The following is a 72,089-nucleotide window of genomic DNA, read 5'->3' on the forward strand; positions in this document are numbered from 1 at the left end:
TACACAAAAATTAATTCAAGATGGTTTAAAGACTTACATGTCTAAAACCATAAAAACCCTAGAAGAAAACCTAGGCAATACCATTCAGGACATAGGCGTGGGCAAGGACTTCATGTCTAAAATACCAAAGCAATGGCAACAAAAGCCAAAATTGACAAATGGGATCTAATTAAACTAAAGAGCTTCTGCACAGCAAAAGAAACTACCATCAGAGTGAACAGACAACCTACAGAATGGGAGAAAATTTTTGCAACCTACTCATCTGACAAACGGCTAATATCCAGAATCTACAATAAACTCAAACAAATTTACAAGAGAAAAACAAACGACCCCATCAAAAAGTGGGTGAAGGACATGAACAGACACTTCTCAAAAGAAGACATTTATGCAGCCAAAAAACACATGAAAAAATGCTCATCATCACTGGCCATCAGAGAAATGCACATCAAAACCACAATGAGATACCATCTCACACCAGTTAGAATGGCCATCATTAAAAAGTCAGGAAACAACAGGTGCTGGAGAGGATGTGGAGAAATAGGAACACTTTTACACTGTTAGTGGGACTGTAAACTAGTTCAACCATTGTGGAAGTCAGTGTGGCGATTCCTCAGGGATCTAGAACTAGAAATACCATTTGGCCCAGCCATCCCATTACTGGGTATATACCCAAAGGACTATAAATCATGCTGCTATAAAGACACATGCACATGTATGTTTGTTGCGGCACTATTCACAATAACAAAGACGTGGAACCAACCCAAATGTCCAACAATGATAGACTGGATTAAGAAAATGTGGCACATATACACCATGGAATACTATGCAGCCATAAAAAATGATGAGTTCATGTCCTTTGTAGGGACATGGATGAAACTGGAAAACATCATTCTCAGTAAACTATCGCAAGGACAAAAAACCAAACACCACATGTTCTTACTCATAGGTGGGAATTGAACAATGAGAACTCATGGACACAGGAAGGGGAACATCACACTCTGGGGACTGTTGTGGGGTGGGGTGAGGGGGGAGGGACAGCATTAGGAGATATACCTAATGCTAAATGACGAGTTAATGGGTGCAGCAAACCAACATGGCACATGGATACATATGTAACAGACCTGCACATTGTGCACATGTACCCTAAAACCTAAAGTATAATAATAATAAAAAAAGATATGATATGCATTATAACTACACACACACACACATTCTATATATAATCTATATATTATATACATATATATAATCTTATTCTGTTTCCACACAATTAGCATTATACACTGTTCTGTGCTTTGAGCTTTGATTTTTTTTAACTTTTCGAGTTACACTTTTACCAACAATATATAAGCCACAGTGGCCTGTCTTCTCACACCTTATTAAACTTTTGCTAGTCTAATAGATGAAAGATTGAATCCCTAGGTTTGAATTTTTACTTAATTTATTCAAAGTAACACTTTGTATTTTTGGTTAGGTTGAATATCCATTTGTATTTTTTTCTTCTGTGACTTGTCTATTTAAATTACCTCCCATTTTCCTATTATGTTGCTTCTTGATTAAGAGATGCTATTCTTCTCTGAGTTAGGAGATCAAAATGTGTTTCTCTCATTTTTTCACTTGATTGGTAAGTTTATTTACTTTTTTTGGTGATTTTTGTCATGCAGTGATTTACAAAATGTATTTAAATGTATTAGTCTTTTTAGTTTTAATTCCCTAAAAAGGCCTTTGGAACCACAATATTACAACGTATTTCCATGGTTCATCTAATAATTTAGTGTCTTACATTTAAATATTTAATCCAGTTATGTATTTATTTTGGGTATAATTCATGAGGCAATGTTCTAACTTTATTTTTTCTCATATGAATACACAAGTCTTTTTATAGAGATGTATAAAAAAATTTCTCTTCCAGGCCGGGTGCAGTGGCTCACACTTGTAATCTCAGCACTTTGGGAGGCCGAGGCGGGCAGATTACCTGAGGTCAGGAGTTCGAGATCAGCCTGGTCAACATGTTGAAACACCATCTCTACTAAAAATACAAAAATTAGCCAGGCACGGTGGTGGGTGCCTGTAATCCCAGCTACTGGGGAGGCTGAGGCAGGAGAATCACTTGAACCCCGGAATCAGAGGTTGCAGTGAGCCAAGATCACGCCACTGCACTCCAGCCTGGGTGACAGAGCAAGGCTATGTCTAAAGAGAAAAAAAAATCTCTTCCAAATCAAGTTTAATGATACTTGTCTCAATTTTGACAGTCCTGAAAAAAACTGCGCTTTTTAAACCTTTGTTTAGTTTTTAAAATGTACTAGCCTTCATTTTGAACTTTTTCCTGAAACTAATTATTTGAACTTTTTCTTGGACTCCCAATTATGTGTATGTTGAATCTGCTTTCTCTGCTTTCTCGAGATGTCATTTTTTTATCATTCATACTAAGATTATGTTAGTTTCATTTTACTGTATTTACTTCCATCTACCATTCCTGTCTTCTGCCTTATTGGAAGTGACTTTTCTTCCCTGTGTGCTTTGTTTTTTCACACTAATTTCTGTGATGTTTATATTTTTTAAATGTTTGTATTTTTAAAAAATTTTTGATACATTTCACTTCTTTCTAGTGTGTAGTCATCTGACTCTTGTGTCATTACTTTGCATTCTTATTTTAAAGATTCAATTGCTTCATTACAGTATTTGTTTTTTAAAAAAAATTCATGAGAAATGTTTGAAGATGATTTTGATCTATAGCCACATATTTCTGTTGAACATTATAAATTCACCAGTTGCTCCATATTTTCTTTGTTTTATAATGGTATTTTATACATGTTGCACTGGTTCTTCTTAATTACTCATCTCTGAATTAAATAAGTTTTTGCCAAAACAGTTATTTCGGGGAGAGTTTTATGGTAATAAGTCAGGATTACTTACATACCAGGAAGAATTTTTGTCCTGACCATGGCATTGTGAGTGAGTTTTAAACCGTACTTCTCCCCTGCCAGTAAAATGTCCAGGCATAGGGCTGATTACAATGAGAGGCTTCTCATTTACCTGAAGGTAAATGGGGCTACTCATTGTCCTGAAGATGATGCCAACTTCAACATTTTCAAATGAAAAGTCTCCTGGTGGTTTCTTGAGGAACTCATTGGAAATAAATAAAATAAATATAGTTGTAGTATGTCTTGTGTGAGCGTATAAGTCAGACTGTAACTGATTCATAAGGTTTTGAAACAAAAATTTTATACTAAAATTGGCTAAAATATTTGTAACCAGCACAGTCACGTTATCTCTGTAGACTATGAAATACAAATGTTATACTAGAACGTTAAAGTGTTTCTTCTTTCCCTTACAGCATCCTAATTCACATAGCATTCTATCTTACAATAGGAATAGTCAAGTCTCAATTATCTAAGATACTCTCTAAAAAAAAGTGTGCTATTTTCCTCTTGGGATATATTCTTCCATTAACAGTCAATAAAACCATAGATTAATGGAGAGACAAGAGAAATGCTGACAAAAATAATGAAAGGTAGGCCCTTTAAATTTTTAATTCACAACCAAATATTTTCCAAATAGCCAAAATCCGTATCAAATAACTTTGATATCTAGGATTATTTTGTTTCTGGATGATACTAAAGTAGACTTTGATCTGTATCATCCTTAATCACTACCATCACTGTATCTGTCATCACTTTCTCTCCCATATTTAATCACTTAATCACTCTATTTCCGCTAGTTTTTAATAGATGATAACCTCTAAACTCATGATGATTGTATCTCAAATACACTACATATTGTATAAATATATACGGTATTAGTCTGTTCTCACACTGTTATAAAGAAATACCTGAGACTGGGTAATTTATATGGAAAAGAGGTTTAATTGGCTCACACTTCTTCAGGCTGTACAGGAAGCATAGCAGCTTATGCTTCTAGGGAGTCCTTAAGAAACTTAAGAAACTTACAATCATGGTGGAAAGCAAAGCTGGAGCAGGTGACTTACATGGCTGGAGGATGAGCAAGAGAGAGAGGAGGGAGGTGCTACACACTTTCAAACAGTCAGATCTCGTGAGCACTCACTATGATGAAAGGAGAACCAAGAGGATGGTGCTAACCCATACATGAGAAACCACCCCCATGACCCAATCACCTCCCACCAGGCCCCACCTCCAACATTGGGTATTACAATTCAACGTGAGATTTGGGCGGGTACACAGATCCAAACCATATCGTATGTATGTATTTAACTGGGCTTTCAGAAGAGAGTGGTGACACCTAAAGTAATGACCTCTGCAAAGAAAGAGTAAATTTGGAGATTGATCTTTTTGGTGGACTAAGAGAGAAGGAAGGGCAGAAAAGGTCATAGGGTAGTTCTCATTAAGCAACAGAATAACATTCAAGCAAAACAAATCTTTACACTTAGAACAAATTTAAATTATCCAATTCTTCACTCACACACATTAAGCTAGCTGATCTCAGGATTGAAAATAAAACAAAACTTTGTGTAACTCATAATATTGTGTCTGGATTGGTGGGTTCTTGGTCTCACTGACTTCAAAAATGAAGCCGTGGACCCTCATGGTGAGTGTTACAGTTCTTAAAGGCGGCATGTCTGGAGTTTGTTCCTACTGATGTTCGGATGTGTTCAGAGTTTCTTCCTTCTGGTGGGTTGGTGGTCTCTCTGGCTCAGGAGTGAAACTGCAGACCTTCACGGTGAGTGTTACAGCTCATAAAGGCAGCGTGGACCCAAAGAGTGAGCGGTAGCAAGATTTATTGCAAACAGCGAAAGAACAAAGCTTCCACGGTGTGGAAGGGGACCCGAGTGGGTTGCCACTGCTGGCTCGGGCAGCCTGCTTTTATTCTCTTATCTGGCCCCACCCACATCCTGCTGATTGGTAGACCCAGTGGTCTGTTTTGACACAGCACTGATTGGTGCGTTTACAATCCCTGAGCTAGACACAAAGGTTCTCCACGTCCCCACCAGATTAGCTAGATACAGAGTGTCGATTGGTATATTTACAATCCCTGAGCTAGACCTAAAGGTTCTCCAAGGCCCCACCAGAGTAGCTAGATACAGAGTGTCGATTGGTGCATTCACAAACCCTAAGCTAGACACAGGGTGCTGATTGGTGTAATTACAAACCTTGAGCTAGATACACAGTGCCGATTGGTGTATTTACAATCCCTGAGCTAGACATGAACGTTCTCCACGTCCCCACCAGACTCAGGAGCCCAGCTGGCTTCACCCAGTGGATCCCGCAATGGGGCTGCAGGTGGAGCTTTCTGCCAGTCCCAGGCTGTGCACCCGCACTCCTCAGCCCTTGGGTGGTCGATGGGACTGGGCACCTTGGAGCAGGGGGCGGCACTCATCCGGGAGGCTCGGGCCACACAGGAGCCCATGGAGGGGGTGGGAGGCTCAGCCATAGTGGGCTGCAGGTCCCGAGCCCTGCCCCGCAGGAAGGCAGCTAAAGCCGGGCAAGAAATTGAGTGCAGCGCCTGTGCACTGGCACTGCTGCAGGACTCAGTACAGCCTCCACAGCCACTGGCCCAGGTGCTAAGACCCTCATTGCCTGGGGCTGGCAGGGCCGGCCGGCTGCTCCAAGTGCAGGGCCTGCCAAGCCCATGCCCACCCGGAACTCCAGCTGGCTCACAAGCACCACGCGCAGCCCCAGTTCCTGCTGGCACCTCCTCTCTCTCCACACCTCGCTGCAAACTGAGGGAGCCAGCTCTGGCCTTGGCCAACCCAGAAAGGGGCTCCCACAGTGCAGCGGTGGGCTGAAGTGCTCCTCAAGTGCCGCCAAAGTGGAAGCCCAGGCAGAGGAGGCATCAAGAGTGAGCAAGGGCTGTGAGGACTGCCAGCACGCTGTCACCTCTCAATATTTAATCCATAAAGCTCCCAGAAAACAGATTCTAGTGTCTTAAGGCATACTTCTCCAATACAATCATTCCGACACCATCACATTTATGAAATCAAACTCCAAGGAATGGGGGTGCTAGGGTTTAGATATGATTTGTTTGGCCCCACTAGGTCTCATGTTGAAATCTGATCCCTAGTGTTGGAGGTAGGGCCTAATTGGAGGTGTTTGTTCTTGGGGATGAATCAGTCAAGAATGGATTGATGCTATCCTTGCAGTAATGAGTGAGTTCTCACTCTTATTTCCTGAAAGAGTTTGCTCAAGAGCTGGTTGTTAAGAAGAGCTGGGCACACTCTCCCTCTCTTTTGATTTTTCTCTTGCCATATAATCTGCACATGCCAGTTCCCCTTGCCCTTCTGCCGTGAGTGGAAGCAGCCTGAGTCCCTCACACGAAGCAGATGCTGGCACCATGCTTCTCGTGCAACCTGCAAAATTATGAGCTAAATAAACCTCTTTTCTTTTTGAATTAACAAACCTGAGACATTCCTTTATAGAAACACAAACAAATACAGGAGGTACAAACATAAAGGGGCAGCATGAAGGAGTTATTCTGTGGTGATAGAAGAATTCTGTATTTTGATTGTGATAATGATTATATGAATCTGTATATGGGACAAAATTGCATAGAACTACATACATACACACATGCATGAATACATGTAAAAGTATTGAAAACTAAATAAGATCTATAGTCCAGTTAACAGCAATGTACCAATGTCAATTTCGTTGTTTGATGTTGTACTACCATTATAATAAGATGCCATGCTTGGGAGAAGCTGGGTGAATGGTGCAGGCGTTCCTAGGTACTCTTTTGCACAACACTCTGAGCCTATAATTACTTTGAAAGGTTTTTTTTAAGCTAAGGAAAAGTTTCTCTTATTCAATAATCAACATCAACGTTAACTTTCAACAGTTGACCTACATTACCATAGGGGTGAGCAGCTTGGGAGAAGAGGGCTCCTCAGTCTTGGTGTCAACATGTTGTTTCTTGGCACCCCCACTGTTAATCCTGAGCAGACCTCCAGACCTACTCCAAATAAGCACACCAGTTGTGTAAAACCAAGTATCCTGTTCAAGATCTTTTCCTAGTCGTCATCCTTCCCTAGTTAGACTGTCACTTGAAACACATTGGAAACCATCATTAGATTGAGGGCTACTACTGGTAGTTCAGGGACCCAGACTGAACAAGACACAGAAGTCAGCTGGAGGATATTAAGGTCTTCTTAATCTTATCCAATGTTTTTCAAGGATGGCAAATCAAATTCTGGCACTAACTTGGTTTTATTTATGTGACAAATATTTAGTCAGTGACTTCCCTGAAAGTCCTGAAACTTGTGAAAATGATTCCTGGTTGCCCAGTGCCTACAGGATAAATTCCAAATCACTGAGTCATTCACATAAAGTCTTTCACAATATTTGCCCAATCTGCCTCTCTAGACCCATTTTTTTTTCTTACTCCTTTTACCATCATTCTTCTTCAGGTTACCCTTACCCCAGAGGATATGATGCATTCTATATTCATCCATGTACATTTACTTGCAGTTTCACAAATATTGCACCACCCATTGTTCCTGCTAATCACTAAGTTTGGAATGTTTCCTCTGCCATTCCTGGAATATCCCTTGTCCCAGCACACACACACACAACACACACACACACACACACATACACACTTAAGCATTGAAAACACATACAAATCTTTTAGGGCCCAGTTCAAAAGTGCTTGCTTTGACATATTCCCTAACTAACCCCTGTGATTTAGAATGGCCACTTCTTTGCAGCTCCTGGCATTAGGAGGTGGAGACAGTTTTCCCCATTCTTGATTCTGGAATGACCCAGTTAATTGCTCTCACCAGTTGAATGTGCAGCAGAGGTGGCACTGTGTGACTGTCCAGTCTCACTCAAGAGGCCTTGCAGTTTTTGTTCTCACTCTCTTGGAAAGCTGCTGCCCCCATATTAAAAACCTGGGTCAATATGCTGGAAAAGCCACATGGAGGAGAGCCAAGACACTCAGCTGCAAATTCCATGTTACTGCCAAGTATGTGAAGGAAACTTTCTTGGATCCTCTGGCTGCAGCCAAAACACCATGAGTAATCCCAAGAGATGCCAACAGAAGAGCTGTGTGGCTGAGCCCAGATCCCAGAGCAAAATCATGAACAATACCTTTTGCTTGAAGGTTCTTTTTTGGAATGATTTGTTACACAGTACTAGACAATTGATACAGCCTCGCCCCAACTCCAACCTCAAGTAACTGGTCATTCTGAATTCTGAAAGACCACAGCACTCTATGTCTACTTCTATTATAGATTCGTATTTGACCATAATTATTTATTTCAACATTTCTCTGCACTACCAGACTTTGAGTTCCCTGGAACTAAAACTATTGCTTGGACCTCACACTGTACCTGAATACCTAGTAGGCACTAAAGTAATAATTGGTAAAGCAATGAAAAGCTAAAGGACTGGCCTTACTCAGGTTGATCCTGTCTGAGTGTGTTCGTCAAACCACAGGCAGAAGGAACTTTCACTTCGTACGCTGGAAAGAATAGTGAACCTCATGCCTCAGTGGTGTGGCTCACCTGAGGTTAAGTTTAGCAGCAGTAGTAGACTGGAACTTTTTAGAATGCTAAGATTCAACAGCCTCAGATGAACAGTATTTTACTAGCTCTGCCAATCTAAAAGCCTAGGGAACTCTTTGCTTGCAAATAACAGAATATAATTCCAAGCAAAATCCTGTAAGACTTGGCTTTGAGTCAAAATTATAAAAATAAAAACATTTGTTTTTTACAATTCCTCTCTAGAGTTTTGTTCAGCATTATCCAGATGAAGTTGAATTATTCACTATAACCTATAGTTATTTGCATATAACTGGGACATGGCTGAAAAAAGGAGGATCTTATTATCTTCAGATAATAATTTCTCCAGTTTAGAACCATATTTTGCATATATTTTAGCTGGACGAGTCCAACTATTGAATCATTAAGTAATCCATTTCTAAGCACGGATATTAAGTGACTTTTTTACATTTAGTTAAGGTTGCATTACTGCATTTAGTACTATTTTCATCTTATGTTTTACTGTTAATATTATGTTATCTTTAATCACTAGATGAAGTTGGAAGGCAAAAACAGATTGAGTAAGGGGCTTGGAAGAAGAAATTTTCAATTCTTGTTTTGCTTTGTCAGTGAATTGCTCTCTGTCCCTTTTCATCTTAAATATTTGTCCCTAGTTTCTTTACTGGCAATGCCTTTTAATGAAAAAAGAAATGTTTTAATTTACCACAATAGTATTTGTTTATGTTAACTTAAAAATTACAGCATTTGCAAATTTTTAACTATAACCAAAATCAACAGCTAGCCTAATTTTAAAAAAGTCTTTAGAATTCCTTGATATCTATTGGAACATTACATATTTGTGATCCATTTTACTTTCTGCTGTTGAACAGCAGATCCTTCTGGTTCAAGAAAGGCTACAAATCCTTATTAAGTTGCTGTAGTATTGGCAAAATACAAACCAAACTCTATATTAGTGAGCCTGTATTTATTTGTAAGAAAATTTAATCCATATGATTTTGAGTCATTGTCACTTACAGGAATACAAGCAAATCATGTTGCGTAAGTGCTACTTGATTTCCAAGATGCCTTTTGAACCAACTTTTGAGGTGGTCTTTTTTATTTAGGACAAGAAGGTTTATTTTTACTGGTTGAAAAAAGGCTCAAGTTTGAGTAAAAATATGGGCATTCATCACAACAGAGGATGAAAAACAGACTTCTTCAGACGAGTAACAGCATAATGTTGAGGAGTGTTCTAGACAGATAGACTGATTCAGCTGTGAGGTGTACACTTTCTGGGCAAAGATTAACCCTCCTGCAAGCATAAGCCAACAGGAATAAGCAAGTCAACTTTTCTTTCCCGCATTGTCCAATGTAGATAACTGGTGACTGCATTAAAAATGCAAATCAAATTATTGTAAAGTAAATGTTTGTTGATTTTGTAACATTTATGTAAGTGGGAGAGCCAGGGTTTGAATCAGTCTTGTGTTGTCTGTTGAACTGGGTGCTGAATGGAATCCACCTAAACTGGCTGTTCCTCAAACTTCATACCAGAGCAATGAATCACCTTCAAAGCTAACTCAGGGAGCATATTGGCTCCAAAGACCATTAACCCTGGGAACTCCCCAACTGAAAGGTGGGACTGGAGAGATTTAGAACTGCTGGCTTGGAATTGTGAGTCATGGTTGAATGCCAACAACCTGGCATAAATCACAGAAGCACTTGAATTTCACATTCATTACTTACAACAGTGTGGAAATTGCTCAACATTTATGGCAGACATGCATTCCACAGATATAAAAATAAAACTTTATTAGAGATCTTGATATTAAATTTAGACACTGAGAATTAAATTCCAGGAGAGCCAATCTTTCTCAAACCATAAATAAGAAATAGAGTGATTCCACTGTTTAACTTTTCTTTTTCGTAATCTATATGGCCAAAAATCTTAATCAAAAGACATGACATTTAGAGACAAGAAACATAGATTTAAGATCCTACGCTGCTGATCACTAGTTAATTGATGTTGGGAAATCACAAAACTCTCTACTGTAGCTTTAGTTTTAAGCCTAATGTGCATCATAGGGTTAACATCAAGATCCAATGACGTACTATGTTTACAAATCTTTTAGAGTCATTAATTTAGAGTCATTAATTTATTCTTTAGATTATATGTGCAAAATTGAGAAAAAGGCATAAGCACAAAATTTCATGTGAGTAAAACTCAGGAATCTCTGAATATTTTTAACCTCTGTAGGAAAATGTTGTAAGATCTATAACAGTGTATTTCAATCTGTTTCTAGGCATTAAGAACAACTATTTTATTTGCCTCATAACCCAAATTCATGCTCCCCCCAAAAAAATGAGTATTTAACATCAGGGTATAAAATGCCAGCTGGAAGAGTATTCACAATCATATACAATGAAGAGTCGCAATTCCAAGAAGAAAGCCGATGTCCCACTTCAGCATCAAATCTAAGACGCTGCATTTCACTTTCTCTGTACAAATATCATAATCTGTTTGTTAATCTCTTGGTTTTATTTCAAAAATGAAACTATATTTAGAGAGGAAACAAATTCTACCAGTTGCTGTTGGGAGCCAAAGATCTTTTTCTTTCTTGGATGCTTTATATTTGGACAGAGAAAGGTACATATTTTAACCGTATGTGAATTCAAGTGTAATGTATTAGCTTTGATTGTGCCAGAGTTCCTAGAGGGCTCCAGAAACCAAAGGATGTGGCTAGCCACCCTAATTTTGGAGACTTGAATGCCTTTGTTCATAGTAGGAATCCAGAATAGAACGTAGCAACTTCTGTTCCTCATGATTTTGTATACTCCATCCGTAATCATCTGTCCTCATTCTAGACGCTAGTTTGGTTTACCCTATGGTAGCAAAATCAGTTTTCATTTTCTTAGGGAGAGAGGAGACTACTGGCAGGAGGAAGAGGAAGGCAGAGTAGAATGATAAAATTGTGTGTGTGAAACATGGCTTCTTAGCCCAGTACTAGCAACAGCCATCATTTTGCTATCTTTCTTCCGTGTCTATTAAGTGAGAGTTTGGCCTGGTTGATTTCTAAGATCTTTTCTACGTTTGACAGTGAGTAATCTTATCAAATTCTTGAATTAGGCCACCACAAATGACTACAATCATTTGGCTCATATAAGGATGAATTAATGCAAAAAATGCTTGCATAAATGAAGGTATGGCACAAAAGAAATATAAATGGAGGTAAAGAGAGCTATACCATTTTAATGCAATCATGATTTTGACTTCAGTACACTCTGGAATATACCAATCAAATTACAACATCTTCTCCCTAAGGCAGGCATTTCAGTAGTGGACATAAGAGAACTAGTGTATCAGTCAGGATCCTCCATAGAAAAAGAACCAAGAGAATATGTAAATCCACCTTTGCTTGATTGATTGATTGTTTGAGTAGTTGCCTCATCCCACAGTTGTGAGGACTGTCAGGTCTGAAACCCATATGTCAGGCTCACAGTGTGGAAACTCAGGTAGGATTTGATGCTACAGATTTGATGCTAGGGCCTTGAGACAGAATTCCTCCTCCAGGATAGCCCTTAGGCTGTCCTTCAACAGACGAATGGTTCAACTTACTGTGCAGTTCAGCTTTCAGTTGATTGGATGACATTCATCCACATTATCATGGGTAATACCTTTTACTTAAAGACAACTGCATCAGCAAAATACTTCACAGTAACACCCAGACTAGCGTTTGATTAAATAACCTGCTTTTTAGCTGAGTTAACTCAGAAGACTAACCATAACAACTAGTATAGTGTTGAGTCAAAGAATATTCCCTTTTCAGTAAAACATTAGGGATTCTGCAAAATAGAGTTAATGCTCTGAAATTTGTCAGAGTTTGTAATAGATTTTACATTTCTGCCAGTCCATGTCAATCTTTTCTTCATGCATCGTTTTCAGTTTATTTAGTTAAAGATGCCCAAACCACTTGGTGATTGAGCGGATGACTTTGTTTCCAATGGCATTGTGTATAGGAATGTTTTAATAGGAACTTGTTCACAAGTCTACATTTATGCACATTTTTGAATGTTAAAAAATTTACAGAATCTTTTAAATCAATGAGCATAAACATGTAGAATCTTAGAACTGCATGGGCCTTCAAGATTATGTCGCTCTACTTTTCACTCAATGCCACAATATCTTCTCCCTTAATGTTGAAATTTTTAGTAGAATATTCCTTATGATGGGTAGATTACTACTTCAAAAATCAGTGGATTCTCAGTTCTAAATAGCCCATTATTGGAAAGATCTTTCACAAGATGGCCTGTGTCTATCAACCTGATAGTTCCATCCATTGACCGTCTCTCTGCTCTGTAAAGACATGTATGATAATCTGTCATTTCTATAAATCCAATCCTAGTTTCACATATGATCTCTAAAATATCTGTGAACAGCTCCCTGCTTTCTTCACCATACCTCAGGTGGCACTATAAATTGCTTTCACTGTCTCCCTAATCCCCACTATGCTCTAAAAATAAAAACAATGGAGTATTAATGTCAGATGTTTATTGAGTTGAATCTATATGTAAGATGCCAGATGAAGTTTTGGCATTGTGCCATTTATCTAAAAAACTCAGATAAAGGCATTTTTAGTCAATGTAGTAAAGCCTTAAAATGAATTTAAGGCCGAGACATAGGTATCTACACTTTTAGAATAACTAAATCTTGGTTATTCCTTCACAATAAAAAAGGCAAAAGCCATGTTAATAAATGGATAATACGTTTTTATGCAAACTAGATACACATCATTGGAAGGAAATTAATAGCAATGTTGGTGAACTATGTTTGAGTTTAGGAATTTAGTAGGAAATCAGATAACTTCTGAAGATAACCATTTTCTTTTCCTTTTCTTCTTCATCAATCCAAACAGAATCAGAATCCATCCTTCTTTTTCATAACTGGAATTTGAGAGACATGAGAAGGGAACTAAACACACAGACTTCAGTATCTGGTGGAAAAAGATAAGGTGTCTCAAGGAACGTTGGGTAAGGATAGGTATGATGTTAGATAAAGAGTTTTTGTAGATGCTCATTAGTAAGTTGAAGAAGTTCCCTTCTATTCCTATTTTTCTGAGTTATTTTTTTCAATCATGAATGGATGTTGAATTTTGTCAAATGCTTTGCGCTATATTGATGTATACGATCATGTGATTTTTCTTCTTTAACACGTTGATATGGCGGATTATACTGATGGATTTTGAATGTTAGATTGGCCCCACATAGTTGGAATAAATCCTGCTTAGTCATGGTGTATAATTCATTTTATACATTGCTGTAGTTGATTTGCTAATATTTTGTGGAGGATTTTTGTTATAAGGAATAATTGTCTATAGTTTTCTTTATTTTTTTAAATTGTATTTTCTTTTCAGTTTTTGGTATCAGAGTAATTCTAGTCTCAAAAAATGAGATGAAAAATATTATCTAAAATTGGTGTCAATCCTTCTTAAAAGTTTGGTAGCACTCTCCTGTGAAACCACCCGGACCTGGACATTTCTTCTTCAGGACATCTTAATTACAAATTGAATTTCCTTAATGGTTATAGAAATATTCAGATTGGCAAACTCATCTTGAGTGAGTTTGGGTGGCTGGTGGTTTTCAGGGAATTGGTCTGTTTTTTCTGTGTTGTTGAATTTATGAGCATTCAAAGGGTTAAGACATATGAATAGTCTGCTGTGGTATAGTCAGCCTCCAAGATGAGCCTCAGTGATTCTTGCCTCTTGCTATTCACACTCTTGTGTAGTCACCTTGCACATTATACTGGAGTTGGCCTGTGTGAAATATAGACTATGTCAGAAATGGCAATTATGTCTCTTCCAACACTAGGTTATAAAAGACATTGCAGCTTCTGGTATAGTCTCTGTCTCTCTCTGACTATGGCTCTGAGGAAAGCCAGCTGCCACATTGTGTGTAGCTCTATGGAGAAGCCATGTGGTGGAGACATCAGCTCTGTGAGTGCACCATCTTTGATATGGATTCTCCAGTCCGGTCAAGGTTTCAGACACCTGCAGCTCTGGCCGACATCTTGCCCACAGTTTCATGAGAGAACATGATCCAAACAATTCAGCTAAGCTCCTCCTAAATTCCTGTCTCTCACAAATTCTAAGATAATAAATGTTACCTTAAATTGCTCAGTTTTGGAGAAATTTATTAGGCAACAATAGATAACTAATAAGATTGCCATTAATATAATTTTAGGACCATTGAACCAGAATGATTTTCCTTTTTCTTCCGTTTTAACTATTTGATCTTTCTTTTATTCATTCATTTATCCATTCCTTCATTAAATAAATATTGAATAGACCTCTACTATATGCCATACATTATATTGGGTCTGAGAATACAAGAATGTTAAACAGAATATTAAATAGAATTTTCCTTTTCTCTCAGCCCCAAATTAAGGGGCAATAGATAATTGCCCCTTTCTCCTAAAGATAGTATCTTGGAATTACAACAAATACCTTCTAGGGCTTAATAAAAAATAGTAGGATTAGTCCTGTGCCCCTCAAGCCAGGTAACTTCTGGAGAAGCAACCAGCTTCTACAAAGCAAAGGCCAGAAATCTAAAAGGAATTCATAAATGAGAGTTGTTAGAGTAGGAAGAGCATGAGAGAAATGCTCTGGCCTTTTTCCTCTCCTTCCCATTGGGGGGATTTTTCAAGAGGGTCTCCACAGAGATGGAGTTGAAGTGCCTCAAGAAGATTGGCAACTTATTCACCAGCCTAATGAAGCGGAGCTGCAGAATCACTTACGCTTAAATCAGCACTTCTGCTGAGCTGAGAAATTTCACCCAGGTATGACAAGCATGCACTGGGGTTTAAAGGTTATAGGCTGGAATGGAAACCAATAACTGCTTCTTTTATGGTGCATTCCTAAGGCAGGAGACTGTCTGGAGTAGCTGCCATTGTAAAGGAGAGAGTGCAGCAGTAGCCAGCACAGCTTCTATGCACCTGTCTCCAAACCTTCATCCCTTTCCCTTCCTTCTCTCTGGGAAGTCGGAAGTAGCAGAGAGAGGAAGTAAAGGAATCATGGAAAATTAAACACTCCCTCCCTACACACACACACACACACACACACACACACACGATCCCTGAACAATGAGTTAAATCTGAATTTGGATAGAGCAGATAAATAGTATTGCATATGAGATTTGAGGTTTCAATGGATTTAGCAATCCCAGAATGTGACCACAAATCTATGACATATGCTTGAGCTGTGATGAGAAGTAGGAAAGGAAGATACAAAAGAACATGTCTGAAAATAGTTATTAGAGAAGAATAATTTTTTTTCCTGTCAGAATTCAGGTCTTCAATGAACAAGTTAATCAACAATGAATTAAAAGTAGGGACACTGTCTTCCTGGTGTCTGGAATCTTTCCATGTTGATCTTTCAGTCCCTGGAATTCACAATAAGGAGAAAATGACTTACAAGACATTTTCTTAGCTGACGACTTGATCTAGGAATATACCAGAATACAGAGAGGGAACAATATCCAAAATGGTGTGAAAAGAAAATAATTTTGGTGAGGCGGGAAAGGGGCCAAGAAAAAAACAAGAAGGAAAGGGAAATTGAAAACCAGAAAACAAGCCTTTGCTGAGTGTCATAGGAACTGACTGCCTCTGTGTCTTCCTTAATCCACTTCTGCCAAATGAATAGAATTCTCTCCGTCTCAGCAGCTTCATGTGCACCTTGAGTTTATATCCGTATATCTGTAATGGTGGGCACAGTGTAGGGTGAGAAGAGGAAGAGTAGAAGAGATTATTTAAAAAGAAAGTTTTACAACCAGGAAGTATTAGAAGAGGCAAATCATGGCAACTCTGGATGTTTCTCCTAAAACCCCAGAGAGAACTGACTCTAAATAAGCTAAATTTTTCTCTAGATAAAAAGTCTTTTTCCTCCTGGAGTCCCAACGGTCCCTTGCATCATAAATGAAGCCAGAAAAAAAAAAGTTATGTTGAATAGAACTTGGTAAACTTATCAGTTGCCAAGTTACAATGATGTGACATCCCACCTCTAGCAATAAGAAAAGCTGTAGCCTTGGACCTATGAACACAGAAGTGTTATAATAATTGTTCAATCACACCCTATTGGCCTAAGAAAAAATAACTTGCCTTTATAAATTACTCACTAGCAGGAAGTATCTCAGCACTGAATGAATTTCGCTATATTTTCACTAGCCTTCAAATAAAATCTCTTCATCACAAGACACTGAAATGGACAGGACTGTTCAAGAAGTGGAATTTAGGCTGGGAACAGTGGCTCACACCTGTAATCCCAGCACTTTGGGAGGCCAAGGCAGGAGGATCATTTGAGTCCAGGAATAAGAGAGCAGCCCAGGTAAGGCCTCATCTCTACAAAAAATGCAAACGTTAGCCAGCATGGTGGCACAAGCCTATAGTCCCAGCAACTTGGGAGGCTGAGGTGGGAGGATAACTTCAGCCGAGGAGGTTAAGGCTACAGAGAGCTATATAATTGCACTCCAGCCTCGGTGACAGAATTAGACCTTGCCTAAAAAATAAAAAGGTGGAATTTAGAAAGTCAGCCTATATTTCCTCTGCTTTCAAAAAGCCTCTGCAAAGATATCTTGCATAATTATGCCCACCTCCCACCTCTGTGGATCAAGAGCCACCTTATGTTTGCAAAAACTTAAATTTTATAGAACATTTTAGAAGAGGTCTGATTAGTTGTTTCTGGAACAAGATGGACTTGGTATACCAGAGACACACAGAGAGTAAAGAAGCTTGGGTCTAAGTGAAGGCTGGTCCTTTTATCTTATGTGTAATTTTTTTTTTTTTCTTTTTAGACAGAGTCTCACTCTGTAGGCCAGGCTGGAGTGCAGTGGCATGAACTCAGCTCACTGCAACCTCCGCCTCCTGGGCTCAAGCAATTCTCCTGCCTCAGCCTCCTGAGTAGCTGGGATTACAGGCATGTGCCACCACACCAGGCTAATTTTTTTTTTTTTTTTGTATTTTTAGTAGAGATGGGGTTTCACCATGTTGGCCAGGCTGGCCTCGAACTTCTGACCTCAGGCAATCCGCCCGCCTCAGCCTCCCAAAGTGCTGGGATTACAGGTGTGAGCCACCACACCTGGCCCTTATGCATAACTTTTAACAAGTCATTTAACCCCTCTGACCTTCAATGTATTCATCTGTAAAATACAGACAATAAAGTCTTCCCTATGTAATATAAATGACTTAGGAAGATTAACCATTTAATATGTGTATTAAAATTATCATCACCGACCATGCTGTGTTGGTTTCCTATTTCTGATTTCCTACTAACTGCACCAGATTAATAATAAAATTCCACTTTCTTCATGCAATCAAAGAATGCTGACTTTGGGCAGGACGGTATTATTCTGTATCAAAACATGCCACAGCATAGCCTCAGTCTACCATTTCCACCTTCAATCTCATTTTCCAGCACTCCACAACATGTGTGCTGTGGACTCAGGCTGAACTATCCTACAAAATATCTTTGCCTCCATGTCTTTGTTTGCCCCAGAGATAAATAAAGTATCCATTCTGCCCTCGCATGTTTGGGTTTTCTCCACACCCTTGAATGTCTCCCTTGGAATTCACAAGGTAGTGTCCAGGCTTTTGGCTTGAGATGTGACATTATTCATCTTTTTCTTCTCTCCTGTATTGTCTCCTTGAGGAAACAGATAATGTATTCTGATTGGTTGTTTTCTGTTTTGGGTTTTTATTGTTTGTATTTTTCACAACATAAAGAACAATATTTTGCACATAGCAGATGCTCAGTAAATGCCTTTTAAACAATGAATGATTTCAATTTCATATAAATGTAAGACTTGTTCTCTGGACTCCACCTTTCAGAAGAGTGGGTAGAGACAGAGGTCACCTCTTCTTATCTGCCTCGGAAGCTTATTGAAAAAAGAACTGTGTGGCCCAGAAGAAACAAGGATGCTGAGAGGCTCTAGGGACAGCCACCTTGGTCCAAAATGAAGAATGCAGAGGTTTATCCTTCAGCCTTGAGTAATAAATCCCTCAAACCTTGAATTATTTTTCACTATAAACAAGAAGGCATTCTCTGAGTATTTAAAAATTCTTTAGATAGCAGCAGGTCATGGGAAGCCACGCAAAGTCTGCTCAGTGCAGGAATCTGATTCTGGGTGTCCCCCTGGGAAACCAATCTCCTGAGCTCAAGGAGATCCTCATCTCTGAATTTTTTCAAATAGCCACAAAGGAGACCTAAGTCGAAGACTTAACCTCTTCTATGCTCAAGTAAGCCCTTAGCTGCAACTGGAATTCAGAGTATTTCCACTTCAGAATATAACACACATTTCGGAGGAAATGGGGGATTGACTTAGCTTGGAAAGATAAGGCATCAAGGGGATCTCAAAGGAGAAAGGAGTTTTTAGCCTCTCCACACAGTGCATTACTAGGGAAATCACCAAACATCTAACACCTGCACAGTGGCTTCAGCAGGGAGCCCTGGCTTCTGCTTGGTTACCCTTGCTGAATTCCCCTCAGCACAAATGAGAACTGGCTGTGATTTCTTTCTCTTTTTTTGATTTTAAGTTATGGGGTGCATGTGCAGGATGTGCAGGTTTGTTACATAGGTAAATGCGTGCCATGGTGATTTGCCGCACCTGTCACCCCATCACCTAGATATTAAGCCCAGCATGAATAAGCTGTATTTCCTGATGCTTTCCCCCCTCCCTCTGACAGACCCCAGTGTGTGTTGTTCCCTTCCTGTGTCTATGTGTTCACATTGTTCAGCTCCCACTTATAAGTGAGAACAAGTGATGTTTGGTTTTCTGCTCCTGTGTTAGTTTGCTGAGGATAATGGCTTCCAGCTCCAACCATGTCCTGCAAAGGACATGATCTCATTCCTTTTTATGACTACATAGTATTCCATGGTGCATATGTACCATGTACCACATTTTCTTTTTCTTTTCTTTTCTTCTTATTATATTTTTTTAGAGATGGAGTCTCACTCTATTACCAGGCTGGAGTGCAGTGGCACAATCTTTTTTTTTTTTTTTTTGAGACAGAGTCTTGCTCTGTCACCCAGGCTCGAGTGCAGTGGCGCGATCTCGGCTCACTGCAAGCTCCGCCTCCCGGATTCACGCCATTCTCCTGCCTCAGCCTCTCTGAGTAGCTGGGACTACAGGCACCCACCACCACGCCCAGCTAATTTTTTGTATTTTTAGTAGAGACGGGGTTTCACTGTGTTAGCCAGGATGGTCTCGATCTCCTGACCTCGTGATCCGCCCGCCTAGGCCTCCCAAAGTGCTGGGATTACAAGCGTGAGCCACCGCGCCTGGCCAGTGGCACAATCTTGGCTCATTGCAACCTCTGTCTCCCAGGTTCAAGTGATTCTCCTGCCTCAGCCTCCACAATAGCTGGAATTACAGGTGCGCACCACCACACCCAGCTAATTTTTCGTATTTTTAGTTGAGACTGGGTTTCACCATGTTGGCCTGGATCTCCTGACCTCGTGATCCACCCACCTTGGCCTCCCAAAGTGCTGGGATTACAGGCGTGAGCCACTGGCCCTGGCCACCACATTTTCTTTATCCAGTCTATCATTGATGGGCATTTGGGTTGATTCCATAGTTTTGCTGTTGTGAACAATGTTGCAATATAACATACATGTGCATGTATCTTTATAATAGAATGATTTATATTTTGGGGGGTTATATACCCAGTAATGGAGTTGCAGGGTCAAATGGTATTTCTGGCTCAAGGTCTTTCAGGAATCACCACACTGTCTTCCACAATGGTTAAACTAATTTACACTGCCACAGATAGACTTAAGATTACACTACAAGGCTACAGTGACCAAAACAGCATGGTACTGATAGAAAAACAGACACATAGACCAATGGAACAGAGTAGAGAACTCAGAAGTAAGACCGCACATCTACAACCATCTAATCTTTGACAAACCTGACAAAAACAAGCAATGGGGAAATAATTCCTTATTTAATAAATGGTGCTGGGAGAACTGGCTAGCCATGTGCAGAAAATTGGAACTGGACCCCTTCTTTATACCATATAAAAAAATTAAATTAAAATGGATTAAAGTCTTAAATTTACAACCCAAAACTATAAAAGTCTTAGAACAAAACATAGTAACTATTCAGGAAATAGGCACAGGAAAGGATTTCATGGCAAATACATCAAAAGCAATTGCAACAAAAGCAAAAATTAACAAATGGGATCTAATTAAAGAGTTTCTGCACAGCAGAAGAAACTACCATCAGAGCAGACAGACAACCTACAGAATGGGAGAAAACTTTTGCAGTCTATCCATCTGACAAAGGTCTAATATCCAGAATCTATAAGGAAATTAAACATGTTTATGAGAAAAAAAAACCATTAAAAAGTGGGCAAAGGATGTGAACAGACACTTCTCAATAGAAGACATTTATGCAGTCAACAAACTTATGCAAAAAAGCTCAGCATCACTGATGATTAGAGAAATGCAAATCAAAACCAAAGTAAGATGCCATCTCATGCCAGTCAGAATGGCAATTATTAAAATGTCAGGACTTTTTTTTACAAGCCAAGACATCACTTGTCATTGGTTATAGGTCTCTCACAGCCGCCACTAGACATGGCTGTTCTCAGAGCCAGTCCTCACTTCAGATTTCGTATCATTCCTGCCTGTATTCTACCTTGGCTCCGTGTGTAAGGGATTGCTTACCACGGGAACATATATTTTCCCCCTCCTCTGTATCTGTGTAGCGAAATATGGAACATGTATTTCTAAAGAAGAAAAAAAGATTTTTTTCAAGTACAAGGCCATTTTAATGCAGATTTTAAAAAGTAAAAGTGAAACTTACTCATGTGAACATTTTGAACCTGCCATTACAGATAAAAAATTAAGTCAAGAATCATAACTAGCTGGTAAACATTTACACAATTGACACATTATAAAAAAATCAAGCAGCAGCTAGGTGCAGTGGCTCACACCTGTGATCCCAGCATTTTGGGTGGCCAAGGCAGGTGGATCAACTGAGGTCAGGAGTTCTAGACCAGCCTGGCCAACATGGTGAAACCCCATCTCTACTAAAAATACAGAATTAGTCGAGTGTAGTGGCACATGCCTGTAATCTCAGCTACTTGGGAGGCTGAGGCAGGAGAATCACTTGAACCTGGGAGGCAGAGGTTACAGTGAGCCAAGATCGTGCCACTGCACTCCAGCCTGGGTGACAGAGCAAGATTCCATCTCAAAAAAAAAAAAAAAAAAAAAAAAAAAAATCAAGCATAGTAGAAGCAATCAACACACAAATAAATTAACAATAGCTAAAACTCCACACAGTAAAATTGTTGAAAGTGAAACACTGAGCAAAGCATCGCCTTATGATTAAACAGACAAAAAATAAACTTGATAGAAATCATTTTACATAGACTGAAAATAAATAAAATTATACACTATAAATATTGATAACAATAATATTTGTTAAAATATCAAAATATTCTCACAAATTTAGATCTAACATTTTTAGACATGAAATTTGGACTTTGTAGAAGTTATGGCCACAAAAGATAGTTTACAATTGCATATGGGTAAAAATTGATTTAAATTCAAATGAGACATTTTTTATAAAATTTACACTAAAAAAAGGATTTGTCCAGATGAAAACAAGTTTAGTCAAATAATTTTTTTAAAAAAATTGAGGTGATTTAACTCTGGATACCAAATTGATGAAGGAATTAAATAACTTTAACGTCATTTTCTCCAGAAATTTTTTTTCAGTTAAAAAATTATCAGCACTAGTATATGTAAATATAGTGTTAAAATGTACTCAGTCTAAGAACAGGCAGATGTTAATAACTGAGGTGCAAAAAGGGCCAGAATCACTTCCCATGTGGAGTGAGCAAAGAGCCAACTTCTTATATAAAACCGGGAGTCGAAACATCCTTCATACACTCTATACTACCTCCCCTGATGCTTCTTCTATGTCCCCCCTCAATGTTTGTCACCTCAGCCTCTGCTGGGGTGATTCCACTATCATGGATCCTCTCTCCAGAGAATATCCTTAAATGCCAAGCTTGCATTCTGGTAGATTGGTCTTAAATTCTGACACACACACTCTCGCATTCAGCCTCACACATAAAGCGGTGGAGGTTGAAGTGGGTAACAAAGTAGTCTTCTGAGATGCAGTGAAGATAATTTATTTCTGGTTATGGAGTCTCATTTGAGTCTTACAACCCTACAACTGCAGTAGGCTCCAGCACAGAGAGTGATGAGACAGCCATCCACCCATCTCCCTCTATGAAGAGGAGAAACTGAGAATGGGGAAAGCCGGATGACTCGTGGTGACTAGCATGACAAGTTGAGGGGGCGAGGGTAATGGAAACATTCATTGTCCTTTGCTAGTACTTCTATGGAAAAACAAATTATCACAGTTAGTTACTCTTAGTCAGCTCTGCACGCAATTTAAAGGCAAGAAATATTTTTCTTTCCTGCCTTACCATCCCACTTCTCAGAGCTCGCTGACACTTCTGGCCTTAAGTTAGCACATTGCCCTGACTTCAGCATCCCGCCCAGGCCAGCCCTTTCCAGGCAGGCACCACATGCTGGCTAAGCCTCACCACCATCCTGTTTCTCAGAACTATTTCTCACCTAATTCCCACAGGGCTGCTAAAAGCGCCTGACTTTCTGATTGATAAATCACTAATAGGTGTATATGTGTTACAAAATTTCAGTGTGCTACCTCTCCAAATGTATTTGCATTTCAACAGAAGACTCCTAAGAATACTTGTCTACTTCAATTTTAAATTAATTTTAATTAGTTAATAAAAAATTATTGTGCTGGTATTAATGGCATGCTAATTATATTTGTAGGAGACATGAGGCAGGGGGTAACTGCTAAATTTGGATGCTAGACTGTAAGAAAATAATTCTGGCAAAAGAAAAATATGTGTGTACATGTGTATGTATGTACATACACCTATGTGTATGTGTGTACATATGTGTATGGGTGTGTACATATATATGCATATATGTGTGTGTATGTATATAGATAGATACATGTGTATGTATATAGATATATATATACACATATGTATGTATACAGAGAGAGAGAGACAGTCACGCCTCATATCATACCAACTAGGCAACCAACAAAAAACATTCAATTTCAGATGGATTACAGATTACAGATTTAAATGTTAAAAGTAAAACAACAAACATTCTAGAAGAGCACGTTTGTAACTTCAGAATAGCCATTTTTAAACAGGACACAAAGGCATCAAACATAAAGGTAAAAATCATAAATTAAACTATAGAAAAATTAAGAAATTCTGTTTCTCAAAAGACACAGCTGAGTGAAAATATAATCCACAGAGCAGGAGAACGTATTTACAATACATATATTTTAAAAGGATTTATACCTAGAATAGATGAAGTACTAAAACAAATTGCTAAGACAAAGGCAAAAATACCCAAATGAAAAAATGCACAAGAGACTTGAATAGATACTTCACAAAAGATAACATCAAGATTGCCAATAATCATGTGAAAAAATCATTCAATTGGATTAATCATTGGTAATTACTAATTAAAACCACAATGTGATACCACAACACACAAGCTACAACAACTACAATGAAAAATTCTAAATGTGGCAAAGAGGTGGAGCGACTGGAAGACTGATACACTGTGCGTGGGAGGTTTAATTGAGTCAACCACGTTGGAAAACAGTGTAGCAGTATCTACTGAAACTAAATATGTAAGTGAACTATTGCTTAGTAATATCACTTTTAGTTATATACCCAAGAGAAGTGCAAACGTATGTTCACCAAAATACATTTACTAGAACTTTCATAGTAGCATTATTCATAGTAGCCAAAGTTGGAAATTACCAAAATGCTCACCATTAGTAGAATGGATAAGCATGGTGTATTTTACACCATGAAATACCACACAACAATGAGAATTAATGAGCTATAAATCTATGTACCAAGATGCATAACTGTCAAAAACATAGTATTAAACAAAAGAAGCCAGCATATATTTGTGATTCTCTATACATCCCAAGAGAGCAAAACAAATGTTTTAGAAGTCACAGTAGAGGTTTCTCATAGGCAGATGGGTAATGTCTGGAAAGGAATACAAAGAAGGGCTCTGGGGTGGTGCAAATAGTCTGTTCTTTTAGCTGGGTGCTGGATGCACAGGTGTAGCTGGTAAAAAAATTAGCAGATATGTTCCTGGAATGTGCTCATTTATCTTTATGCATATTATAGTGCCTTAAAAATGTTTACAAATATTAAAGTAAATTTAGGGAGAAAAATATACTAAGTCCTTACCTACATGCAAAAACGAATTGCAGACTGGAGAGATGTTGGCTTGAGAGCAACACATGGAAAAAGGCCTGAGGTTTTAATTAACTACAATCTCAATCGAAGTCAAGAGTAGAGTGTGGATGCCAAAATTACTAAAAAAAAAAAAAAAAAAAAAAAAAAAAAAAAGGTTCACTAGTATAAGAATTAAGTGTATTCAGAATGTAAAACGTCCTCAGGGACTGTACAGTACAGCCCTTTTGTTTTACTTGTGAGAGAATCAGAGCCCACAGAAGACTTGGCTCCATAAAATTTAGATTTTAAGAAAAAGAGTTAGAACTGAACATCACGCTTTCTGACTTCCTCACCCAGAACACATTCCTTTAGATCTGTGCTTCCCAAGCCTTCCTGAGCAGAAGAATCAACTTTGGAACCCTTAAAAAAAACCTGAATCGGCTGGGCACAGTGGCTCACGCCTGTAATCCCAGCACTTTGGGAGGCTGAGGTGGGCGGATCACCTGAGGTCAGGAGTTCGAAATCAGCCTGGCCAATATGGCAAAACCCCCATCTCTACTAAAAATACAAAAATTAGCTGGGCATGGTGGTGCACACCTGTAATCCCAGCTACTCAGGAGGATGAGACAAGAGAATCGCTTGAGCCCAGGAGGCAGAGGTTACAGTGAGTCGAGATCACGCCACAGCAGTCCAGCCTGGGCAACAGAGTGAGACTCTGTCTCAAAAAAAAAAAAATAAAAAAATTAAAAAAACCTGAATCTCTAGATCATTCTGTACAACAAACTGAGGACACACTGCTCTGGTCTGTTCCAGACCACTGTACCAGAATTGGAAATGTGATGCTTTTGCTCTACTCATCCCTTCATTCACTGTGATTGATTAATTAGAGTAGTTTCTACTTCTTGAAAGACAGTTTTTTTGGCAGTGGTCAAAAAAGGGAAAAACACACTGAACCCAATTTCTGGTCAGTGCATATCCTCTGAATATGTAATGTTGCAAAATCATATTTCAAGTGAAAACAAAAACCACACTAGTTTTACAAAATGAAAGAAACCTCATCATTGGCCAGAAAATAACTAAAATACATAAGCAATAAATTTGACTCTTAGGGACTATGGTCCTCAAAACAACCCACACACTGTATAGGACAAAAACAAAGTTCATTGGCACAGGGCCCAGTGGTAAAGAGAGGAGGCTGAGCCCACAGTTTACACAAAGCTGTGTCCATCAAGTGCTGGTCTGCTGGCCCATGGCCTGGCTCCTGCCATCCCAGTCACAGGGCAGAATGGGCAATGATGGAAAGAATGGTTCTGCCCTGCTGAGGATGGGAAAGAGGCCCCAGGGGAAAGCAGGGAAGTGAAAGTACAGAGAGGCAGAGGAAATCATCTCCTTACACAAGAAGAGCTTGCAAATGGAAATTACAAAGTACATGAAGAAAAAGACTCAGAAGAGATTGCCTACAAAATAAAACATTTCAGACAAAAATTCACCCGACAGTATTGAAAATATTGACATTAAAATCTTCAAGATCCTTAAAAACTGGAGGTGAAAATTCATAAAATAAACATGGTGTTATGGAACAACAGATGTAGATACTGAACACAGGTGGATGATAAAACCAACCAATTCCAAATCATAAAGTGAAAAATACAGTCATTAAAATAAAAACTTGATAGAGGGAAAAAAGTCTAAATTGGACATGGGTGAAGATATAATTAGCAAAGTAAAAGAATGAAGTATTTAGTAAGTGGCACTGGGAGAGCTGTCTATCCATATACATAATATGTATTTTGCATATATTATATGTAATATATAGTATGCATAAATGATTTTTATTTCATATTATTAATAAAATAAAATATAAATGTTTAAAAAACTTTAAATCTATTAGGAGAAAATATAGGTGCACATACTTAAGATTTCAGAGTAGGGAAAGATTTATTAAAGCAGACACAAAAAGAGAAAATCATAAAGAAAAACTCTGATAAACCCGACCAATTTAGACTTAAAATTTATGCATAAATAATGGTATAGAAAACAAAATTAAAGGCCACTGAAAGGAAATATGTTCAGCACATATAAGTCTACACCCAGAATATGAAAATAAATATATTCAATACAAAAATATCAAAGAATGTAATAGAAAAATGGGCGAGGTATTTTCATGTGTCATTCATGGAAAATGACAAACTGAAATAGAAAACTGCATTTGTTAAATCCAAGTGAAAACACGCTCACCTATAAAAATGATCAGGAACATTTTTAAAAAGTAAGACACACTTTAAAATCCACCTGACAGGCAAAAATATCAATGTTTAGCCAAGAATGAGAGCAAATCGGAACTCATTTAATACTGATGAGAGTATGCTAATAGAACCATCACAAAGAGCAGTGGCATCATCCCAAAACGTTTATACTCTGTAACCCAGCCATCCAAGGCAAGAATGCTTCCCTGTGTGTGTGTGTTTGGCCTAGAGAAAATCTATGAACTCTTACAGAGTAAAGATAACTATATACAAGGATGTCCCATACAACAGTGTTGTATCAAAAAGGGGAAATAATGCAAACGTCAAGTGGTAGTGAATAAAGATACATAGTAGGATACATGGATAAATTGTGATATGTTCATATAATAAAATATACTGCAGTTAAGAAGAATAACCTACATATGTATTGTCATGAATCTGCTTTGAAAATATAATATTGAATGAAAAAGCCAGTTAGAAAACTTTACATGTACTGTATTTAATTTAAATAATGCAAATGAATGATATAGCTTTCCAAATATGTATAAACTATATATATTTTTATATATGTGCATACGTTATAGTTAAAGAGTACATATACAGAACTGGATGCACATCAAATACTTCTTAATCTCTAGCTCTGGAAGGGAAGGGAATGCAAATTAGGAAGGACATCGCAGGGGTCTCAGTTTTACCTAATACATTCTTTGCCTTCAAAAAAGTGTAAAGAAAACTGGAAAAATATTAACAGTTGTTCCATTTTGGTAATGGATAAGTGAGTATTTATTAACTTTTTTTTCTTTTATTAAGGGAAAATACCTAAATTCAGGAGCTTAGTGACAGCTACAGGGTTTCCAAACCTAGAGAATTTAAAAAGGATCTTAAAGAAATAGCATATAGATGGGTGTGGTGGCTCATGCTTGTAATCCCAGCCATTTGGGAGGCCAAGGCAGCTGGATCACCTGAGGTCAGGAGTTCAAGACCAGCCTCGCCAACATGGTGAAACCCCGTCTCTACTAAAAATACAAAAATTAGCTGGGTGTGGTGGCAGGCGCCTGTAATCCCAGCTGCTTGGGAGGCCAAACCCAGGAGGCAGAGGTTGCAGTGACCTGAGATCGTGCCACTGCACTCCAGGCCTGGGTGACAAAAGCGAGCATCTGTCTCAAAAAACAACAACAACAAACAACAAGAAGTAGCATATTTATAAGCAGAACAGCTACCATGGTAAGGGCACCCAAGCACATCATATTTGGAAGAAATGAGAGAACAAGGAGAAGGAAGAAAGGAGACCATCAACACAAATTCTCTCAGATACTAGAACAGCTGTCACTGACTTGCATTCTTTTGCTCCAAGGTCTCTAATGAAAATCCATAGATGGATGTTAGAAGATTAGCCTCAAATTGAGAAAGAATTCTATAGCAATTACAATTTTGAAAAATTACTTGGCAATCTCAGGAGAAAGTAAGATGCTATCACTGAAGTTAGTCAAATCTAGTGTGAATATAACCTGGTATGAATACAGCTTTTGGAGTTGAGTAATGCTTGCCATAGTTTGAGGTTTGGCTATGGGGAGAATGGCAAGCATGATAAACACTGTTCACTCCAATAACAAGGCATTTTGCAGAGCATTTCAAAAACTCCCTTACTTAATTCTTAAAATCACACTAGAGGTTGGTAGTACTTCATTATTCTTTTTACAAATGAAGGTGAATATCACATGCGTGGTAGAGATTTGAATTCAGATTGTTCTGACTCTAAGGCCTGAACACGTCATTAAGTTCCTTACGACCACTAGAATGTCAAGATTTATGAAATCAAAGAACTAGATTTCTAGTTATGAAATTTAAGGTTCACTGAGGTTAGATGTCTTGAAGATGTTTTGGCCAATTCAGAGTCCCTGAAGGCAAACCACTTAAAAGTAAACTTCAAAGGGTACTCTTTGGTCTGGTAAAGTCTAGTTTTAATGCTATGAATGTTACTGACTCTACAATGTAATATGAAGGTGCAAAATAAATAAATAAATAAGTAAAACCTGACACAACGATAGAGGGATTTGTACAAAAGAAGAAATAAGTACAAAGCTCAGTTCTTGAGGCATTTGGTGTCTGTGGGTGTGGGTGTTTCACCATTCAATGATCCCATGACCCTACACAGTCCACATTTTCAATGTACCTCTTAATCTACTCCTGTCATATGCTCAATCCTTATCACTTGAAAAATCTGTGAAATATTCTATATTCTCATAGCCTCAACAAAACCCTTCCCACACAGCTAACTGCCTGGCACTCATTTTATCTATATCTGAATAAGAGAGAGGTAGATGAGTCAAATATTCCAGAATTGTCACCTATAGTGTGAAAGAATGGAGGTGTTTGCAATACCGAGTTTCGTTTACTCCCCCAGGCGGGGGACCCTCTGGGGATGACGTGGAATTTGTCCACTTAGTCTCAGTGTCTGTGTTGGTTAAGAAGGGCACTTCCCCAAGAATACTGTGTGCAGGTAGAGGAAACAAATTACAAGAAAATTAAGCCCAGACCAAAAAGTACCTGTCATTGAACCCTTGTGGCTATGCAGATTCCTCAAAGAGAACCTGAAGGACTCAGTGAGTTCTGGTTCAGAATTTGGGGTCAAGGGTCAGACCCACAACTAAATGTGTTTTGTGCAGCAAGAGATAAAATGGTGGGAAGGGGTGATGTGTGTGCCGCCGTGTGTCAACCACATCCAGTGAAAAGCTCATCACTAGTGTTCTGGGACAGCCTGAAGGAAGACAGCCTGAAGGAGCAAACACAACCGCTGCAGCTCTGCAGGCAAGAAGCTCCCTTAGCACTGCTTCTCTTGCCTTCCTTCCTTTTATCTCTCTCACCTCCACCGTGATTAGGATGCCGAGCATGTCAGAGGTCATTCAAATGACTTTGCTAATGAAGACTTAATTTCCCCCAAATATGTGCATGGAAATATAATCAGGGTAGGTATTGGAACCCAAAGTTTTGGTCTCCAAAGAGTACATCTCCAGACAGCCACTGAAAGAAGCCAGTTGGTCAGAGCCCAGAGAGGTAGCTGTGCAGAATGTTCAGGGCACTCCGGACCTTTGGGCTTCTCTGTCCGGGACAACTCTGCTGCCCTCATGGTCGAAATGGTTCTTCAGCAGGGATTTCTACTAAGCCCAGAGAGCAACCAGAGCTGAGTACTGAGGAGATTTTATGCATGTGAGCAAGAGCAACTGAGAGAGAAAAGCGTTCTTGGCAGGATCTTAAATTTCTGATTCTGGAAAAGGATTCTACTCAAATTTCTCAAAATTACAGAATTGTAAGTACAAAGTCCAGGCTGGGCATGGTGGCTTATGCCTGTAATCCCAGCACTTTGGGAAGCTGAGGCGTGTGGATCACCTAAGGTCAGGAGTTCGAGACCAGCCTGGCCAACAAGCTGAAACCCCGTCTCTACTAAAAATACAACAATGACCCAGGCATGGTGGCACGCACCTATAATCCCACCTACTTGGGAGGCTGAGGCGGGAAAATTGCTTGAACCCAGGAGGTGGAGGTTGCAGTGAGCTGAGCTCGCACCACTGCACTCCAGCCTGGGTGACAGAGTAAGGCTCTGTCTCAAAAAATAAAAAAATAAAGTAAAATAAAAGTACAAAGCCCTATGTCATTACTCCTTCCAGAGAAAACTTCCTTGTGCAAAAAAAAAAAAAAAAAAAAAAAAGTACAAAGTCCCATGTAATTTTTTGTTACAACCCATCTATGAATTGAGGGCCCTGGTAAGCTCCATCTGAAATCGGCATCATGATATTTGCATACATAAGGAGAGTTCTGAGACCGGGTGCATACTTGTGGTTAAAGTCCCATTAGAATAGCTCCTGTATAGAATACATTGTACACACAGGCTGTAAACTCAGACAGTGATGGGAGAATATCAAGGCTAGGAGCAACATGCGAAGACACTTGCAGGCAGGCGTCTGGAGCAAGTAAACCTCTGAGCTTCAATTTTCTCGTCTGTAACAATGAAAGAGTCGTACTTACTCTAACCATCTTAGAAAGGTGATTAATTGTGGAATCAAATACGGTAATTGCATTGTTATCCCCAGACTGCTACAACTAAATACCATAGACTCAGTGGCTTAAACAAAGACATTTACCCATTTTTTCACAGTTCTGGAGGCTGAAAGTCCAAATCAAGGTGCCAGCGACATGGTTTCTGGTGAGGGCTGTCTTCCTAGATTGCAGACGACCATTGTCTTGCTACAGCCTCACATGGCAGAGAGATAGAGCTCCTTCTAGTCTCTTCCTGTTCTTATAAGGGTGCTAATCCCATCATGGGACTCTTCTCTTGGGACCTAACCTAACCTGAATTCATGTCTGAAGGGCCTAACCCCCCAATACCATCATGATGGAAATTAGGGCTTTGACATACGAATTTGAGGGGTTCACATTCAGTTCATATCAGTAATAAAATGAAAGTTTTATAAATTATTTAGAACTCTGTAAATCCACTTGGCGTCATTACCACCATTACTAATGTAAGCTTCATATAATATGTTAGAGCCTGATACAATATCCTGTCATTTTTTTTTCCTTAAGGATGATGGCATTTTAAGGAAACTTACAAACATGCTCTAATCCCTGTCTGCATCCCTACTTTCCACATGAGGAAACAGATAAAGCTGGGTATAAATTCTACCTTCATATTTTAATAAGTATTGCCCTAGAACAAGTTATTTCACCTCTCTAAGGTTTCGTTTCTTCATTTGTAAAAAAGAGACAATGCTGATAACACCTACATTGTCAGAGCTGTGATGAAGTTTAAATCGGACAATGTATTTTACATGCATACACTAGTCTATATTAACACAGAATAATAGCCTGATATTGTTAGTGTTAAATGTCACTGAATGTTAAATGCTTCTGTTATGTTTTGTTATTATTAATGTTATTGTTAATCACAGAGTTGGACTACATACCAAGTCTCCTGACATCTGGTGTTCTTCAGAAAAAGAAGGCGTTCTAATCTAGCAAAGCCAATTAAGGCTAAGAACAATTTTTTTCTTAATGACAAATCTTACTAGGTCTTTTCCAGCTGTGTTTTTTCCATCTAAATAGTAAAGATGAGTGCAGGGGAAAGCCAGTTTCTGGAAGTACCCACTAGAAGGGCAGTAAGTAGAATGGGACTCAGGTTACAAAGCTCAGTAGGTTTTAGCTGGGCCTTGTTGCTAAGATAACTGTATTTTCCCGAAAACCAAAGGCAATATAAAGTCTGGTTTGAAGCCATAGAGAAAGCTTCCCTGTGCAAAAAATATCACTGGATCCTCTCTTCTGCAGATAGCTCACTGTCGAGGGGGGTATTTTCTCACATGGTATTTACTTTCTGTCTGTACTAAGTCTATTTGTTAGTATTTAGAATTGCTACTTTACTTTTCTAAAACGAGAACAACAACAACCAAAACATCAAAATATGAGTGCCCAGTCAGAACTGGTAGGGTTACTACTGAGTGTTCAATGACCAAGTTCTCTGCCAGAGGGAGACTGAATGTTTGCCTCATTCCCAGGCTTCCTCGGCCTAAGTAGAAAAAGTTAATGGATTAGCCCTGATGAATGACTGAGGTTCTCAGCAGGCATGGGCTCCAAGCCAGAAATCAGCCCGATGTACAGACAGCAGCCATGTCTGGGGTTGCTGGACGTGGCTGATAACAGGACCGGAAACCCATCAGAGACAGCCACCCCCTTACCTCTGGGCCTCATCAAAATTACCTGCCAAAGAGACTCTGCTCCAGACCAGCACCTTGTCAGCCTGTTTTGTAATAGAAAACAGCTGTCCCTGTTGTGAGGCAGAGGTGAAAAGAGTGAAAAGAATGGAGAAAATGCACCATTCATAACTTTTCTGGTTGTGCAGAACTGAAAGTTGCAATCACAGGGTATGCAAAAATGGGAAATTCTGGGGACCCTGTGGGAATGATGGTATCCTCCTCTGAAGGGGCTGATAGGAAATCACAGCTACTGAATTTAAACCAAGATGACTGTTGATCCTTAATAATGGATTTTGAGTAGAAGCTGAACACTGCTTAGCAACATCCCAGGGATAGCAGAGGCAAAGTGGTAGAGAGTTTTGATCAGGCAATTCAGGTAGGGAGTAGAATCCTCATTGCTGCTTCTTCCTATTTGTTGCTGTAATTTAGTGCCTAGAACAATGGCTATTGCGTGGTATTGTGCTCCACAAATACTTGTTGAATGAATGATTAATAAAATTTATGACCTACATTTTCTAAGGCTGAGCAGAATGAATTTTTTGGTTCATGTGGTCACAATTTGACTCAATGTTCTGTCACTTACTAGCTCTGCTGTCTTAGGTAAGTTCCTCAATATATCCAAATCTTAGTTCATTTTTCTGTAAAATTGGGCTTGAACAGTTACCTTATATGACTTTAAAGATCACCAAATTAAATAGAATGTGTTCTCAAATATCTTTCATGAAATGTAAGCTCAGTAAATGATAAAAGTGATCATGAACTGTGTGGTCATTCGATCCCACAGTAACTATTCATGTATATAAATGATGCCCAGATTTAACAGAACAAGATAAAAGTAATACCACAAATACTAAGAAATGTTAATATCAGACTGTTAACCTTGTTAATAGTGGGGAAGTGTCACATGTTTCAGAGACATCCTAGTTATTTACATCCAGAAGAGGTTTCCCCAGGCAGAAGAGCTCACCAAGAAACAGTGGGCTGAAGAGACCTTGCATAGCCAGTTAACACCAGAGACAAAGATCATGTGAAAAACTAGAAGCCAGTTGTGAAAGGGGCACCATCAGCATCACTGGTCCTTACATTTATAAAGAGGCAATTTAGTTTTTAAATTAGATCAGGTTCCCTGACTAATGAAATAATATCTCCGTACAAACATATAGATACACACATGCAGGTACCCAATACACACAGAAAAAAAGAGTTAACTCAAGAATAGGAAAGGAATTTAAGATCATTCAAATCGAGATCTTCAAAATTCGAGTATACATATTTCACTCATAACAGAAACAGGAAGCTGTGAATAAGGAACAGTCATAAAACAAGGAAGATGTCTTTGAAATCAAGATTATAATTGCCATCTACATACAGTTGCTTGCTCTATGTCTCTTTCTCTTTCTCTTTCTCTCTCTCACACACACACACTCTCTCTCTCACTCTGAAACTTCCAAATGTCTTCTATTAACAGGACACTTAATTCCAGGTGATGTATGTATCGAATTAGAATTCTAGCCCTTCTATGTAGTCTCAGGTTGTCTGTCATCTCTCCCTGAATGTTTCTGAGTCCCCCACCTGCAGTTCCCTGTGGCTTTTTCAGTGAGGATATGCCACTTAGCTTTTCTAATGGGGTCTTCTGGTGGCCCTGAGTGATGAGATCACTAAGGAAATACTTTAGTGCTGAGAGACTCATCCTGAGCCCAAACAAAGCCCACCTTCTGATGCCAGAAGGGGCACTTAGAAGTGAATCAGCACTCTGTCCTATCAGGCTTTCTATTTATGAAGAACAAGAGGTGAACAGCACTGTCCTTGCTGTGCACACTCGCATGCCTCCGAAGTCCCTTTGATACAATAACTCAGCTGGTTCTGTCTTCCTCTCAGAGCATGGAATCTGTCCTACCAATGGGAGGACTGTGTGGTTTGAGAAAGCTTCTGTAGGTGGTTCTGATTCAGAACACCCCACCCATCCAGCGCTGGATTGAGAACTAGGGGTCAAAAGGCACATTGAACAGTAGACGTGAGGCTTCCTACGTCTCTTATTTCACAGACCTTATGGAAAAGCAGGTTTGGAAATGAATGAGCCCGGGATGAAAATTTAAGTCTCTATAAAATATTTTTCATCTACAAAGAAACAACTTTTTCCTCTACCAGTTATTTCAGATACATGTGTCTTCATTATGGTCATCCGGGTATTTATAAGGAATACTACATCCCTTGCATTTCAGGTGTGTTGTGAATTAAAGATTACATTATTTTTCTTTTATCCTTATCATCTCCAAACCTCCTATACAACAATTGCAAAGGAAGTAATATGGCAAACTCTCAAGTCTGTTGTGAGAATCAATTTACTTAGATTACATAAGATATCTAAAACAGTAAAACGTGCTTAATGTATAAAAGTTATTATCGTAGTTAACTTTTCTTTTAGTCTTATGACTACATTGTTTAGTAAATATTGTATAATCTGCATTGCATAGTCATACAAAAATGTCATCTTCACAATACATTTCTAATAACCTGGAAAGCATTCTGTCATTTTCTTAATATTGGCGTGATTCTTGGGTTTGGTTAAAAGGGATTAGAAGAGATTCATTCTCCCCGTTTCTAATAAAAATACAAAAAATTAGCCCGGCCTGGTGACGGGCGCCTGTAGTCCCAGCTACTCAAGGCTGAGGCAGGAGAATGGCGTGAACCCTGGAGGCGGAGCTTGCAGTGAGCTGAGAGGGCGCCACTGCACTCCAGCCTGGGCGACAGAGCGAGACTGGGTCTCAAAAAAAAAAAAAAAAAAAAAAAAAAGAAGAGATTCATTCTGTGTTTGGTCTCTTTTCTCCCCTGTTTGAATTTCCCTGTAGTGAATCTGATTGCTAGGAAACAGTCCGTTGTGAAATATGTCTCAATGTTACATTTATTTGCAATATATTCAGCTTTACTCCAAGCTCTGGCATCGTTCTCTCTAATGAGATCAATGTATTGCCGAACTGAGTCACTGGTTCCTTCCCTTCTTCCAAAGAAAACAACGGCAATTCCAAGGAATTCTTTTCTTTGTTAGTTTTTAGCCTCCTATTTCATTTCTATTATAAATAGCATCAATTATCTGATGTGTAGCTGACAGAGAAGTTTGCCTCCCATGAATCATTTAATTCAGCTGATTCGGCAAAATATTTGACCATGAATGTGCATGCGTGTGTGTGTGCACAGACTCCAGTGCCTGAGTTTTCATATAAACTAGATAAAGGCCATTTGTCTCCAGATTAATGATAAACAAGATTAAGAACAGTTTCTAAGTTTTGTTTCATTTGGGCCTTCTTGAGCTGCATTTAGCAGATACTAAGTTATAATGACCTTTGGAAAGTTCACAAGTTTCCAGGGGTCCAGGATAGTAATTAGCTCTTAATTGTAAAAACAAGTGCTGCTGAAGAACATAAGGTCATAGGAAAATCAGGAATCAGGACTTTGTACAGAAAAATAAAGTGAATAAAATAATGTTTATTCATTTATGAATCACTCGTTCATGATTTTCTTTTTTTAATATCATCAAAAGAAATAAAATGCCTTATGTTTAAATTTTCACTATGCTTATATTTCAGCCTCATCAAGGGATACTAGTCCTGATCTTTTCATTTTACTTTCCTCGGGTCTGCCTAAACTCAGTGTCTCTCCTAGAAAACCAGCCAACTCATGAAAAACTGTTTGAAAGAAAATGTTCTCAACACAAAGAAATAATAAAGGTTTGAGATGATAAATATGCTAATTACCCTGATCTGATCACTATACATGATATGTACGAAAACATCACTATGTACCTTGTAAAGTTATGTCAATTAAAAAAGGGGAAAATGTGTTGTGCTTAATTATAATAAGAAAATTTAAACAGATTGATGAGAATTCAAACGTTTTCACTGATGTGAATATTAGTTAACAGGAAAAAAGAACTCAAAAACTGTTCCATACTTTTTTTTTACCCCAAAGAGTTAATCCATGCTGTTATAGACACTACCCTGTGAGACACACAAATGCTTTTCCAACTCACTGATTTCAAATCAAAGGGCAAAATATACATTAGTAATGATGATATGCAAAACTCTCCTCAATGTGAACATCAGTATTTACGTTTTAATGTCTGTTACAAAGATCCCTGGCCGGGCGCCGTGGCTCACGCCTGTAATCCCAGCACTTTGGGAGGCCGAGGCTGGCGGATCACAAGGGCAGGAGATCGAGACCATCCTGGCTAACACGGTGAAACCCCGTCTCTACTAAAAAAAAAAAAAATATATATATATATATATACACAAAAAATTAGCTGGGCGTGGTGGCGGGCGCCTGTTGTCCCAGCTACGCAGGAGGCTGAGGCAGGAGAATGGCATGAACCAGGGGGGCGGAGCTTGCAGTGAGCCGAGATCGCGCCACTGCACTCCAGCCTGGGCGACAGAGCGAGACACGGTCTCAAAAAAAAAAAAAAAAAAATCCCTAAGCAGAGATTTCGGATGCTTTATATTCATGAATCAAGCTTTAATTCAGGAGTTCAAGATACCACAAACTGGCCGAGTGTTGTGGCTCATGCCTGTAATCCCAGCACTTTGGAAGGCTAACGCAGGTGGATCACTTGAGCCCTGGAGTTAGCCTGGGCAACATGGGGAAACCCCCCGCCCCGTCTCTACAAAAACTACAAAAATTAGCCAGGCGTATTGGCATACTCCTGTAGTCCCACCTACTCAGGAGGCTGGGAGGATGGCTTGAGTCCAGAAGGTGGAGGTTATAGCAAGCCGTGAACATGCCACTGCACTCCAGCACGTGCAACAGAGCGAGACCCTCTCCTCTTCCCCTCTCACACACACACACACACACACACAAAAACACAGAACTACATTACTGCATATTTGTTTGTGTACAATTTACTTGTAATGTAACAACTTCTAGTTTCCCCATAAACTGAAACCCTACACTCAAAAAATAAATCCAGTAATTCACAATTATGTGTTTTGGCTGGCCAAGCATGTTTATCATTTTAAAATAAAATACAATGTTGCAAAAACAGTTGTAGTATCTTGGCAATTGTGTTTCAATACTGTAAAGTATGGGTATCAGAAGAGATTGGGCAGATTTCAGCACATTAAGTTACATTTTATTATAGTTCATTTAAGAAAAAATTAACTGAAAATGCCATTTTTCTTGTTATCAGCATGGAAAGGCCTCAGTATAATAAGTACCATGAATTCATTTATTGAGCATTTACCATGTGCCAGTCAATTGACACTGTTGTCACATAGTCTTTTAACATGCCTATGGTGCAGATTATTTTTATTTACATTTATAGATGAAAGTGAGTTTTGGAGAGGTAAGGTAACTGTACTCAAGTTAAAAAAGAAGAAAAAACGTAGTAAGTATAGTAAGTAGAGGTGCTGAGAATTAAACCGAGCTGCACATGACTCCTTAGACTATGATAACCTCTCTGCTATTGTCAATTGCACAAGCTGGCTAAAAATAAACAAAGGGGGCAAAACTAAAACAAAGAGATCTCATGCACACAAGATGTGCACATAGACTCCTATACTTAAGGAATCATCATACACTAAAAGGCCATATATTTCCAGGTATTTTTCCTGAAGAGTTGATGGAAATGTATCCTTTGAAGGGTATAATGTGCCACCAATCTTTACCATTCTCCTCCCTCCCACTGCTCTAGTGTCTTGTGTTTTGAGGTGAGTATCCTGAACCAGATCTCTGAGTAGCTGAGTCTGTAGGTAAAACACACATTCATGTCATGGACCCTAAGGAGGCTGTGTGCCAATATATCCATTCTTTTACATGCTAGATCAAAGGCTGTAAACATCATTCCTGAAGACGAATGTGATCATCTTAGCAATGCTGACGTGTACCAATGTGGATGAAGATCAAATTTGCTTAGGGTTGTCTTTCTTTAGCTATTTCTCTTTTAAAATCTATGCTTGGAGTTTTAAAAGAGTTCAAAGCAAAAGTTAAACAATGTTATACCAGCTCTCATCCAAGATAAGACCAGTAGCATCACCAACACAATCGAAATGGTCCTAAGCAATGTTCCATTTGAGAATTCTTTTACCACAAACTTTTAACACTCACGTACTTCAGAGGAAAACATTTTGTTTATGCTTATTTCAGCAAACGTGACTGAGTAAAACTGATGGACTCCTTAAGTTGTTTCACTAGGTTTGATTTTAAATCAAGATGCTATAAATTAAGAAGCCTTTTAAAAATTCAACTTTCTAAATACGTCAAATTTTACTGGGTAGGTTAAAAATCAAAGGAAATGTTCTAAATAATATTTCAACTTGCGAGAGATGTTCAACTAAAAACCTGATGGAAAGTAGCCAAGCATGGACAGATTTACAGCAGAGGGGAGATGAGGCAGGGCTTGTCAGGACTAAATGAGCTATGAAAATCATTCAAATGTGGGTTCCAATAATGGCTGCACAATTGCCTTCTATAAGACCTCTGCTCATCATTGACTCAACACATGGACACAGGAAGGGGAACATCACACTCCGAGGACTGTTGTGGGGTCGGGGGAGTGGGGAGGGATAGCGTTAGGAGATATATCTAACGCTAAATGATGAGTTAATGGGTGCAGCACACCAACATGGCACATGTATACACATTTAACAAACCTGCACATTGTGCACATGTACCCTAAAAGTATAATAATAATAAAATAAAATTAAAAACTGTATAGAAGATTAAATTGAGATAAGATGTGTAAAATGCCTGGCACATCGATCACATGGATGTATAAATTAAATGTACTACTATGACCAACTAGAGTTCTAGACCAATAGAAAGTGTGATACTAAAACATACAAATTGGAGGGTAGCACATAAGAGTTCAGCTGCTGCTTTCGACAGTTTTTAGCATGCTGCTCAGGACTCATCACACATAAAAACCAACAATTCCAACTGGGAGAAAATTGACCCCACTCTCACCCCTCCAACAGAAGGATGATGGTTGTACTCTGGAAGGTGTCTGGTCACAGACGGAGAAATTTCTCTCAAAGTCTAGCTCATTTTTATCACATTGGATCCTAGAATGGAAATGGATATTCTTGTGGATAAGAACATTGATGCTAGGTCTGCACTGCCAAAATTCAAATCATGGCTCCCTTCCTCAGATCCAGCTATGTAATTTATAGGGCCCAATTCCAAATGAAAATGCAGGGTCTCTTGTCCAAAAATCAGGGGTAAAGTGTCATTATGAGAAAAAATTAAAATTGTAAATTATTAGCACAAATGTTACCATTCATCTTTACATTGTGCATACCAGTTTAAATGCAAATCTAAGACCATTTAACTTGTGTGCAGAATTACTTAAATTACACAATTTGTCTTCCACAATTCAGATATTCATATGTGTTTTGTTTCTTTCCAGAACAGTGGAAACTGCACTTAACTAACTCAACTGTACTTCTTGATATGTGCACATTCTACAAACACTGTCTTTGGCTTACTGATAAGTAAGGAAGGACGAAAAGAAAAAGGAATTATGGCTCGCCCCATCTTTCCCTTTCCTTCTATGTCATCATTACAAGCATAAGTAGTTGGCTAATACAGGGAAGTAACATGAGTAAGCAGGGATGTGATAAAGTGCCTGGGCATTCATGTCTCTTAGAGACATGCCACTGCCTTCTTTCTATGTCCAGTGCAAGTTCTGGTTTGAATAGAAAGTGCAGCCTCTTGGGGCTGCAGTGCCCATGCTTAGTCATAGATACGACCTGCTTCCTTTGTACTTGCTTTGAGTCTCTCTGCACTCTCATGCATTGGGGATCCACTGGAGTTCTGTGTTCAAGGAACATCTTCAACACTACGTGTGGATGGAGCAATAAAAAACAGCAGACATCCACATTGCCCCTACTTCCTCTGCTCACACGCACATTCTTGTCACATTGAGCTTCAATTATAAAACACAGATTCAAAGATAAAACTATTATGACTTCCAGGACAGTAACAGCGGAGCATTAGACCAAACATGCAACCCTTCTGAGAATGGGGCCCTGTGTGATTGGACAGGCTAAACACCCATGAAGTCAGCCCTATGCTTACTAATTGTGGGAGGTCAGGTATGCTTCTGAACCTCTCTGTATCTCAGCTTCTTCTTCTGTAAATTAGGAAAATGATCTTACCTATCGTATCTCATAAATTTGTTGTGAAAACAAGTTTACTAATGTGTAAAGTGCTTGAAATAGTGCCTGGCATATAGCACAATATAATTAATAGCTATTATTCTTATTGTATGATCATCACCATAAAGAATTTTTTTTAGTGTGGTAGGATCTTAAACTATGTCCTTAAAATGGTATTCAAGAATAATCCTTGAATTTTATATATCTATACCATCCTTGTCCTCAAATTATCACAAGGTTTAAAAATTATGTTATAGTACAGTTTCTCTACGTTAGCATGATTTACATTTCTGGCCAGATAATTAGTTCATTGTTGTGGGGTGTTATCTTGTAGATTATAAAATATTTGGCAGCAAGCCTGACCTATATCCATGAAAAGATAGTAGTACTCTCTCCCCAGTTACGACAACCAAAAATGTCTTTGGACATTGCCAAACTCCGGGGGGCAAAATCCTCCTCTGCAATCCCACTCTCCCATTGAGAACCACTGCTTTGTCATTACATAGTATCCATCTGTCCAAGAACATTTAAGCTGTCTTGCCAAACAAGTACATCAAGGGCCAAATACCACCACCACCCGCAAGCAGCACTCTCAAACTCTAACATAGCAGAACCCCAAAATGACATTCTCCTTAGGTTTGCCACAGTCCTATAGCAATCTGCCTTTTCTTCTCACTTACTGAGCAGGGAGGTTCAAGCTGTTTAAAAAAAAAAAAAGTGGAAAGGTTCACTCAAGTCTGGGAACTGTCAAATCTCTGATAAGCTGGTCCAAAGAGACAGAAGTGAATTAGCTCTTGCTCCCAGGATGGGAAGCCCTAGGAGGTATTATTGTCTAGACGATGCTCCAGCCCCGCTCCCTCCTCCCCCGCTGCCGAGGACCTTGGCATGCCTCGGCTCAGACAGAGCCCTTATGGAAAGTAACATGAGGATTGTGCTGACTCCAGTGAGTTTGATTTATCAGGACTACTGGCATTTGCAAAAGCAAGTGGTGTGTTTGGATGAGATGTTTCCCAGGCAAAACGAAGAAAAAAATCTGGCCGGATTCTCACTGCTCTTGGAACTTCTGAATGTCATTGATGCTTCTCAGCAGAGCAAAAACAACAGGCATTTTATCTGCAGGAGACTGTGGATGTCCCAGGCATATGTGGCCCCCAATGCGCATCACCTCCTCAAGCACTTTTGAGTCCTTACACCAAGAATGTTAACAAGCCCACACTCTACACTGCTAGACTCTGCTTGTTCTGTAGCCTTCCTCACCACACTCTCCTCCTCAGGCCTCCTTCCATTTCCCCTCCCCCAACTCCAGGTCCATTCCCATCTGTTTTCTGTTAAGAGTTCATTTTCAGAGTGCAGGCTGGTGGAATTTGGAGTTCAGACCCCCTCGAGTGATGAGAGTCCTGGGGCTGCTGAAGGTCCCTTCACGCAGTCCCTGCCACCTCCCCCTCCTTTCCCTCCCTATGCCCCATTTGCCCTTGTGCAATAACACGCTGGAGCCCACATCTGTTTTCAATTCCATGTTCATTTGAACTGTTCTGGGAAAATGGAGGCTCTCACTAAAGGCTAGGGTCTTAAAGCAACAGCATGAATGCAAACAACTTCATTGGACCAACAAAGAAATACATATATACATATACATATATATATATATATATGTGTGTGTGTGTATATATATATATATATATATGTGTATATATATCCTTCCATATGCAAGCTGGAGCTAATTCATGGATGATCTGTCTACACTGGTTCCTGGATGAGGCAATATATAATTACGGACTCTTAATTCCTTAATTCTTTGGTCCGATGGTCATCTCTTGCCCAATTTCCAATGTGGGAATGTTGCCTGAATTCCATCCACAATCTGAATTAACAGAGTAGATGTTCTCAGACTCCTGTCTTTGGCTTCAGCTTATTGTCTGATCACAACAGTAGATTTTTTTGTTTCCTATTGGAAAAATAATGTAGGGGATTTTGTTTTCATTATTTATCTCTGTCTATTATCAAAATAAAAGATGAATAACAGTGGGTGTCTTTTAGCAGAGAAGACTACTGGTATGCTCAGCCTTCAAGCGGAGCACACAGATGATCTACAGAGATGTGATGGTACATCCTCAGCCAAATATCCTTCTTCTTCTTGAGAGAAGTCTATTTGACCATAACGAGGAAGCCATTACCTGTATCTCACAGGTCACTGCTAAGTTGTGGGAAGAATTAATTTAAAAAGCTTCAGAGTCCAGAAGATCCTGGAAAAACAAGCTGTGTCGTCATAAAAAAAAGCCCTAGTGATAGGAAGTTACCATAATAAAAAGAATTTGTTCTTTCAGGAACTGGGGAACCAAAGGTTGTTTATTTGTCATAATGAGAATATAATGCTTTTATTTCATCCCTTCTCCAAAAACAGCCTGAATGTTGTATGCTCCTGAATCCTTTGATGAACACCCAAGTCCCAGGTACAAGGAGAAGAGAATTATTCACTCAAGAAGTATTCATGTTAATATTCATATATTCCATATCAATAATGCAACATTTATTATGTACCTTATATGTAATATGTAATATCCCACCCTGACAAAGATTTGTGGAATAATTATACATTCATATGTCTTACAGGTTTTATATATATATATATATATATATATGTATATACACACATATATATACACACATTCAACAAATATTGAGACAGTATATAATAACCCTAATGTATAATAAACCACAAATGGTATGTAGATATTATATGAGTAATGTAAATATATACAAACATGTTGAAATGATGCATATAAAATGTAAAATTATATTCTAGAATGTATAGAATAATCAATATATAATAGATTCATATATACTACTGACATTCATTCAACAGCCATTTAAGGCACTGTAGCTTGGTAGTTTAGAATTTGGGCTCTGGCACCTGGTTTTTCAAGTTCAAATCTTGTTCAAATCCACTTAATCATTGTGTGACCTTGGCAAGTTACTTCACCTAGCTGGGTAGTGATTTCCTCATGTGTGAAATAGATATAATGATATTAGCTACGCAAAAGGGGTCGTAAGAGATTTTAATAAGTTAATCCCCAAAAAATTCTTTAGAAAACCCTAGCATATGGTTAGAGTTTGATCAACATTAACAGTTATGTGCTCCATCTGGGCAATGCTAGAGTTATGGTCTAGTGAGGGAGACAAGCACTAAAATGGGGTGGAGAAGGTGAAATAAGTGGTAAAGCAGTAGGTGCCACTCATGGAGGAAGGAGATGAGGAGCTTTCTTTTCATCCCCAGACTCTTTTACAAGAGAGTTCAAGAAAGGATTCCTATTTACTGAGAAGTAGAGTTACCACTGAGTTGACATCAAGAACTAACATTATTATCAACTTTCTCTATTTTTTATTTGGTTTTACATCAATCTGAGGATGTAATTGGCTTGCTTCTCACCCAGTAGGTTTTGAGAGAAGAGGGATTGGGGTATTTAAAGTATCACCCAATAGATTCACTACTTTCACAACAAACCCTACATGTAAAGCTGCTACAAAAAGCATTTTATGTAGTGTTGACTCTAAAGGTTTTAACCTAATTTTAGGTTGGCATTAAATTTGAAGACTAAATATTTTATTAAGGAGACTCTCCACAACCTTAATTCTGCCTTTGGTTGGAACTTGGGCCTGGATTCAAGAAAGCCTCTTTCTCTCAAATAAAAAGCTCATAGGTCAGGTTTCTATAAATAAATGTCACTTTATTTTCATTCACTCAGTTTCCCAACTAACTCAGATATAATTTCTGATATAATTTCACCTATTGATCATCTCAATCCCCTTCTTAGACCCTTCTCACTTTAACCTACAAATGTTCCAGAAGGTAAAGGGTACAAAGGTGTACAGATGAAAAAATATTTTTTTCAGTCCCAGGGCCTGTTTTAGCTTCTGGCATCTTATTCCAGAACTCATATTTACCCAAGACTTAATAAAATAAATCTAGTTCTTCACCATAAAGTCTATAGAACTTTGAAACTCCATATACTTTAAAAGAATCTCTTAATAAAGGACAAAGTGTCCTTGAAGAAATAGTAGTTGCTTAATGAGTCCTTCAAAGGAAAAAACTTCCATATAATCATTTTTTTAATTAAGAAGAAACAAAGTTAAAAAAAAAAACCCTCCCAGATAATGAAAGGAAAAAATACTGGGAAACAAGACCATATTAAATGTGCCCAATGAGGCAGGCTCATAGGGGGAAAAGTAATGTGCTCAGACCTACAGCTATTGATCATGGTAAGTTTGAAGAAAATGAGATCAGACAGGGTTAAAAGATTGTTGACTCAAAGAGCAAAGCAGCAATATGACAAGTGTGTTTTGGAAAAGAGACCTGAGTTCAAACCTCAGATCTATCTTTTACTATGTGACCTCGAGTCATTTGCCTAATAAAATGAACTTTATCTTCCCTGTTTGTTCCATGCCACCTGTTTGGCTCCTTGCAATGATTGGCAACTCTAACACTGCTTCATTAGGTCCCACCTCAGTGCCCTCCATGGACAACCAAACATGCTCAAATACCCCAGGATGGAAAACCTCAGTCAGCTGGAGAGGTAGGAGAGCTTTACAGAGATGGAAATTTAAGATGATAAAACACTTCACCAGTGGGTGGCAAATATATAGATACCCTATTTCCCAAAATAGCTCTGGGCCTGGGAGTGCTGGGGTAAGCAGGCTACCATCCCACTTCCATAGCTGATAGCAGAGAAATGCCTGCTGGGGACAGAAAAGCTAGAGAAATGTGTTTATCTTCCAAGCAATACTTATAAAATAATTGGTGAGGGGGGTCTTCTAGGGTTACGTTGAATGTATAAACTGTTTATTTTTGCAGCACTGATTGGGAGTGCATGGAGAAGGGCTAATGCACTTGGGTTCAATGTTTACTCCTTCTAAGGGGCTGTACCCAGGGTTCATGAATGTGCAGTCATCCTCTTTCTAAAATAGATATTATTCCCCAGTTTTTCTCCAGTGATACCAAGCCATAACATCTCACTCCATTTCCCCTCTTTTTAACCCAGTGGGTACAACTGGAAACCAGCAGCCCGTGCCCCCCAAAAATTTAGGGGAATACTCACATGTGGCTATCCTAAAAGACTTTCTTGTACTCATTCCCACTAATTGGAGGAGGGAGTGACTGTTTTCAATCAACTCTGTGTTAACTTGAACTTGTCTCTGCATCAAAACATAATGGGGAGGATATTTTTTCTCAAAAGATTTATCGTAACTGATTAATCATCATGACCATAAAAATCTGTTCATTTTTCTGAGGCATAGAAATTATGTGAAATCTGTCCAATAATGTTAATAAGAGTAACACTGAACGAATGTTGATTAGGCACCAGGCATCCTTCTGAGTACTTTGTAGAGATTAATTTATAAATTATCACAACAGTTATTCTATGTGATTTAATATTATTATCTCTATTTACAGAGAAGGTAACAGAAGTACAGAGAGTTTAACTATCTTGTGCAAGACACTTAAGAAATGAAAAGAGTAAACTATGAAGCTGCAATTTGGAATGCAGGCAAATCAGGTCAGGGCCTGCTATTTAAATCCTGCTGTAGAGGACTGCATTTTTACATTGACCATCGAAACGTGTTAGAGGAGCATCTAGAAACACTAGAAATCCTGCAAACCCACGAGGTCTAGTTCTCAGCCCTACAAGGAAGGCCCCTCTCCAGGTTTTTCCTCCCTTGGGTATTGATATGGTTTTGCTGTGTCCCCACCCAAATCTCATCTTGAATTGTAGCTCCCATAATTCCCACTTGTGGGAGGTACCTGGTGGGAATTAACTGAATCACGGGGGCAGGTCTTTACCATGCTGTTCTCATGATAGTGAATAAGTTTCACAAGATCCGATGGTTTTTTTAAAGAGGAGTTTCCCCACACAATCTCTCTTCTCTTGTCTGCTGCCATGTGTGATGTGCCTTTCACCTTCTGCCATGATTGTGAGGCCTCCCCAGCCACTTGGAGCTGTGAGTCCATTAAATTTCTTTCTTTTGTAAATTGCCCAGTCTTGCGTATGTCTTTATCAGCAATGTGAAAATGAACTAATACAGGTACACTGTCTCAGCCCTACAGGCAGTAGCTTCTCCCTGGAGCTACTATCTCTGTGGTCTTTAGCCTCTCTTTACCCCGTACTAGTCAATCCCTTGTCACTCCAGTCTCCTATGTTAATCCCCTATTTGTATATATTAAACAGTCCCTGTTCAAATCCCTCATGCTTCCTGCCTCCCCAGAGGACTGGCCCTGAAACTCGCTCAGTGACTCCTGTCCTACTCTTCCCTTTGCATCTGCTTCAGCTGCACTTGACTATTCGCTGTTCCTCTGGTCTTCCATCCGTGCTCCCATCTCAGAGCTTTAGTACTTGCTCTTCCCTGGAAAGACTACACACACACACACACACACACACACACACACACACACACCTCTTAGATTTGATAAATGAATGTATTGAATTCACAGGATACAAAACTGAAAAAAATTAGTAGCGATTCTGTACATCAAAAATGATGAAGCTGAGAAGCAAATCAAGAAGGCAATATCATTTACAATGGCTACAAAACAAAACAAAATAAAGTAAAATACCTGGGAATATAATTAAGGAAGTGAAAGACCTTTATAAGCAAAACTACAAAAGTGATGAAAGAAATTGTACATGGCACAAAAAATAGAAAGCATTCCATGTTCATAAATTATTCAAATGACCAGACTGCTCAAAGCAATCTATAGATTCAATGCAATCCTTCAAAATACCAATGTTATTTTTTTACAGAATTAGAAAAAACAATCCTGAAATTCATATGAAACCAAAAAAGAGCCTAAATATCCAATGAAATCCTAAACAAAAGAACAAAACTGAAAGTATTACATTACCTGACTTCAAATTATAATACAGGGCTATGTATGGTACTGGTGTAAAACTGGACACATAAATCAATGAAACCAAACAGAAATTAAGCCATATCTCTACAGCCAACTGATCTTTGACAAAGTTGACAAGAACATGCAGTGAGGAGAGGATACCCTTCTCAATAAATAATTCTGGGAGAATTGGAAAACTGGATATCCATATACAGAAGAATGAAACTGGACCCCTATCTCTCATTATATACAATAATCAACTCAAGATGGATAAAAGACTTAAAAGTAAGACCTGAAACTACAATAATACTAAAAGAAAACCTAGAAAAAAATCTTCTAGACATTGATGTAGGCCAGTGTGTACAATCTTTTGGCTTTCCTGGGTCACACTGGGAGAAGAAGAATTGTCTTGGGCCACATATAAAATGTAATAACACTAACAATAGCTGATGAGCTCGTAAAGTCACTAATAAATAAAAATGTTTTAAGAAAGTTTAAGAATTTGTGTTGGGTCACATTCAAAGCCGACCTGGGCTGCATGTGGCTCATGGGCTGCAGGTTGAACAAGCTTGGTCTAGGCAAAGAATTAATGACTAGGACTTCAAACACAGAAGCAACAGAAACAAAAATAAACAAATAGGACTTAATTAACTAAGAAGCTTCTGCATAGCAAAAGTAATAATTAACAAGGTGAATAGGCAACCTACACAACAAAATAAAATATTTGTAAACTGTGCATCTGACCGGGGACTAATATCCAGAATTTATAAGGAACTCAAACAACTCAAAAACAAACAAACAAAAACCAGAAACAATTTTATTAAAAAATGGGCAAAGGACATGAATAGACATTTTTAAAAAGAAGACATACAGATGTCCAACAGACATATGAAAAATGTTCAACATTGCTAATCATCAGCAAAATGTAAATCAAAACCACAATGAGATATCATCCTAACTCAGAATGATTATTATTAAAGAGACAAAAAATAACAGACATTGGCAAAGATGCAGAGAAAAGGGAGCATGTATATACTTTGGTGGATATGTAAATTATTTCAACCTCTATGGAAGACACTATGGAAATTTCTCAAACAACTAAAAATAGGACTACCCTTCAATCCAGCAATCCCACTACTGGGTATCTACTCAAAGGAAAAGGATTATTTATATCAAAAAGATACCACCACTAGCATGTTTCTTACCACACCATTCCCAATAGCCAAGATATGGAATCAACCTAAGTGTCCATCCATGGATAATTGGGTAAAGAAAATGTGGTACATATACACAATGGACTACTATTTAGCCATAAAAAAGAATGAAACTATGTATTTTGTGGCAATATGGATGGAACAAGAGGCCATTATCTTAAGTAAAACAACTAGAAACAGACAAATACTGCATGTTTTCATTTATAAGTGGGAGCCAACTAATGTGTACACATGGACAGAATGTGGAATAATAGATAACGGATGCTAGGAAAGTTGGAGGGGGTTGGAGGAGGATGGATGACAAGAAATTAATTAATGGGTACAATGTACATTAGTTGGGTGATAGATACATTAAAAGTTCTGAATTCATCACTTTGCAATAAACCTATGGAACAAAATTACATTTGTACCCCTTAAATTTATAAAAATAAAAAATACAATACCAAAAATTCTAAAAAATTATGAGGTGGTTTGAACTAAGTAATGAAAATAACATAAGAACATCAAGATGAATCAATAGAAAGTATCCAATCTGAAGAACCCAGAGAAAAAGAATAGCGGGAGAAGTATTGGAGACCTGTGGGACAATATTAAATGTTTTAAAATATGATTATTTGAAATCTCAGACAATGAGGATACAGAATGGCAAAAAAATTTTTTCGAAGAATTAACAACTGAAGTTTACAAATTTAAGCAATTCAGCAATTTAAAGAATCATGAAATTCAGCCACCCAAAGAGGCTAAACATGAAGATGATCATACCTCAACGTATCACACAAAATTTGCTACAAACCAATATTTTGAAAGCAGTCAGAGAAATACAACACATTGCATACAGAGAGAAAATGATGATTCAAATAACTATTAACTTCTCATTAGAAACAAGGAAGGTAAGAAGACAGTGAAAAAAATTATATTGGTAATCGACAGATTAAATTAACCAAACAATTGATAAAATTTAAGAAAACTATGCAACAAAATATGTTTAACCTTAAGCTTAGATTTTTTTCAGATCATAAGACAATAAAGCTACCAAATCCAATAAAGGTAGACAACTGTATTCTCACCTTCACTCTTTGTATTTGGGTTATTTTAAAACATTTTAAAGTAATTCATGGGTCAATATAGAAATCATATGAGAATTGATAACATGTTCCACAATGAATTGTAATAAAAGCAGTGCTAAAGTTCTTAAAATGAAACATATAGTCTTAAGTGTCTATTTTAGGAAGTAAAAAGTATTTCTTAAAATTTTACTTCTACAATTTAGAAAATCTGAGTAATTCCAAGAAAAATAGAAAGAAAATAATAAACATGAAAGATTAATGAAACATTAAACAAAACAAACCATCAAAAGCAACAGAAAAGATTAGTAGGAAAATGAAATACATAAAATGTTGACAGGTTGGTCAATGCAAAATGGAACTTTCAAGTAATTAATCTAAGAGTAAAAATTTGAGGTAATTCAGATCAAACTGTTCACAAGTATCTCAAGTCTCAGGATGATCTAGAAAAAAACTAAAGACCCACCAAAACACACTTAGACCTGATGAACAAACTCATTACAGTTATAGGATACAAAATCAACATACAAAAATCAGTAGCATTTCCGTTATACCAATAATGAACTATCAGAGAAAGAAACCAGGAATGCAGTGCCATTTACAGTCGCTGCCAAAAAACAACAAACAAACATTGTAATAAATTTAACCAAAGAGGTGAAATATCTCTGCAAGGAAAACTACAAAATACTAATTTAAAAAAATTGATAGGACACACACAAATGGAAAGACATTCCATGCTTATGGATCAGAAGAATTAATATTGTTAAAATAACCAAACTAACCAAAGCAATCTATGGATTTAATGTAATCCCTATCAAAATACCAATGTCATTTCTCATGAACCAGAAAAAAATCCTAAAATTTGCATCAAACCAAAAAAGATTTTCAATGCCCAAAGCAATCCTAAGCAAAAATAACAAAACTAGAGATATCACACTACCTGACTTCAAAATTTATCACAAAACTGTAGTAACTTTGCATAGTTTGTATCAACATGATACTGATACAAAAACAGACACATAGACCAATGGAACACAATAGAGAACCCATAAATAAATCCACATATTTGCTTACAGCCAACTAATTTTTGACAAACTCACCAAGAACATACATTGGGGAAAACACCGTCTTCAGTAAATGGTGCCAGGAAAATTGGATATTCATCTGCAGAAGAATGAAACTGGACTGCTATCTCTCACCATATATAATTGACTCAAAGTGGATTAAAGATAAATGTAAGATGCGAAATTATAAAACTAGAAGAAAACATAGAGCAAACACTTCAGGACATTTATCTAAGCAAATATTTTGTGGCTAAGACCTCAAAAGCATAGGCAACAAAAAAAAATGACAGATGAGACTATTTTGAACTAAGAAGCTTCTGCACAGCAAGGAAAATAATCAGCAAGTGAACAGACAATGTATTGAGTAGGAGAAAATATTTGCAAATTATTCATCTGACAAGGGACTAAAATAAGTCAACAGTAATAAACAAATAAAATAAATAATCCCATTAAAAAGTGGGCAAAGGTCCTGAATAGACATTTTCCAAAAGAAGACATACAAATGGCCAACAGGTATATGAAAAAAAATGCTCGACATCACTAATAGTCAGGGAAATGCAAATAAAACCACAAGGAGATATCATCCTACCTCAGTTAGAATGGCTATTAAAAAGACTGAAAAACAACAGATGCTGGTGAGGATTCAGGGAAAAGCAAACAACAAATATGTACAAATATTATGTATCAATTAAAAAATACACTGAATGAGATTAACACAGATTAAATATCAAGTAAACCTGAAGACATTATAAATATCCACGTGATTCACATAAAAGAAAAAATAATCATTTCAAAGATGGAAAAAGCATCCGTGAGCTCTGAAACAGTTTCAAGTAAGCTAACACACATATCTTAAATTCCTGAAAAAGAAAGGTAGTGACAGAAAAAAATATTTTAAAAATAATAGTGATAACATTTCAAATTTTGAGGAAAACTACAAATCCACAAATCTAAGAAGCATAATCAATCTCAAGCACAAAGATTATTTAGAAAACTACATCAAGACTTATAATCCAATTGATCGATACTAGTGATAAAGGGAAATCTTAAAAGGAGCCTGAAGAAAAAGGAACATTACATAAAACATAAGGTTGACAGCAGATTTATTGTCTGAAACAATGCAAGCACGGAGACAATATAGCAACATCCTTTAAGTAGTGAAATAAAACACTCTAAACCTAGAATGTTGTGTCTAGAAAATATCTTTAAAAATGATACAATGTATTATAACATTGTAATGTATCATTACAAGTTAAAATAATGCATCACAAAAAGACCTAAATTACAAGAAATGTTACAAAAAGTCCTTAAGGCAGATGAAAAATGATAGCATATGGATATATGGATAAACCAAAGCAATAAAATACTATTTAATCCTAATTACATAGGTAAATATATTCAATTTTTTATTACTTAAAGATTTTTAAAAGATAATTGGTTGTTTAAACAGACAAATAAAAATATAACATAAAGTCTATAATGCACGTATAATTGAAATGCAAACTATGATAGAAAATAGATTAATGGTTCTCTGGGGCCTAGGTTAGGGTAGAGATTTGAGAAGCCAGAAAGATAAATTACAAAGGGACGAGGGCCAATTTGGGGAGATTACAGATGCTTTCACTATCTTAATCATGGTCATGGCCTCACAAGTATACACATATATCAAAACTTTTCCAATTTTACATTAAAATAAAAGTCTGCAAGCAAAGTCACTGTGTTAAGGTTTTATAGCAAGTTCAATTTAACTATCCAGTAATAAATAGTCTCTATTTTATAAATTGTATCAGGAAATAGAAAAGGAGGGAACTATCCCCAAATCATTTAACAAGGATAATATTACCTTGAAACCAAACTAGAATAGGTAGCATGAGAAAGGAATAAGTTTATATTAGGTTTGGGGCAGATTTGGTACTTGGCTGGGAGTCCTCTGCTGAGAGAGGAGGACTACAAGGGCATTCAACAGCACCTCCTATGCAGTCAGATTCACAAGGGCCCTTGAAATCCACTGCTGGCTCCAGGGCAGGGACAGACCTCAGCACCCCCAACCTACATATGCCCCAGCTGTTCCACTCTTGAAGTTTACCAAGCAAGCAACTGTTTAGAGACAATTTAATTGTAACGAGCCCTCATAGCTAAGTGGTCTTTTATTAGCCCAAATGGAATCCCATGCGTCAGGAGGGGTCACCTTCTCCCAATTCCCCTCCAGTCTTTCCCCATTAAAGTGAAATATGGCTTTAATATAGTACACCTGGGGGAAGTGCTCTCTAGCCGGCAGCCATGGATGCCCACCCTCCCCTATTTAAAGGTTGCCTGTTATTTCCTTATTCCTCTGGGCTGGGTTTGGCAGCTTTTTGAATGATCCGATTAGTTTTAAAGTCAATAGAAACATAGCGTACGAATAGCAAAATCACTGGCACTTAAGCGCTTTGGAGCTGACTTCAGTCACAATTTAAGTATAAAGAGATTGGGGGAAGACAGAACAAATAGCCCATGAAAACTAGTTTTAGAGTTCTTTACTCAGTATATGTTTGGGGAAACTGCAAGATAGACGACTCCAACAAATCCAGGTTTGAGTGTCTCCTGGGCTCCTGAAGCCTGGGAAAGGCACAGTGGGCCAAAGCTGGCCTCAGTGTGTGTGGGAACTGCAGGGGATGGGGGTTAGGAGGACAGTTGATAAAGAAAATGGTTCAAAGCTCTATTTTGATTCCTAAGGTAAACCACGCTACCAGGAGGAACACAGAGCTCATTCAAGGCACAAAGCTCAGATAAAAATGTTTCATCAGCTTTCCAACTTCCAGCACGCTCACCCTTGGGCACATCTAGCAGCCTGTGTACCCCCAGAATTCTGTTGCTTTGGGGCACCAACAATACACTGAAACCAGTCTATGACGATTTTCATTCTCAATCATGTTAGCGAACGCTTGGAATAGTTAACAGCTATGAGAAGGTCACACAGCCCTCAACCCTTTGACTCCAAAGTCTGTGTGCTATGGGAGTCAGTGCATGAGAATACGTTCCTCTCTCGTATTTTCTTGACTCTCACTTAATTCTAAAGGTGTCTTTCATATTTTTGGCCTCCTCCTTTTTGAAATAAGTCAACAGTATGGCCTGACAGTCACTTAGTAGCTTTCCCCCAGTCATGGGTGATCAAATATTCTTTTGCATATTTGACATTTATATTCCTCAGGAAGTTGTATCCACTGGCCCGTATCTTCAGTCAAATATAAGTTTTATGGTTGCAAAGTTCTAAATCTCTCTTACTCTCACATTTAAATTATCCCAGATCTTTCTGGAGATTCAAGGTCTACAGGAACCAGCAAGCATCTCTAAGCTGCGACTTAGGGAATTTGATTTATTTGGCTTCTTCTCCTTCGAATAGCTTGAGTGTTCCTGCTACAGGGAAAGGCCACAGAGTAAACAAGAAAATAAAATAACTAATGAAATCCAAGTATCTAATTCCAACAGGAGAGAGAGAGAGAGATCATGTAGAGACTCAAACAAATTATTTTGATTTACTATCTGAAACCTTAGGTCAAATTTCTGACTACTTTTATTCACACATTCATTGCATCATTTTTTCCTCAAAATCTGCCTTTACTTTTGATCACAGGCTGCTCTCAGAAACTGATATCATTGAGTACTACTGTATTCCTCATTTTCCTTGAAAGGGTCACTTACTTACTTTGCTCCTTAGACAAAAGCCCCCGTGCCTTATAATCAAGGCCTGGTCTTGCTTAATGCCATGAGAGTGAAAGGGATGTAGGGACAGTTTATTATTTTTCTAATGATACTCATATAAGCTGCTGCATTCCCACAAAAACAGGGCCAGGCAGGGCATGCTTAGATTTTACAAGAAAGGTGTAATAGTCAGGCAATATTTTTCCTATCTGTATTTCAGCTCCTTGAAAGAGAGCCACTGTGGCATGCCAGCTAGGAGATACTTTAGGTCTAGAATGTGGACATTCCGCTATAATGTTTCCTCACATAAATAGGAAACGGAAGATATTCTAGAGCAAAAGCAAAATTAAGATGATCTGAGCTTACTCCAAAAATGTAGAATTCAAATTACATATGGAAGATCTCCTTAAGCAGAAGCAATGAGATGGGCGAGTTCCCTGACCCCCCTCCCAGGAAGTGCTAGAGGGGTACGGCTTATCTGTTTGGCCACCACATGCTCAAACCCCTTACAGGAGGGGAAGTATTCACACCAGCAGGCGCAGGACCGGGACCAGCACTTTTGGGCTCCAGCCCCACAGTAGTGTCTGGGGAGAGTACCTGCAACTCCTGAAACCTCGATGGGCTTGTCACAGTGCTCCTTTTAGCTCTGACGTCCACAGACAGCTTAAACGTTAACCAGCTCAGTGCCCTCTTGGTACCCGGGTTCTTGTCTGGCATCCAGGAAGAATCAGGTCACACAAACTGAAAGATGGTAAATGCGGGGGATTTTATTGCCAGATGCAGGTGGCTCTCAGTGGGATGAAAGGGAATGGAGTGGGAAGACGATCTTCACCTGGAGTTCAGCCAGCCTGCGGCTGATCGTCTCTCAACTGCCCCCAGCTGAATCCTCTTGATGTTCAGGTGCCTCTTCTCTTCTCTCCTTCTTTGCCTTGCCACTCTTCTGTTCCTCTGCTCTTCTGCTCGTGGAGCCTGGGGTTTGGAGTTTATATGGGTACAGGATAGGGGGGTGTGGCAGGCCAAAAGCAACATTTGGGTGCAGAAACAGGAATGCCTGTTCCCATTTAGGGCCGTAGGTTTCCAGGCTTGAGGCTTTGCTGGGGAAGTGCCCTCTTCTACCCAGTATCTCCCTGCCTTCTGTTCGTATCAGCAACATCAGTAGGATATGGAATTATGTTCCCAGAAGCCTTCTGAAAATACATGATATCCATCAGGGCATAAGACTTCACAAGAAGTACATAATAGAAATCATCCCTAGCACTGAGAAGAAAGAAATGAAGTTAGCTCCATCCACTGCAGGCCCTGAAGCCATGGGACAATAAGGAGGTAAATGCAACAGCTCATGTTCCTTCAGAGTAGCAGGTTTTAGCGGGGACGAGCATAGCCAGGGATCAAAGAAACTCATTAGAAAAGATGACAAGAAACCTTCCTGTTCAATACTGCTGTACCTTTTCCACTTACTGCTGAGATTTCCTCTTCTGAAAAGAAAAATCATAGTGATTCGGACATTGTCCAGCTTAAGTAAAGCTTAAGACAACTGCTTCAAATTCTTCTTTCATCCACCTCCATTTATTTCTGATTGACATGATAGTTCCAGCCTGAAGAAGTTGACAATCATTGGATAAGAGGTAGCACAAGAGGTTCACCTGAGAGGAAATAAACAGGAGCTCAATGGGGAAAAAACAGTAATACCACATTTCGGTGGCAGGAATTAGTAAAGTGCTTTTATTTCCATCTCCCTTTATCTCTTCAGGCAGCCACTACAGTTTGACTCCTTTGATTCTCAACCCAAAAGATCAAATCCTGATCTAAATGAATCCTTTTTGTTAGAATGTCTTCCCTTTCCCATTTGTGTGAAATGCCTAAATCCTGACCTAAATCCAAACCAAAACTGTCTCCTATCTGCTGTGCTATGCATCTTATTCTCCATCTCCCACTTCCATGGCCCAGAAATATGAGTCCGTCACTATCTTCTCTCTGTGCCTCCTCTGATCTGCTGGACTCTAATTGCTAACTCCTGACTTTTGCACAGTAGAAATAACAGACTATGCCAGCCACGTGAATACAATCATCCTTTTCTATCTCTGTGTATGCAGAGTAGTGGGGGCAGAGGTGGTGAAGAGAAACAGGACATGGTGGGGAGGGCTGGGCTAGAGGAAGGGAGGCTAATGACAGAGAAAAAGGGAAGAAGGGGCAAATGAACTCTCTTCAGACAGAATGAATATATTCTAAGCCCCAAGATTTGGATTTTCAGAAAGGGCTTATAAACCCACCCAAATGAGCTTCAACACTTCTTAGAAACAGATTTGGTATACTAAGCTTGAGCTTACCATTACAGTGTTTTATGCATGAAAGTGCCAAGTCAGAGAAAACATGAGTAGAGAATGGGGAAGGAGAGAGACCGAAAAGAAGCCGTTGCACGAGTTTTAACTGATGAGAAACACATTGTCAGGTTCTGCCCTGGGGAATCCCAATCTGGCTATGTCTGCAGGGATGGTAGATGAAGAACACAGAACAAGGTAGGCAGAGGAACACCCTTGGTGTACCCAGAAACGGGCTCAATTGCTGCAGGAAAGCCGGGGCCATCTGTTCTTTTTCAGTTTGTGGAAAATACCACTTCAGTCCAAAAGGAGGCTCCGTATTTCGCCACTTTTAATAGCTGCACATAAAGACATGGTACCTGTTCACAGACTGAATATTGTTGATCACTTTTGTTCATTTAAAAATATAGGTTTATGTTGAGAATATTTCAATTCAAATACAATTATATTATAGATAATTCATATACAAGAAACGATTGTTAACTATTGTCTCCCTACTGTACTATAGAGCATTAGAACATATTGCTTCTAACTGTATTTTTGCACCCATTAACCAACTTCTCTTCATGCCCCCTCCATAACCTTCCCAGCCTCTGGTAACCGCCATTCTACTCAGCGCCTCCATGAGATCCATCTTTGTCAGCTTCTACATGAAAGAGAACATGCAGTATGTGTCTTTCTGTGCCTGGCTTTTTTCTCTTAACATAATGACCCCCAGCTCTATCCATATTGCAGCAAAGATGAATGTCTGGTGTGATGGGTTTCCCAATTACCCTGATTTGATCATCACACAATTTATACATGTATCAAAATGCCATCTATCCCCCAAATATGTATAACTATTATATTTTAATAAAATTTTTAAAAGCAAATAGATGAAGAATAGATTTAACTTTATCTAAAAAATGGTACAAATACACACAAAAAATAAGCCACCAATAATCCAATTTCAAATATGAATATAGATGCAACACATACAAATGCTAATGTGTGCATGTGTAGGAAGGTAGATAGATGAATAATAGGAAAATAGATATTAGAATATCATATATGCAGGAAGATTGTCTTCCCCTTTGCATTCTATCCAAGATTAAAAATGTATTGTATATTTTTTATGTTTATGGATTTTTAAATTTGAATTATAAACCAACCAGAATTTCCTTTATGTATAGCATTTAATATCAAAACCTAAGGATATATTGTTCTAAATTTATTTCCAATATCTCCAACATTATTTAATATATTTCCCAGTGATTTTGAGACATATTTATCACATATTAATTTCTTATGTACTTTCAGATTTCTTTTAGACTCTATTCTCTAACACTAATTTATTTGCCTCTTCCAGTGCCAAAATGTTTGCTTTACAGCTTGTACTGACCCACATTTACACTCTCATCTGACCTTTACAATTAATTTGCATGATTAGTGCCAATATCTATTCCCCAGGGTGAAAAGTAATTGCCTTCTTGTTATAATTGCTATACAAGTTTGGAAAAAAACAGAAAAAAATAGCGATTGAAGCAACAACATGTATAGGGATGTTTAATCTCAGAGGCAGTATCAAGGCAGAGACCTCATAGATCATCACAACCCCAATGTATTTATACCTATAGCAAAATGCACATTTTTTTGGCATTGAAGCTGGATGAATTTGCATTAAGAACATAAGTCTGCCATTGAATATGAAACATACTTGATTTCTCTGAGGCTCAGTTTTTTCCTCTGTAAAACCAGAAAGATAATACCGTTCAGGATTGGTGTTTAAATGTGCTGTGTATCTAGCATAGCAGGTGCTCAACAGAAGTTAGCTCCTTTATCCCTTCTAATCGTCAATTCTCAGTCACTTGTCTAACTGTGTTTATTCAATTGTATAACTCAGCATTATTATGAGACGATTGCAGTTGATTTTATAGTGTTGAAATTGATATAACACAGATAGGAATGGGGAAAGAAGGTCACAAGCAAAGCACATCCTTGCTTTAAGGAGCTTACAGTCAAGTGGGTGAACAAAAATACTTCTTGCATGTTTTAAATAAAATAATCAACAGTGATTTTATGGAATTTCTGAATATGTTTTTAGGGTTGCACATTAATAGTACTTCTCCTTCTTTTAGATAATTTTAGTGGGGAAAAAAGAACAATAGGGTTTCCTCTAAAAGGACCTTCACATGAGCCTCCATAGTTACAGTCAAGACAAAGTCAATGAACAGATTTGTAGTTTCTCATACTTGGAACGTAAGTTATTGAACAGAAGATGAGAAAAATGAAAATAAAAGTGTATTAGTTAGCTATTGCTGTTATATAGTTCCATGATAAGCCATCTCACAACTCCCTTCAAATAAAGCAGTTTCCATATGGATCCGTAATCCATCAGCCAAAGCCACATACATTCCAAGTTCATAGTTCTGAGTTTCCAGACAAACCTGGATACTTCTATCTCTTGACAAGGGCCTCAGTGGCCAAGGCACTGACTATATTTGCCTTGCCCCCAAAATGCATCTTTGCTGTACCTTCACATGGGTGGAGCTGTCTTCCTCATGAGATAAAGCAAATAAGAGGCATTTGGGGGAGACCTGAAGACTCAGAAATCTCAATATTATCTCCACCTTGGGTTCATTTTTCTGTCTTTGGGGCATAGAATTTACATTCATGTAGCCTGCAGGTCTTCACATTACTATCTTCTTAATAAATTTCTATTGTAGTTGACAAGCAGAAAGAGCCTCTTTTCAAAGGTCATATTTTCTTTCTTTTATGCATTCAGATATCCCAGAAGCCCACAATTCTGCAAAATGTAGCCAGCACTCTCCAATACAGTTTCACTTTTTACTAAATAACCAACGCTACAGCTTTGGAAAGCAAAGTTTAAATGCCAAGAAACAATAGTTCACAGTTTAGCTAGTTGCTCTGATTCTATATAACAAGAATTGTATACTTTTCCAGACTAGGATACAAGGTTTCCTATTGCTTTCAATCTTACCTCTTTGACTAGATCCATTTCACACTTCTCTGTTAATTGTAATGCCCCACTCCTGGCACAAAATTCTGAAACTGTTATTCTTCTTTTGGTTGCACATGTTGGAAAAGCCAACTAATGGTGGCTTATACACAAAACTAATTTATTATTCATGTAAGTATATTTCCAAAGATAATACTGGCTTGAAATGTAGCTTGATTCAGCAGCTAATGAGGACCTGACTTTTTTCTGCCTTTAGCATTATTGGCTTTATCCTAAGATTGGCTTTTCTGGAGGTCTTATAATGACTGCCAATAGGTGCTGGAGCTGCATTTTTTTGTTGCTCAGCTCTGCATAAAAGTGAGCCTTTGCCGATCATTACCAGCAAATATCCAGAGATTCACTTTCTTTAAACAACTTAAATTACATCTCTACCTTGTTACCTACTCTGTGTACAGGGAATAGATTGTATTGCTTGGCTTATCCCAGGTCATAGGGTGCGTCTGTGGATCTGGAGGTATGGTCGAATTACCCAGAACCAAATGGATTTCTAAACAGTGACTGGGAGCTCTGGTAATGGGAAAGTAAGGAATGGTTGCTAAGGAGGCATCCAACAAATTTCCACTGCATTTAAATAGTGCCTTTCTCCTTGATGGATAAAGATCATGTACATTTAGTTCATTATTTTTTTTCCTTAGAAACTAAAACAATGCAATTCATTTCTAGTCTGGGAATGAATATCACCCAAACAGTGTTGTTAATTGGGTATACTGCACATTAAACACAGACATAGAAGGTAAAACTAAAGTCAGTTTACAAACACAGATAATTTGTAACAGTCTTTACTTCAAATTTCAGGATATTTACACTTGGAATACTCTTCTCAGAGATATCTAAATATCTCACTTCTCCTCTTCATCTTTTTCCCTAAAGGTCTCCTCTTCCATGAGGCCTTACCTAAACACAAGTCTCTTTCCCCTGCAACATTTCCTGTCATTCTTCCCCTTATCAGCTTTATTGAGATATATTTTATATATTACTTGTTCACCCATTTAAAATGTAAAATTCAGTAGACTTTCAGCATAGTCACCAATAGGTGCAACCTTCACCACAGTCCATTTTTGAACATTTCATCATCTCAAAAATAAACTCTGTAGCCTCTAATGCCGTCCTTTAGCTGCCTCAGCCCTAAGCAACCACAAATCTACCTTCTGTATCTATATGTCTTTCTGGGCTTTCATGAGAATTAGATCATACAGTACATGGTCTTTTGTGACTGGCATTTTTCACTTAGCAGAATTTATTCAAGGTTCATCCATGATGTGGCATATATAGGTACATACGCTCCTTGAGTTACAATGGAGACATGTCCTGATGATCCCCTTGTAAACTGGAAATATCATGAAGTCAAAATGTATTTAATATACATAACCACCAAATATCATCACTTAGCATAGCCTACATTAAATGTGTTTAGAACACTTAAATTAGCCTCCAGTTGGGCAAAATCATCTGGCAACACAGCACACTATAGAGTATCATTTGTTTGCTGTCATGAGTATGTACCTGACCAGAAGCTTTGACTCGTTGCTGCTGGCCAGTATGGGGAGAATATATTGTACAGCATATTCACTAGCTTTGGAAAAGATCAAAAATCAAAATTCAAAGTACAGGTTCTACTGTTTATGTATCATTCATTTTTTCATTATTTTGAAGTCAAAAAATTGAAAAGCTGTAAGTCAAATCATTGTTGAGGACTGTCTGTATTTCATTCCTTATAATGGTTGAATCATTTTTTATGTGAATATACCATATTTTGTTTATTCATGTGTCTGTTGATGGATGTTTCTGTTATCTTCACCTTTTAGCTATTGTGAATATTGCTGCTATAAACATTTGTGTAGAAGTCTCTATGTGGAGGGGGGGACACATATTTTCATTTCTCTTGGATATATTAGTAAGAGTTAAATTACTGGGGCATATGATAGCTGTAAGTTTAATCATTTGAGAAACTGCCAGACTGTTTTCCAAAGTGGCTGCACTGTATTATATTCCCATTAGTAGTGTACGAAGATCTTGATTTTTTTATACCCTCACCAATACTTGTTATCTAACATTTTTATTCTAGCCATCTTAATGGAGATGTAAAGTGGTAACTCCTTGATTTACCATGGTTACTATTTACATTTCCCTGATGACTAATGATATTGAGCATCTTTGCATGTACTTGTAAGCCATTTATATATCTTTCTTGGAGGAATGTCTATTTGGATCTTTTACCTATTTTTAATTGTGTTATTTGTCTTTTTATTATTGAGTTGTAAGAACTTTTTATGTGTTCTAGATACAAGTCCCTTATCAGACATACGATTTGTAACTATCTTCTCCCATTGTATGGGTTGTCTTTACACTTTCTTGGTGGTGTCTTTTGAAGTACAAATTTTTAATTTGATCAGGTCTCATTTATCTAATTTTTATTTTGTTGCTCATGTTTTTGGTGGCATCTTATACATTCTTCGCAAATCCAAAGTCATGAAAATTTACCCTTATATTTTCTTATAAACATTTTGTAGTTTTCTGCTTTTACATTTAGGTCTTTGATCCATTTAATTTTTATATATGGTGTAAATTATGATCCAACTTCATTCTTTCGCATATAGCTATCTAATTTTCCCAGAACCACCTGTGAAAAGACTATTCTTTCAGCTTTGAATGGTCTTGGCATTCTTGTTTAAAATCAGTTAACCATGGATGTATGTGTTTATTTCTGAACTTTTGATTCTATTTCATTGACATATATGTCTATCCTGGGGATAGTATCATACTGTTTTGATGATTGTTTTATTGTATTTAATCTTAAAATCAGAAAATGAGGGTCCTTCTATTTTGTTCTTCTTTTACAGAATTGTTTTGGCTTTTCTGCATTCTATATAGATTTCAACATCACTTTTTCTATTTCTAAGAAGAAATAATCTGTGATTTTGATAGAAATTGTATTGCATCTGTAGATCAGTTGGGGTGTATTATTAACTTAACAATGTTAAGTCTCCCAGTCTATAAACATGGTATGCTTTCTCATTGTCTTATATCTTCTTTAATCTCTTTCAGTAATGTTTTGTACATTTCAGAATATAAGTTTTATGCTATGTTTGTTAAATATTTTTAATGTATTTTATTCTTTTGATACTACTGTGAATTAAATTGTTTATTTTATTTTATTTACTGTTCATAGCAAGTATGTATCAATGCAATTTTTTTGCATATTGGCCTTGTAATTCTGTTCATTTGTTGGACTCATTTATTCATTTTAATTGTTCTTAGTAGATTCCTTAGAATTTTCTCTACAGAGGATCATACATTCAGTCAATTGAAACATTCAGTTTTACTTTTTCCTTTCAAATTTAAATGCATTTTATTTCATTATTTACCTAATTTCCCTGGCAAGAACCTTCAGTATAATGTTGAATGTAAGTGCTGAGAGCAAACATCCTTGTCTAGTTCCTGATATTAGAGGTAAATTGTTCAGTCTTCCAATGTTAGATATGATGTTAGCTGTGGGTTTCTTGTAGATAGCCTTTATCAGATTGAGTCCTTCTATTCTTATTTATTGTTTTTATTAGCAAAGAGTTTTGAATTTTGTCAACTTTTTTGCATCTATTAAAATGATTATGTGATTTTAAAATATTGATAATATGTATCACATTAATTATTTTCAGATGTTAAGACTAAATCCCACTTGGTCACGTGTATAATTCTTTTTATATGACACTGGATTCAGTTTGTGAGTATTTTGCTGAGGTTGTGTGACTCTATATTCATGAGTCATTGTTCTGTAGTTTTCTTGTGATATCTTTGGTTTTGATTAATAGAATGAGTTGGGAAGTGTTCTCTGCTAATTTTTGAAAACAGAATTGGTATGAATTCTATTCTTTTAATTTTGGGTAGAATTTAGTGGTCAATCTATCTGGGTCAGGGCTTTATGTTGTGGATAGTTTTGTTTTGTTTTTAATACTTTAATCTCTTCACTTATCATAGGTTTATTCAGATTGTGATTTCTCCATGAGTCAATTTTGGTCGTTCATAACTTCCAAGGAATGTGTCCATTTTATCTAATTCAGGGTCCCCAACCCTGGACCACACAGCAGGAGATGAGTGGAGGGCAAGGGAGCATTACCGCCTGAGCTCCTTTCCTGTCAGATCAGAGGTGATATTAGATTCTCACAGGAGTGGATCCCTAATGTGAACTGCACATGGGAGGGATCTAGGTTGCATGCTTCTTATGAGAATCTAACTAATGCCTGATGGTCTGAGGTGGAACAGTTTCATCCCAAAACTATACTCCACCCCCAATCTGTGGAAAAATTGTCTTCCATGAAACCGGTCCCTGATGCCAAAAAGGTTGGGGACTGCTAATCTAATTTATTTAATATTCGGGTATACAAGAGTTCCTAGTATTTCTTCATAATTCTTTTTGTGTTTCTAAGCTTAGTAGTTTGTCTCCTTTCATTGCTAGTTCTAGTAATTTGTGTCTTCTCTCTCTCTCTCTGTCTCTCTTCTTGGTCAATCTAGCTAATCTTTTGTTAGTTTTATTGAGCTTTTCAAAAACCATTCCTTGGTGCCACTAAATTTCTCTATTGTTTTCCTATTCTCTTTTTCATTAATTTCTGCTGTAATCTTTATTATTTTCTTCTTTCTGTTTGCTTTCTGATTAGTGTGCTCTTCTCTGTTTAGTGTATTAATATGAAAGGTTAGATTATCGAAGTCTTTCTTCTTTCTTAACGAAGTTTTCAAAATAATTGAAGAACACTTGTAACTTAATTGAAAGAGAACATCAAGTACTCAGCAAATGAATTTTTAAAACATAATACCCAAACAAATGTAGTACCTCATCATGAGATTTGCGTACATCAGAGATAAAGAGAAGTTCTAACATCTTACAGAAAGACGAAATAAAGAAAAAAAACACACGATGTGAGAATCATAAATAAAAATTTAATTAGACTTCTCAATAGGGTTACTGGAAGCTAAAAGGTATTAGAACAAGGCCTTCAAAATTCTGAGGGAAATCAATTATAAAAAATTCCATAATCACAAACCTAACATATCTGACAGAAGAAAAGCAATGTCTTCAAATATTAAAAAAAATCTAAAAACAAATTAAAGGAAAAAAATACAGAAAGCCTAACTTCTAATCCTACATTTCCATAAAAGTTGCTGTAAATATGCCTACAGTATAGTGAGGGAGACTGTGTGTATATGGGGGCAGGGGCCTATGGGATATCTCTGTGCCTTTCTCTCAATTTTGCTGTAAACCTAAACCTGTTCTAAAAATTGTCTTAAAACTTTGCTTAGGAAAAGTGCCTTAGCCCTTATACATTCCACTGGAAGGTTAAAAATCCATCCTAGTAAAAAGAATAAACCACTATAGTTTAAAGTAGTAGAAATATTTATGCTCCAACATGCCTCAGATCTTGCTAGTAAGAAAAGTCTGAAGCACCACAAAGTTGACCTTCTTATTAAGTTCCTTAGAAGAGACAAGCTGATGCACAAACACCTTTTAGTCTTTGTCTTTGTCAGAATAAACTTCCTTCCTAGACAGATGGCAGATTGAAAAACGTCAGGTTAGCTTTGAGGCCAATTAATTCAGACGGTGTCAACATAAATAGCTGTTGACTTGTTATGGAAAACCAAACTCCAAAACAAGACCCAAATATTTTATTATATGCAATTTTGCTTTCAGATCATATTTCCTGTGTTATTCCTACACCCTGTTTTTTTTTGTTATTACTACCAATATTTGCATGTAAACAGGATCTCTGTTGCTTAGCAATTCATTACTTCTGTTTTTTTCTTCTCTGCTGAAATTGGCTTATTTTTGTAGTAGAGAAGAGAGTTGTCTGATTTCTCTCCCATCTACAAAGTTTATCCCATTTTGAAATCTGAACATAAAGTTTGTTTGTAGAACAAGTCACTCAAATGTTCTTCAGACTTTTGTTCATATTTCAATTCTCACTGGAAAGGGATTGAAAATATCATCGCTTTTGACCACTGCTGCTTTCTGCCAATTTTATGGTTACTCTATACCTACTTCAGTCAGTGAAGATCCCTGAAAGGGCATTCATTAAAATATGTTTAATAATTGGGAAAAATTAGAAGAAAATAGCTGCCATGAATAGGGGCTAGATAAAGATGCGTATTGAATCCATGATACAAATGTCTAATGGAACCATCGTAGAGCTATTAACCATGAGATAGACCTACATGAATTAAAATGGAAAAACGGCCTGAATATATTTAAAAGTGGGGAAGTAAAAGGAAGTGGAAATACAAAATGTATAGTATGATCTCATTTTTACACACATATATATATATATATATATATATATTATAAGTTGGGTGGTGAAGGGACCTGTACAGACCTGTCTTTTATTTCATACTCTGTGTCCTGTTAAGAGTGTGCGTGTGTGTGTGTGTGTGTGTGTGTGTGCTTTTCCTCTACAATGAACTTGTATTGCTTTTATAACTAAAACAAAAAATACCCAATACAGTCACTGACAGGCTCTTATTTTCTATCTTTTTGGGTTTTGATAGCTGTCATGACAGCAGCAGAAACAGCAAACTATAAAGTTATGGGAAGTCATTCTTGGCATCCTACAGAGTAACAGCCTCAAGGGGATTCTTTTCTCTCAACAAGTCTCACTGACACATGAATATCTCATCTGCAAGATTCCCCTGGAAATGAGAATCCAAGGTTTAGAATATAACCTCTTATGTTATAGAGTATACTTTCAAATGGCAGTGGACACTGGCAGTACTGGCAAAGGGAAATGACGAATAAGATACCTGCTCTTCAAAAACTATACATGCCCATCCTGTTTCCTTTCATGTTCAAATAAAATAACATTTTTAGGCATCTTAGATAATATGTGAAAATCAATTGCTCCACCACCCAAAAGAAGTATCCATCCCCCCAACCCAAAGAGAATCAACACATCATATTTGCTAGTCTGAATATTTTTGTCTCCACAAAATGCGTATGTTAAAACCTAATCCCCAAAGAGATGTGTTAAGATCACTTAATAAGAAGTGATCGGGCCTTTGGGAGGTGATTAGATCATGGGGGCTCCACCCTCATTAATGAGATTAGTGCCCTTATAAAAGAGGTCTAAGGGAACTTGTTCATACCTTCTACCATGTGAGGACACATAAAAGGTGCAATCTCTTAGAAACAGGCCCTCACCAGACATTAAATCTGCCACAGCCTTGATCCTGGACCTCCTAGCCTCCAGCACTGTGAACAATAAACTTCTGTTGTTTGTAAGTAACCCAGTCTAAGAGATTATTTTGTTATAGCAACCCAAACAGACTTAGACAATGTTCAAGCAGAAAAATTTCTGTGCAAATGGACTCAGCTCAAGCTAAGCCAAGATTTTTATCTAGCAAAGTGACACTGCAGATTGACTCCCAGTGCTACTTTCCAATATATGGACCCCTTCTGAATTCTAAGCTGACATAAACTAGCCGGAGGTATAAACACTACCATGACCATTGTACAACTCTCTGGTGTTCTTCACTTTTGACAAATGAGGAAATGAAAATTATAGTTATTCTTTATAATTAACATTTTTTTGAGATCCTCAGAGTGAAGTTTATATCTCTGGGCACCTGCTGAAGAGAAGGAAGGCTTTGTGGTGCTGGAGAAAAAACTTTGGACTAAGAGTCAAGTGAAATAAATTCTCCTCCTGGCCTTACCAATGTGAGTGAATGTGAACTAGACATACTTTCCTAGGCCTTAAGAATTTTTCATTTGAAAAATGTGGAACTAGAACAGATTATGCTGTATGTTCCTTACAATTCTAGAGAAACTTGGTCCATGAGATTTCACATGGTTTGTGTTGGTTGCACAAAATCCCTTATATATAGTCTATTACTTGGTGGAATGCCTGAGTGACATAGCAAAGTTTCTACCCCACCCTCACTCTGTTTATCTTTTAAAGATAGGACGCTTGCTATGAGACATTCCCTTTGTACTCAGACCAGTTGAGACTGGTTAGAACCAAGATAGCCAACCAATGACTTCAAAAAGACCTCAGACTTCATTAGAATCTCATTTCCGTGCTAAATGACACTCCCCCCAGCACCATGAAAATTGACAATCACCCATGACAGTGACTGGAAGAAGCTGTAAAAGAACAGAAAGGAAGGCAGCACTATTGATTCCAAGAAGTTCACTGCCTATTCCTGGAAAATACATGAATATTCCTCCCCTCATTTTTAATGTCCAAACCCTTCATTAAAGAAGCCATATTTTTAATTTTTTAGTTGTTTTATTTTTATTTTTAAACTTTTAAGTTCAGGGGTACATGTGCACATGTGCAGATTTGTTACACAGGTAAACTCATGTCACAGGTGTTTGTTATACAGACTAGTTCCTCACCCAGGTACTAAGCCTAGTACCCAATAATTATTTTTTCTAATCCTCTCCCTCCTCCCACCCTCTACCCTCCAGTAGGCTCCAGTGCCTGTTGTTCTCCTCTTTGTGTCTGTGTGTTCTCATCATTTAGTTCCCACTTATAAGTGAGAACATGTGGTATTTGGTTTTCTGTTCCCGCATTAGTTTGCTACAGATAATGGCCTCCGGCTCCATTCATGTTTCTGTAAAGGAAATAATCTCATTGTTTTTTATGGTTGCATCTATGTACCACATTTTCTTTATCCAATCTGCCGTTGATGGGCATTTAAGTTGATTCCATGTTTTTACTATTGTGAACACTACTGCAAAAAACATAAACATTCATGTGTCTTTATGGGAGAACAACTTACATTACTTTGGGTATATACTCAGTAATGTTATTGCTGGATTGAATGGTAGCTCTGTTTTTAGCTCTTTGAGGAATCGCCACACTGCTTTCCACAATGGAAACTGTATATTTTAACCTACTCACACTTCACTAGTCGAGAAGTTGATTTGTGAGCCACCTTCCCGCTTCTCCATCCTCTGGCCATCAAAAAAAAAAAAAACAAAACTTGCTCTTACTGACATTCACTTTCAATTTTGTGTATTGGCTCTGCAACACTGAATGCGGAAAGATCCCACCTTTTGGAGCTACCAAGGTTCTGATAACAGTACCACACCCAGCTCTAGTTTCCATGGGCAAGGTACTGGTGGGTTCAGGACATGCTATCCAAAATACGGCACCTGAGAAAACAGCAGAAGGGTAGATTTTACCTTCCCCTTGCCTTTCTCCCCTGAAGCAGGTTATAAACCTTCTTCAAGGGGTACCCTCCCTATACCCAAAGGAAATGAACATCCTTATCTCTGAAGACACAGGGATACAAGGAAGAAACTGAACAAACAGACTTTGCTGAGTTCCTCCCAGCATATTATCATTAGATTAGACCCTTTGTCCTCTGTCACATTTCCCCATGACTGCCACTCTTCATCAAACAGAAGGAAAATGCACAGGCTTCCCTGTTTCTTTGGATATTCATTTCTGAAGGCTTCTGAGTCACACAAAACTTATATTAAATAAATTTGTATGCTTTCCTTTTGTTAATCTGACTTTTGTTATGGTGTCTCAGTCATGAACCTGGTGATGAGAAAGATCTTTCTCTTCCCTTGCAATACTAACTTCCAAAGTTTCCCTTTCCCCCACATACTCATACACCCTCTTCTTGCTATTAAACTCTCATTCTCAGTCATACTCAGTCAGTTACCTTGCAGGTTAAATCTGCTAAACCAGGTCATAATAAGTTCCTTGCCAGTAGGAAACAGAGTCCTCTCCCCTCTTAAATAATTAAATTAAAGTGAATCAGTTCTTGAAGCCTCATTTTCCAATAAGATACTATTAATATAAGTGTACTGATGACTTTTATGCATTCAAACCAAAAGAATAAATAAAAAATTGAGCAGTAGGCTTTTGATAGGGCAGAGCACCTATGCACCATATGATGTTAACCCAACTTTGAAAGATAGGAGCACTTAAAGGAAGGAAGAAATATTATTAAAAAAATTCATCACTTAAAAGCAACAATTAAAAAAACATTGGAGATCATCTACCCGTGGGCCTGATGATTAATTCTGGGGCCAGCTTATTATCGTTGTTTCCACAAACAGGCTGTTCCACACTGCCACAGGGAGGCTGTTTGGTGTGTAAAGAGTTTGGTGAGTGCAGGACCCACTCTTGTTCGCTGCTTTGCCTTTTTTCTCTTTTTACTTCGAGAACCTTCACAAGCCTTTCTTCACCTTAGCAAAGCACCTTAACACAGGTGAGTTTGGTTGCCTCCTTCCTTCTCCTTCCATTATCTGTTTCCTTTGACAAGCATGAGCCTCCCACTCAGCTCCCTCCTCCGCATGGAGGTAATGGGAGAAGGGAGGTTGTTGTTGAATGTTTTGCTGTGACATCTAAAATCTAGCGAACAATTTGGAAAAGAGCAAACCACTTAGCCTCTCTCCCTTAAACCACCAAAAAAAAATAGTGCCCCTTCATGTTCTTAGGTAGTTTGCACAATTTCCGTTACAGAGGATCATTCTTCCGTTACTTTTGGTAAGGATGAGAAAGAATCATCCAAGCACCAGGATTTAAATATTTTTGACGGTTATAGCCATGTCACTATCCAGAAAAACGTGTGTGCATATGTACATATGTATGTATATCTATCCATCTATGTCTTTTTTATTCAAATGAGTGTGCGTGTGTGTGTGTGTGCATCTCTGTCTAACCCTTAGAATGCTACCTTATCATCCATCATCTCTTTGCCCATGAGCTTCCATTGACTTGTAACTTCCACGTAAAACACCTTGATGATCTCTTCATTAGTAACACAGTGTAGCCCAGAGCCCCATCTCCTTGTTTACAAGCTTGAAAGGGGGAAAGATAATCTATCTGATCACTAGAGAAACTAAATTTAGGCCTGGAGTCTTGGCAAAGGAGTGGGAATTATTCTATGGCCGTGATACAGTTAGGCTTTGTGTCCCCAACCAAATCTCATCTTGAATTATTATCCCTATAATCCTCATAATTCACAGGTATCCAGAGACCAGGTGGCGGTAATTGGATCATGGGGGTAGTTTCCCCCATGCTATTTTTGTGATAGTGAGTTCTCAGAAGATCTGATGGTTTTATTAGTGTTTGATAGTTTCTCCTGCATTCACTCTCCTTCCTGCTGCCTTGTGAAGAAGGTGCCTTGCTTCCCCTTTGCCTTCCGCCATGATTGTAAGTTTGCTGAGGCCTCCCCACCCATGCTGAACTGTGAGTATTCACTCTCTTTCCTTTATAAATTACCCAATCTCAGGCAGTTCTTTACAGAAGTGTAAAAATGGACTAATACAGGCTGACAATATTTTTATCAGAAGACATAGCACTAAACCACTACATTCTACTTAAAGTTTTATGTTCCACTCATGTTACCTTCAAACTTTGGATGTTATGGTATTTCAAATGCACAGTAGAATCGCCTGTAATCCCAGCACTTTGGGAGGCTGAGGCAGGTGAATAACAAAGTCAGGAGTTGAAGACCAGCCTGGCCAACGTAGCGAAACCCCGTCTCTACCAAAAATGCAAAAATTAGCCAGGCATGGTGGTGCGTGCCTGTAGTCCCAGCTACTCAGGAGGCTGAGGCAGAAGAATCACTTGAACTTGGGAGTTGGAGGTTGCAATGAGCTGAGATTACACCACTGCACTCCAGCTTGGACAACAGAGTGACACTTCGTCTCAAAAAAGAAAGAAAGAAGTGACTTGGGAAAAGATTATAGAGGTCTGTAGTGTTACGAGCTCAGTGCATGTTTTCTGTCATCTGCATGTATCCTGTGCAATGCTGTGTCTCAGAATGATTAAAAAAATAGTTAGTGAGAACAATCTTTGTTTCTTAAATTATTGTTGTTATACAAATAGTACCATATTTCACTGTTCACTGGCATGTATTTAAGAAAAATGCTTTAAATTCAAAAGAGTCATTTTTTTCTATTTCTTTATCTACTGGACTTCCCTTCAAAAACATTAGAAAAAAAT

General features: G+C 38.0%; 1 long non-coding RNA gene across 1 annotated transcript; it reads left to right on the forward strand.

Moving 5' to 3' along the window:
• The first annotated feature begins 8,139 nt into the window (after nucleotides 1-8,139).
• On the forward strand, nucleotides 8,140-36,502 carry LOC129478431 (uncharacterized). The gene is made up of 4 exons (XR_008656434.1): nucleotides 8,140-8,316; nucleotides 11,018-11,099; nucleotides 13,366-13,480; nucleotides 36,339-36,502. It is a non-coding gene; the product is annotated as an uncharacterized lncRNA (long non-coding RNA).
• Nucleotides 36,503-72,089: the final 35,587 nt, after the last annotated feature.

The sequence above is a fragment of the Symphalangus syndactylus genome, chromosome 3 (assembly GCF_028878055.3).
Source record: "Symphalangus syndactylus isolate Jambi chromosome 3, NHGRI_mSymSyn1-v2.1_pri, whole genome shotgun sequence".
Taxonomy (NCBI): domain Eukaryota; kingdom Metazoa; phylum Chordata; class Mammalia; order Primates; family Hylobatidae; genus Symphalangus; species Symphalangus syndactylus.